Consider the following 72,089-nt stretch of genomic DNA (forward strand, 5'->3'; position numbering starts at 1 on the left):
CAAGATTCTAATATGAGGGCTTTTAATGAAACTGGCATAACTTTTGGATGAATATCTTTCCTTTTCCCTGTTATTATTTCCCACAGAGATGAGGGATCATAATCTTCAGGAATTTCATATTCTCCCTCTTCACACTCAACTTTGAGCAGACTTCCCAAATCCATGGCTCTGACCACAAACTCTTTCCTATTCAAGAACACATTCAGACCATCATCAACAAAATCCTCAGGTTCCTTAAGTTCATTTTCATCTAGTGCAATGCTAGCATAGAATTCTTTCACTAAGTTGGCACTATAGGTTCTGTTCTTAAACACACTCAATTTCTTTAATTTTATCTCTTTAAAGTAATCCGATAAACCCTCTTTAATTTCTGGAACCTCATTAAAGCTATCCCAATCAATGTATTTCCCACATGAAATGGGTGCATTTTCTATCTTTCTAAACCTATCCTCATGAGTTTTATTTCTAAATTTGGTGGATGGAAGAGCACATTTTTTGAATGATTTTTCTTGTTCTTTCTTTTTCTTTGATTTTTGTTCTTTCTCTTTCTTCCATGTCTTTTCTGTCACCGAGGTTGACTTATTCTTCTTCCTTTTCTTTTGAATCATGGATGGTGGACTTTCTTCCATGGGTCGTTTCCCTTTCTTTTTTTCTAGAATATTACTGGATAATGTGGTTTTGGCCATCTATTTTGAGTGGTTTCAAACTTAGGGTTTGAGAGTTTGAAAGAAATGGGGTTTCAGCTTTCAGAGGAGAGGTTTTTGATGTGAGAGAATGAAAGTGAGAAGTTAAGAGTGGTTTTTCTTCTTTAAAAAACCATCAGACTCCCTTTTTTAAATGTAGTTAGTTACTCCTTTTTTCAAATTTCAAAATTTTGCCTCTTTTTTTTTTTTCACTTAAGCGGTTTATTTTTTCTTTTCTTTTTCACCCGATATGCTTGCTCTTTTTCTTTTTATTATATTTTATCTTTGTTTCTTAACTAATTAAGTTTTGCTTTTATCCAGCTAAGTCTATTAACAAAAAGAAATAGAATGCTCTTAGTTGGTTAAGTAATTCTCTTAATCAACTAAGTTTCTACTGTCTTATGAATGAAAAGCTCAAAAATTTTCCTAAAGCTCCTGTACATTAACCATTCCTACATTAACCAATTGATGCAAGGTATTGACAAATTCAATCTTAATGTCTCTTGTGCACACAAGCATATACTAAATTGAATGTCAGGTCTGCTAGCAATTAAGTAAAGTAAGGAGCCAATCATACCTCTATTAAGCTTTTGATCAACACTTTTTCTTTTTTCATCTTTATCAAGCTTGGTAGAGGGACTCATTGGAGTGCTGATTGACTTCAACTTTAGCATATCAAACTTTTTCAGCATGTCTGGAATGTATCTTTCTTGATTGATAAAGATGCCATATTTGCATTGTTTGATTTGAAGGCCAAGAAAGAAGTCAGTTCAGCCATCATGCTTATTTCAAATTCACCTTGCATTTCTTCAGCAAAGTTCTTGCACAAAGCTTCACTAGAAGCACCAAATACAATATCATCCACATAAATTTGAGCTATAATTAAATCATTCAAGTATTTTTTAATAAACAATGTTGTATCAATACTTCCTCTAATATACCCTTTTTCAACTATGACAACTCACAATATATGCCATGAACAAACTTGACAAGTAAATTCATATTCAACTGCATAGCGCAAGTCGAGTTTTTGACTCCAAACCTTAAGGTCAAGCAAAATGAAAAATCATGTAAACATGTGTCTTGACAATGTAATAGGTGAACCAAAATTTATTTTCATGAAGTTCATCATGATCAATTTCATAAGTATAATCAAAGAATCAATCTTGAAACAATCATTTAAGCACAATCATAAAGCATATTTCAAGGATTGATCTTATCATTCGTTGTAAAGATTTTTCAACATAAGCACATGAACATTCCATTTCTTAAGACATGATTTTTCAAAGTAAGTACATGAGGATTTATGGAATCAATATGAGTGTCATGCTTGGGAATAGATAGATTTAAGTAATCAAAAGAGATTTCCCATTTTTCAGCAAGTTTTGCAATTTCAAGAACATGTACTTGCACCAAATGATCATGAAAGTATTCATAATGTATGTTTTTAAAAGTCAAGAGTCATCTTTGAAAAGGAAATTCAGGGAAGAAAATATTGCAATGGACAAAAAGTAAAGCAAAAAGACATTTTGGAACACAAAACCTATCCATTTTGGCTTTAAAGCATTAAAAAGTCGACTACATATCCCTTGGGTCCACTTTTTATCATTCTAGCAACATTGTTTGCATTTTGTTCTACAATAGTCAACTAGCTATGCTAAGGAGTCAATTATGCTTGATTCTTGCATATAAAAAAGCCAGAAAAAAGGTGCAAAACATGTAATGTTCAAAGGTATAATGCAAAACATGGATTTGTGTGAGAACAATTTAGAATTTTATTTCAACCATGTTTGGAACATCATTTTGGACGTGTATGATCAAAGATTCTTTAAGAAAAACATGTGAACTCAAATTTTGGCTTTTATTACTCGTTGTTCACAAGTGTTAAAAAGTTGAAATGCTCATTTGAAAAGTCATGCATTTAATATGCTCAAACATGTTCAATTTTCATCATGATGTGTGAATATGACTTATAAAATGTACAACAAGCATTTAAACAATGTTTAAGCATAATAAGCATTAAACTTAGCATTTTCTACACTTTTCCAGCATATGGACAAAAATGCGCTTAAGGTCATTCAAGCATTCATTTGCAATAAGATCAAGTTATAATAGCATTTTCAACATAAGGCACACTTGTTCAAGTTTTATATCATTGAAATCATTATAGCCTTAAGCACTACAAGAAGATTTGTTCCTTTGCTTGAAAAATGCCATCAATGCCAAATTATCACACTCAAAATCATGCTTAAGAAATCCCTTTCAATCAATTTCACCAATCATGAAAGAAATACCAAGCAAAATGGGATTTGTGCAATTCATGTATCAAATCAATTTTGCTCAACCATGCTATATCATCAAAAACAATGAATCAATTTCAATCAAAGAGAATAAAAAGATTTCGCAAGAAAATCAATTGATAAAGATTTAATCTTTGCAAACTTTTTAACTTAAAATATTCAAGATTGGACTTGCTTTATGAAAAATCATGAGCTCAATGTCACTCAATTTTGTTTCATTATACTCTAAATGATTTATAAAATATGTAATGGGCATAATGAATCATGTATATGCACGTCAAGAGTCATTTGCAAATATCTCACAGTCATATGCCAAAAATGCCTTTATGCCCATTCAAGCTTACAAGCAAGCATGCACATCTAATAAGAATAAGTCATAAGTATTTTCATTATGAAACAAACTTGTTCAATCCATAAATCATTCTAAACTTAAAGGATGACAACATTTTTCTCATATAAGCTCATTTTACTTTAAAAGTACCAATCAAAGTAGTCAAAACTTTCAAGCTCATTATTAACCATCTTGAACTATTCAAGCAAGTTCTAGAATGTAGATGAAGATTGTTCAAATGGTCAACTTATGTTAGGCACAAGGAAATCAAGGATAATTTTTTTTAACTCAATTTTTCTTGTTTTAGGCTACTTAAATAGGTGTGAGTGTAAGTCATCAAGTATGCTCATATTTCTATCGCATTATCCAACCTTTTATGTTTCAAAATTATGCTCAAAAATCATTTTTCCTCAAAAAAGTAGTATGGAAACAAGTTCACAGAACATGAGGAAATTTTATAGAAATTTTTTTTCATAATCAAGCAATCTTAATAAAACAATTTTCTCAAAATAAGGATGATGATATATTTAAGATCAAATATAAGTAAATAATCCATCTTTAGATTCATACATCTTTGCAACTTATAATATGTATCATATCAAATCAAGTTGCATAGCTAAGATTTATCAATAAAGCTCAAAGAATTATGCACTTAATATTCAAGCAAGAATAAGCAAGCAAAATTTTCAATCTCGAAAGGCAAACAATTTTAGAAACCAAGAAAAATAAATGAAGTATTCAATAAATAAGCAATATAAAATCTCATTTAAATAAACAAGAGGCTTTTAGCATAGAGATCACCCATTTTCCTTTATGTGTGGCTAGAGAGCGTTCATTTTTCAAGAATTGTTCCTCATTGCTCTAGCACACCTACAAGAGACATTTTTCATTTTATTTTTGGTATCTAAATTGCTTTGGATCCTTGAAAGTTAGTCTTGTTGCATAAAGTTCCTTTTGGAACCCACATTTGTCTAAATTTATAAGGTAAACATTTTTTAATTGGACAAATGCATGAATAATAACTAAAAAATGTGCAATGACTACATTTGGTCATTTTGGAAGATGAAGAATTCATGAAAGCCTTTTTGTTTCTCATTTAATAAATCTTCAAATTTTATTTTACATTTAAATTTCCTTTTTTGAAAATATCAATTTTCTTTTGGTAAGCTTTAAAATCCTTTTCCAAATTTTCATTTTCTTTTTCCAAGTCAATTTTTGTTTTCATCAAAAATTCATTTTCAACATCGAGTATGGAAATAATTTTCTTGTTCTTCATATTTATTTTCTCAAACTCAAATGCTAAATCCTCAAAAGCATCATGCAATTCATCAAAAACATATGAATTAAGTTTATAACATGAAGAAATTACCTTTATCTCTTCAAGAGCCATGAGGCATAATTCAATTTGATTGGAGGATTCATCTTCACTTGATTCCTTGTCTACATTTGTCATGTTGCTTGTTGAGCATTGATTCTTACAAGAGTTATCTTTCAATTCTTTTTTCATTTTTTTTCTCCATATAACTCTTATAATTTTTGCCAAATTTCCTTAGCACTTTTGCACATGAATACTTTATCATATTCTCTATAATCAAGTGCACAAATGAGAATGTGCATGGCCTTAGAGTTGATTTGTACTCTATTCATTTAAGCTTCTGTCCACTTATTTCTATCTTTAGGAGTTTTCCTACCATTTATCGAATTTGTGATCATAAGAATGAAAGGATCATCGGTAATGACATCCCATATCTCATAGTCATAAGCCTTAACATAAATAGACATTCTAGTATTCCAATAAAGATAGTTTGATCCATCAAATTGAGGACGCATATTTATGCATTGACCCTCAGCATCAACAGATTTTTTTAGAGTCATTTGGATCTCCCTTAAGAATATTAAGCCTTAAAAATGAAGGTTAGGTTCTGATACCACTTGGTGGTCTCAAATAAATGTGCTAGAAGGGGGGTAAATAGCACTTTTTGGCTCTCACTAAGCTTGATTTCTAATTAGGGGCAAATTGAATGTCAGTGATGAGAAATTTGATGCAAGATGAAGGGATGATTTAAGAAAGAATGAAAATGAAAAATAAAACAAAGTAGACATTACACAAAGATTTATAGTGGTTCGGTCAAATACCTACATCTATTATCTTCATTATTCAACCAAAGATTTTTCAAACCAAATCACTATAAACGGTGAAATTCCCAAGCTCCCACCAAGCTTTTACAATGGTTTTTCACAAGCTCAGCCATAACCTTTAACAATGGCTTTCCCCGAGATCAACCAAAAACCAAAACTAACTTTTCTAGGCTGAGTTAGAACCTATACAACCACTCAAGCAACCCAACCTTGATTAATCCCCTTAGAGTGACTTGCATAGTTTAAGTAAACAATGAGAACAGAAATATAGATGTACCTATGATCACTAACCTGATCTGAATGATACAAGATGAGTGCTTAATTCTATTACAAGGATAAGAGTGAAGTGCAGAAAGTATGCAGAGAGTTTTTGCTATTTTTGATCTCTTTTTGATCTTTGAAGTATCTAATCTTGTTCTTAGCTATTGATGAGGGTTTTTATACTTGAAAAACTAACTTTGATGGATGTTTGACAGTTTCTGATTGTTAGAAAACCGTTTGGAGTCAGTTCTAACTGTTAATCTGTCTTCTAGTATTTAAATTCAAATATTCAGACATAATGCTCTTAGTCGACTAACTATGCTTATTAATCAATTAAGTCATCTTTGTCTCTAAACCCAGTTTTTGGTAGTAAGCTCTTAGTCAACTAACTATGCTTCTTAGTCGATTAAGTCATCTTTGTCTCTGAACCGACCATCTTCAGTTTTGAGTTTTAGTTGACTAACTCCCTTGATTATCCGACTAAGAGGCTTCCATTTTGTGGCTCAATTATAGCTCCTCATTCTTATGAGTTCTGATATTTGCTTTTTAGTGATTAATTTATTAATGACATATATTTTTATCTTGCACACTTAAGTAGTAAAGTTAGACATAAATGAATGAAAATGTTTTATTATCATAAAAAACTAATGGAGCCAACATTTTTTTCCCTTTAATACTAAACGATTGCTTTAGTGTTTTCAGGTCATCTCTAGACTAAAAATCAATTTTTAAAAGTGTTTCCCTTACTATGTTGGAGTTTACCAGCAAACAGCAAGTCAATGGGTTAATCTGATAGGCTACCAACTTGAAACTTTCCCAACTTTTTACCTCGACCTTCCCTTAAGAGCCCTAGTTGGCGCTTCAAGCATATGGCAGCCCTTTATTCAGAAATTAAAAAGGAATTTAGCTACATGGAAAGCTAAGTCGTTGTCTATAGGTGAGCATGTAACTTTTTCTGAAATTTATCATGAGTAGCATGCCACTCTTCTTCATGTCCCTTTTTAAAATGTTGATAAAGGTTAGAAAAATTATTAGAAGCATTCAAAAGAGGTTTTTATATGGTAGGCCAAATCTGGTACATAAATTGCACCAAGTCAAATGGGCAAATGTGTTTAATTTTTAAGACTTAAGCGACCTTGGGATGGTGGACCTTGGGCTCAAAAAATGAGTTTTCCTTAACAAATGGTTATGGAGGTACGACAGTGAACTAGATAGTTTTTGGAGACATGTTGTTAATGGTAAATTGGGGTTGGATCAAAATAGCTTGATTTTGAGACTAAGTAGTAGAAATAGCCTCTGCCATGTCGAAAAACATAGTCAAAACCACTACACGGGAATTGTGAGTACAATTGCTTTGTGTCCGAGGGAATGATTCTCTCTTTGGGTGATGGTAGTAAAATCAAGTTCTAGAAGGAGGAATGGATTGAAAGCTTCATCCTCAAATTGGCTGTTTCTAGAGTCTTTTCATTTACACTGAAAAAAGAGGGAATCAAGGAATAGATTGCAAATAGTTGGAAATAGAAAATTGATCTACAGAGAAATATTTTTGGTTGGGAACATGAGCAATGGGACTGTTTTTGTACTCTCCTTGATGATCAAGTGATTGATAAGGATTTTCAAGGCAAACTCATTTAAAAATGGACCCCCTAAGGTGACTACTTCTTTAATTCTTTCTATCGATAGCTTTTACTTACTAATACCCCTTATATAGATCACTGGAAGATGATATAGTGTAGTTTGGCTCCTTACAAAGTAGAGGTATTTTGCTGGCAACTTGTGAAAAGATGCTTATATACTAAAAAAACTCTAGTAATGAGAGGTATTATCAATAGAAACACTACCACTTGCCTCTTTTGTAGAAAAGAACTCGAATTGGTACATCACTTATTTTTCACTTATGACAAAACTTGGCTTATTTGGTAGTTATGGTTTGCTTTATGGAATGTCGATTTGGTTTCACATCAAAACCCACTTGATTGTTTGTTTAGTTGGTTTTGTTTTGTTAACAACTTAAAAAATGGTGCGATTTGGAAAATGGGTTGGTATGCCATTGGTTGGGCTATCTGGATTGCTATGAATGTTGTCGTTTTTGAGGGACAACAAATGAGATGGTTGCTCCATTTTTGAACTTACTAAAATTAGAATTGTTTGGTGTATTAATGTGAAATGGCCCTATTTTAATTGCCATATAGGTGATCTTGCCAGATTCCATACTATTGGTTATGTCCACAACAAAATCAGAAGTGTTAATGGCATTGAAACTTGGTACAGGCCTTAAATGGGTGTCCTTAAATTTAACACAAACGGTGCTTTGAGAGATTACCTTGGTGATTCTGGAATTGGTGGCATCTTACACAATGAAAATGGGGTCAATCTTTCCATATTCTCCAAGCTTTTTGGGGTCATGTATGCTAGCCGAGTTGAACTCCTTGTGATTAAAAAGGTAGCTCTAATATACTAAACTTCAAGTTAGAAATTTTCTCACCTTCTCTTAATAAAGTCTGACACTAAAAATGTTGTTTGTTAGATCCAAAAGCCTTCCGAAGTTCCATGGAAGCTAAGGCCGTTAATCATGCAAACTCTCAAGATTCTTAACACTGTTGGTGGTTGGATCATCAAGCACATTCGTCAATCGATTAACAATAAAGCTGATTTCTTAGCCAAATAAAGTGTGTCACGCACTCAAACTTTTCTCTAGAATTGTGAGAATGCTTAATATTCCCTTTTTTTCTTTTTTTATTGCTACTTTCAGTTGTGAGAACTTTTTTTTCTTGCTACATTTCTCTTATTCAACCGTTTGTAAGTTGGAAGTGAGATATTTAGCTTCTATTGATTGTAATGCAGGTTATATCTTCTGTAAAGAGTTTTTTTTTTTTGTTCATTCTAGAACTACTAGTTGTTAGAGTAAGACTGGTTGTATATATCCTCAAGGTAAGTGGTATTCTTTTTGTCAACCAATACTCCTCTTTTTCCCTCCTTTGAATGATATTTATACTTTTTGCTTAAAAAAGAAATGAGATAAGTATCATGCAAATATTTAGAGGCCGATTAGAAAAAGAATTTTTGCGAAAATCATAGAGCTTTGGCAGACATGGAGTGGTAGGTTTTCATGGGTTGATGAAGGTTTTTATTTCCCTTAACTTTAGACAATGTAATTCTGTGAGAATAGAGATTCTAGCGAGTTGGGTTTCTAACATATACTTGTCTAAGTTTGAACAGTAATATTAACTTGCTAGAAATTAGTGTGTACGATATTAGGTATTTAGACATCTCTAAATCTAGATTTTTTAAATTTCATGTGGTTTATGTATTTCTATTATGTCCCTTTGTATTTATTATGAAATAAACTATGCTTAGATTATGGCTTTCGGTAACGATTAGAAATTTACTTTCAAAAAATAAAGTTGTATTTATATGTGAAAAATCTATGGGTAAAATACATGGACCCCTTAACTCTTGGCCATAATTACACGTGGGTCTATTATTTTTTAAAATAGACACTCCGCCCTAAACGTTTAAACGACATTAATACCTAAACGTGAAATTTCTATAATGCTCTTCTTCTTTTTCCCTTTTTTTCCTTTCTTCAAGCTGATCGACAACACACTTTTACCTTGACTGGCCACCCTGTGATCGGATCTAACCATGAAATACCAAATTCAACCAAATCTCCTCAAGGGAGCACTAGATCTTAGGAGTGCCGATTTAGTGCTCCTCTTCCTTGGAGTAGCAAGACCAGTGCGCCCCAAGGAGCTCCAAGATCAGTGCTCCTTAAAGAAGCTCAATTTTGCCAAATCTAGGGATTTTCGACCAGATTCGGTCATGGGGTGGTTGGTTGACGGGAGGTAGTGTAGATTTTTTTAAAAGAAATTATAGTTTGGTAATTTTTAAAATTAATGAAAGATAAATTATTCTTTCAATATTGCCACATCATCAAACTAATGAAAACATTAATGGTTGACTAATGGGTAGACTTATGTGTCCAACAGAAGATATTCTTTTGAAGTGGACTATACATTTCGAAAACTAATGTGTTAGCTTCACTCTGATTTAAAAAAAACAAAATTGATTGATCTAAATCTTTTTTGAGAATGAATGAAAAATGCTTTCAAACTTGGTTAATTGAAATGTGCTTTGAGAATGAATGAAAATGTTTTTCAAGTTTGAAGAAAATCCTCAAGAGTTTTGAAGTTAATCTTGAAAAAAATATATTTTTAAGCTAACTCAAACTCAAAATGCTAGCCTTAAGAGCCAATGTTTTGAATGAAAAGAATCGATTCTGAAATGAATTAAAATCAAAATTTATTCTCTTACTACAGAAAGATTTGATTTTGAGAAAAGAATGAGTCAGTTCTTGGAAGACAAAAGTTTCAAGAATTGAAAAAATCGACACCTCAAAGAGCAAGAATCGATTCTAGAAGAATAGAATGCAAAAGGAAGAATCTGAGCATGAAAGAATCGATTTTCCATGAAGCAATCATTGGTTCTGAGTGAGAATGAACCAAGGATCTCCAGTCTGAAAAGAAAAAATCAATTCTTGAGGAAGAAGATATCGATTCTTGAAGCACCAACGACAAAAATCAAAAACTTCGTAAAGACACAAGAGATTATACAGTTGGTTAAAATTGAAGCGCCAAAGATCAAGCTCAAATTCAAATTTTGGCACTAGACCATAGTGAAGAACAGACACCTTGGAATAGAAGAATCGATTCTTGAAAAGTGTGATGGTGTCACATTTGAAAAAGTTGAGGAAGAATTGACATCTCAAAAAGGAAGAATCAATTCTATTGAAATAGAAAGTTTCAGACTTTGAAAAATGTCATGAAAAATCGACAACACATAAACAAAGAATCGATTCTCCATATATGACAGAAATGTGCAATTTGGTTAGAACGTACGAAAATCTTTTTCAAATTTGCTCCAACGGGTGTATTCTTCACTACTTATAAATACTTGCTGAAAAAGCCTATGAAAGCAACAAATTGAACGATTCAAAATAGAGAAAGAGGGAAAACAAGAAAATAGAGCCTAGAGTAGGAAAATCCTTTCTTTGAGCATAAAGATTATTCTTTTATCCTTCAATTGATATTCCTTGAGCCAAAATTCCTTCATTATTCATCATTCTTGAGAAAGTTCTTACCTTTTTGTACTCAAATTCCTTACCAGCCTTATTAGAGATTTTAAACTATAGATTCTTTTAATAATCCACTGTTGTATAGGATATACCCCCTTGAAAAGGTAGTATTAAGGTTATACCAATAAGCAAAAAGTAGAGAGGCTGTGCTTGATCCTTAGAAAACATTTGGTTGTGAACGTTGTGCTTGATCCTAAAAAGGCAAGTGACTTTGGTTGAGGTTGTGCTTGATCCTTGAAATGGCATTTAATTGTAAAGGTTACATCTAATTCTGTGTTAAAAGGCAAGTTGATAGTGGATTCGAACTCCTTGTGCTATCAATGGAGAGGACGTAGGCATCAAAGATCGAGCCTTTATAAAAACTTGGCTAAGTACTCTTTATTTTCTACACTTTACTTGCTTAACTTATACCCTATTTTTATAACTTTGCCTTTTATATTTCAGCTATGTTAAACATCTAAAAAAGAGGAATTTTTACTTGATAACCAATTCACCCACATCCCTTGGTTACTTTACTTTAAGCTAATTTATCTAACATAATGGACCCGTGTGGAATTATGACTAAAACTTAGGGGTGTTAATGTATTTTACCCAAAATCTATTCAACTCTTACTTTACTATTTATATATCTTAATTTAACTTAAAAGTTATTCTGAACTAACTCAATTTTTTGTTAATCTTTTTTTGTTTATATATATATATATATATATATATATATATATATATAGCTAGATTGCAAACATAGACATATGGTTGTTGGGTCTGTATTAAAGGTTTACACAAATTGAATAAAGGAAGAAGATTTGTTAGAGGATTTTGGTATAGATAGATTTCCTTGAGAATTCCTTCGTTGAGATAACTTAATGGAAGGGAACTATAATTTTTTTTTTGAAGGCATATTCATTTCAAGTAAAAAGCTATACAAAACATGTCTCTTAAAGTAGAATGCCTAGCTTTGGAAAGCAGCTGATAACTCTATGATATAGAGTTCTTTGGGCTTAATTTTGATAATAATTTAGTTTAGTTCTTGTAGTAATGTATAGAAATTAGTAGGTTTTATTTAATTATTTTAAATTAATTATTTTAGGTGTGTTAGTCTAATTTTGGTTAAATTGGTGTTAATATGATTAAGATAGGTTGTTATTGATTTACTTGTGCTTTTGTAGGTGTTTGAAAGAAGAATTTTAATGGAAGAAGGAGAGCAATTTCGAGGTGCAGACTTCTAATATATATATTTTGGTATTTTGATCATAACTTTCTCTATAAAGCTTCAAATGAAGCTATTATTAGACCATTGGAAAGGTCAGAGAAAGATCTACAACTTTCATGTTTACCACTTTACATAGTTCTGCTTGTAGGATTGCCAAAAATCTTGTTGAAGTTGACACACTGCAGCAGTCCAAGAGCAATTGCGATTTCTGTTAATTAATTTGGCAAAGCTATGACTTACATAGTCTGATAAGGACATCTCAGCTGAAATTGACTTCTTTCTTCACTCAACTTATCTTAACTCCAAAGCCTATAAAAACAACCTTTCGGAGGACTTAAAGGGAGAGAAAAAGGAAACACCAGATTAACATTTGAGAGTCAAGGCACAGAGTCATTGAAGCTAAGAAGAATTTGCGAAATTCAAGGAGATTTGGAGATCAAGAACACAATTCTTGATTTTTTCTATATTTTCTTTTATTCTCTTATTTTCTTGGTTTTGTTTTAATGTTTATATTTTATTCAATGATGATGTGTGACTTGATGGGGAACTAAATTTTTAATCTAAGATTATGATTGAACTCAATATATAGTTTGAATTATTTATCTCTCTTTTACTTATATTTGATAGATTTAAGTTGTTTATTTTATTCTGTTCGTAATGCTTCTAATTGCCTGATCACCAATTAGATTGAATTGGAAACCTAGGTTAAACCTTGACGAAGAAGATTTAGGTAAACCTTAAATAAAATAGCGTATGATCGAATGCACTTATAAGCCACACGTAGTCAGGATTATAGCACAAACTTAATGAATCTTTCTTCAATTTAATTTGCATAGACATATAGTAAATTAATTGGGAAAGGTATTTTATGAGAAACTCGACAGAGACTTATAAATAATTTAGGATTCTAAGTTAGCAACTTAATCCATTAAACTAAGTTAAGGGAGAGAGACAATAATAAGATAAAGTATTGAAGGATATCATAATCTTAGGTCTGGTAGTCATTCACATTTAATAAAGTAAATTTGCTAATAGATTTTAGATTAAGTTTTAGTTTTCATTATTAGTTTATTAATTTAAATTTTCCTTTTAATTTTAATTGTTTAGATAAAATTAAGGTGTGTTAATTTTAGTAGTTAACTGTAAGGATTAATTCAATTCTCTGTGGGATTGACACTCTACTCATATCTATATTAACTTTGCGATACATACACTTGCGTGAGTAGAAAATTCAACAATAGCAGCTGCCTGAGCTAAGATCTTAAACAAAACAAGATCAACTTATGACAATGGTTGCCTATGAGATCACGATGTTCAATCCTATCAACATCTTATGGCAATTGTAAACCCAGTAAAAGCATAAACAAATACCCAAAAATGTACATAAAATCTTTCAAACCCACAACCCTTTAGCGTTTAATACCAGATACACAAGAACCAGACAAAAGAGACAACACAATAACCTCCAAAGCAATGAGTTAAATTAGGTTGTGAAAATTAGAAATTTGCACAACATGAGATAGCTACAAAACCAGCATAATGAAATGGCTAGTTAAGCATTAACTAGATTAGGTTCACCATTTTCAACAATCTTCACAAGATTTTTTTCCCTATCCACTCATTCTTTAACCAGTGAGTCTTCCATTAGGTTTTCTTCTCGCAGGGTGTGACATTCTTTCTACCTATGGGCTTTTCTTTTGAGTGCCTTAATCTACAACATCAACTTACAAAATCTCCATGGCACCTCTTAAAGGGTATTTGTCCATTTAATAGTATTTTGAGTCACTTTCCACAGCCAAGTTGAGGTAGTTGGCCCAAAGAGATTCAACAAACAACAAGAAAGCCTCTCTGATAGTAGATATTTCAACCAGGTTTGAGTAGCCATTCCCAATTGTTATGGAAAACTTGATTAGCACTTCTCTTTTATCATTCCTCATCATGCCACCAATATCTACAACTCTCAAGCTTCCATTTTCTGCACTATCGACATTAAACTTGACTTCTCCCTTTTGTGCTTTCATCCATGCGGTGGTCTTTTTCTTTGCTTTCCATTCGACTATTCTTGTCATCATGTTGAGTTATCTATAAACATCCAAAATTGAAAGGTGCTTTGTTGACCATCTTGCATTAGCCCACATAGCCACCCTAAGTTTAATCAGAACCTTGATCATTTCCTTATCCCATTCCTTATGATGGAAGACAACTTCGTTCCTACTCAACCATATGATCAAGTTATCGTAAAAATGGCAATTTTTCATATCTTGAAATCACTTTCCCCTACCATGGTAGTATTCCACATAACCATAAACTCTTTAACTCCCCTTTGCATCACCCACATTACACCCCAATTATTCAGCCTTGCATTCCACAACCACTAACTCTCATAGTATCCCATAAATAAATGGTCCACCGTCTTCATTTCCTTGTTGTAAAATGGACACATTACATCAGCCTCGGTAAGCATCCTTTTCCTAAAAGGTTCTCCTTTAACAACATCTTTCTGTGGACAAGTTACCAAACCAACGACTCTGTTTTTTGTGGGGCTAATCCCCTTATACCCATTTCCACACCTTTTCCCTATTTCTTTCCTCTTTCTTTACCATTTGGCAAAAAGACTTTGTCATGTAAACTCCATTAAGTGTTTTCGTCCATATCACCTCATCCTCCATATCTTGGCAAGGGTGATAGTCTCTTATAATGTTTAGAAACATATAATATTGTCCCTCTTCGCATCCCAAGATTTGTCTCCTAAGATCTATTCTCTATTCCCATTTTCCATTTGTCCATTCCCAAAACTCCTTTACTCTCCTCATCCTATTATTAGCTAAAGCATAAACTTTAGGGAACATTACCTTTAGGACCTCTCCCTCAACCCATCCATCCTCTCAAAACCTAATATTCTCACTACTGCCCAACACATATCCAAAGTTTGAATGGACTTGCAAGAAAAAAAGGTTACTAGGGGAAAGGGGCTTTATGATATTATTCCACACATTTAAGGCTCTCCTATTGCTTCTTTCTTGTAATAGCATTAGAGTAGGATTCTCCTTGTTTTTCTCAACTAAAACCTTTCTCCGTAAACTATTTTTTTGCCTTCTCATATCTCCACAACTACTTGTTAAATAGGGCTTGATGTTTTTGTCCCTAAGTCCACAATGCCAATCCCTATTAGATGATTGCAAATGGAATTATTGTGCGGATAAGCTCCCAACCTCTAAGAGGTCACATGGAAGATACTTTAGAGACTTTTTGGGAGTTGTTTCATTTTGCGCAAACTTCCCCAAATTTGGACTTTGATGTATTGGGGTTTAATTTTTTTTATTTTATTCTTGTATCCATTGTAAGTAATAAAATTGTGTATTTTTCAGTATATATATATATATATGGGGGGGGGGGGAAGAGAGAGAAAGCACACCAACACTACGGAAAAAAGATAAATATTTACTTTTTTATTAATAAATTTTATAAAATAATTAAAGCTTAAGTGTGTGTCTTTATCTTAAAACATAAAATAAAAAAAAATAAAACAAACTAAGGCAGCGGTTTGAATCATTTTCAAGATCACAATGGTGATGTTGGTATTAGGGTAATGTAACCACGGGTGATTTAAAATTACCATGATTAACAATTATTAATTAGTGGATATTAAAGATCACTGTTTTTGATATCACATAAAAATTAAATACTGTTTTTTTAAAATTATGAAAATAACTATAATTATTTAAAGACTGTATAAAGATAACAATTTGCAAAATATTAATGTTTTATTTCTTGGAAGGTATAATTAAATGATTTAATAAAAAAGATATGAAAAACATATTTATTAATAGGTAAAGTAACTTCTAAAATATTAATTTCATGAAATTCTTTGAATGAATTAGAAAATAAAACTAAATCCATTGATATGATAATGAATTTACTAAGAAAACAAAAATTCTATATAAAAAAATTCTATATAATATTATATACTTTTGTGTTTAGTATGTAAAGAATATTATTTTGAAAAAAACAATTACAATTTTGTGGGAAAGCAAGTTTTTCCTTTACACATTAAAAGGCTAAGAAAGTGTCCTAACCTTAGGTGTAGAAATTAAGTCACCCTTTGATCTAATAACTCTTGGTGATCCTAGATTACCAAAAATTTTGAGGTGATCACCCCCATATCAAATGTTATGTAAAGAGAGTCGAAACAAACTTGCCTAGCTAATTTTATTTTGTTCATCTTTCGTTTGTTTTATTATTTTTAATTCTTTTTTATATTAAAGGAAAAAAATTATGATTCCAATCTACTCATTTTGTCTTATTTTGTTCTGACTTTATTTGATTTTCTATCAGTATTTTTTAAAATATCATATAAAATTAAATTTTCAAAAGAAATTAAAATTCAAAAGTTGTAAATCTTATATTTTAAAAAATTAATAACTTTATAATTTTATTAAAAAAATGATCATTTATAATTTTATGAAAAAAGATCAAAATTAATTCATTAAAAATCAATAAAAATAAACATATATAATAATAGTATTCAATCCCACTTTTACTGCCAGAGCTAGCTTTAGTTCCTTGAACGTTATGCAAAACAATTGGATATAAAATTTTGGTGTTCCTAACATTAGAAATTATTTTTTTCAATTTATTCAAATAATAAAAAATATTAAATTTTTACCGAAAATATATTTAATGAATAAATTTATTTTAAAAGAGTCCAAATTTATCATTTCATTCTTAACAAATAGTTTTAATTTTTAGCAGTGAGAAAGTCAATATATTTTTAATCCACCACCCTCTTTTTAAATTCCAAGCTTGTGGGTTACTGCTGCTATCCTTGGGATAGCCAGGCGAGTACGGGCACATATCGGACGGTCAATAATGCTTAGATCTCAGAATATCTGGAAAATGGGAGTCAACATCAGATAGGTTAGAATGCACTGCACAATTAAAAGTAGAGCCCATGCGCTCCACGTGCTTCCAGCAGTGGCCAAATAAAAACCAACCATGTAAGTCGTATAAGGCAAAACAAAACACAGTAACATCCCGAGTCCTATCATTTTGTCGTGCATGCGTGGTCCGTCACCCGTGACGCACATACGTTAATGACATAGTCAGGGGCGGAGCCGCCTTATGATGGTCCCCCCCAAAAACTTTTAAAAATATTTTCATAACATATAAAATTTTTAAATTTTTTATAATTTCCTATTAATAATTTTTTTAAAAAATTTATTTAATAATTAATATAAATAAAAAATAAAAAATTNTGAATCATCAACCACATTCTTTTTTTTTTTGTTATATAAGTTATATCTCCTACTTATCATGGTTTCTTTTTTTTTTTGTTATGTGAATTTTATTTTTAAATTTTAATTTTTAAAAATTAAAAAATTATTGTATATATAATTCTCAAATATAAGTTTTAGTATTGCATTATTGGTTGTTGTTCAAAATTTCACTAATATGTATTTTTTTATTAATCTTAATTATATAAGAAAAAATTTATCTTGAGTATATGTTTTTAATGTTTTTATATTTAGTTGAAAAAAGATTATTTTGAATATATAGTTTTTAAACAATAGTGATTATATAGGAGAAAATTATTAATTTTGTATATTGTTTTTAATTATTTATATTTTATAAATTATAATTTTATATTTAATTTTATATTTTTATTATCAATATTTTTATTATACTAATCAAATTTAATATATTAATTTTTTAAAATTTTTAATTCTTATTCAACTGTATTTGATATTCTCAATAAAATTTGACTAACTAGACATAGTGAATGGTCCACGCAACATCACAGCAAAACTTGGACTCGTCTCTTTAGATTGGTGAAGCATCCTGAAAAATTCCATCAGCACATCGAACTTAAAAGATTGCCCAACGAAATTTCATCCTACGACCTGAGGTCGAACACTCGACTTTAATGAGCAATTTTAAGCTGATAAAGACTAGAATAGGAAACTTCCTGTGGCAATCCACAGCTGATGCTTCTCTAAATTTTTTTTTTTTATATAATTGAAAGAGAAGAAGATTTTGAACTCTATTTTTTAGAAGAGATTATACATCAATTAACAAATTAAATATTCGAAGGTGCAGCTGATGCTTCTCCGGTTGCTTCCTCCCCTCTCCTTTCATTGCTTCCCCAGTTTTAAACTACTCTTTAAAAACTATATATATGAAAGCAGATAATTGGCCTCTCACCATCTTAGACCAGACAACAGATAAGAGAGAGGGAAAAACAAAACAATGTCAAATCTGTTCATTAAGCAGGCAAAGCATTATGCGGTGGCTCGCCCGAGCTACGCACCAGAATTATTCCAGTTCATTGCCTCAAAGACTCCGGAACATGATCTTGCATGGGATGTCGGTACCGGCAGCGGCCAGGCTGCCCAGTCCGTGAGTCTCAGTTTACTCTCCATGTGACTTCTAACTTATATGCACTATTAATTATTGCCTCGGAAAAATATTTTTCCTTTTCACAGCCCAGAGGATTTCTTATTAGATGTTCTAATACATGTTAATTTTCAGTTGGCTGAGATTTACAAGAACGTCATAGCCACAGACACAAGCCCAACACAGCTTGAATTAGCATCGAAACTCCCCAACATCCAATACCAGCATACCTCTCCAGTCATGTCCCTGGCGGAGGTTGAGCAAAAAGTGGCAGCAGCATCAAGTGTTGATTTAGTAACCGTTGCACAAGCCATACACTGGTTCGACCTCCCTGTGTTTTACAAACAGGTGAAAATGGTGCTCAAAAAACCCCATGGACTCATCGCCGCCTGGTGCTACACCACCCCAGAAGTCAACGATTACGTGGACAAGATCCTTCAACGATTTTACCGGAATCCTTACTGGGATCCGCAGCGAAAACTGGTGGATCATAAGTACATAGGCATCGATTTTCCGTTCGAGCCTGTGGATGGAGCGGATAGCACGGGACCATTTGAGTTCGCAAATGAGAGATTGATGGGTTTAGAGGACTATTTTACCTACTTGAGATCGTGGTCAGCGTATCAGAAGGCTAAGGAGAAGGGCGTGGAGCTTTTGAGCCAGGATGTGGTTGAGGATTTCAAGCGTGCTTGGAGGGAAGATGGGAATAATGACCAAAAACGGGTCAACTTTCCTGTCTATCTAAGGATTGGAAAAGTGGGTCTATAAAAGAAGCATGGATTGGAAGCGTGGGAAATATTGGCTGAATTGTCCAATGTCCCTTGCAAAGATTGTGATCAATTCAAATAATTCGGGTCATTGTTTAGTAATTTATATTATGTTATATTATATATATAATTTCTAAGTTAAATTAAATTTGAAATGAAAATAATTATGTATATTTGATCAATTAAGGTTCGAAATAATTTTTTTAGTTTCTAATTCTATAAAGTTTGGATGGTCCACTTTTAAAATTAATTTACGGATTGAATCGAATTCGGCAGTGTTGGACCTCAAACAACAAACAACCAAACACTAAGATACTCACAATAGCAAGACGCCACAACTCAAGCCACAATATTTATAAGATAATAAATCTAAATTAATCAACCAAATGGGAAAATAAATCAGTAGATATCACAAGCATTAATAGCAAAATAAAGAACACCAAATACACATGTAGAGGAAAAAACCATGACAAAGCCGGATAAAATCCATTATATGAAAAATAAGTAAATTTACAAAGTTCAATATCTTAAATTTTTTATCCAAAATTTAAAATTCATAACAATTGAAATATTACAATGAAATTATCACTTCAGGGAATCCCTAAATTTAATTTCGAAAAACCAAATTATGGAATAATCTTATTTCCCTTGCTCTCATGGAGCAATGAAATCTCCTTCGTTCTTAAAGTCGCACACATTAGCACCAATTAAGCTTCTTTTTTGTTCAACTTGACTACCAAATTTCGAGAAAAGAAAGAAACCCTTTTCCGTTTTCTTGGCTATTGGACGTGCATGGCTATGCAACATCATCAAAGCCGCCCAAAAATTACAAATAAAGGAAGAAAGGCTCATGTCATGAGCCAATTGAAAAACATGATCTAGACTTCATGTTGGAATGAGCTATGTAGCCAATCGGATTGATTAAGGCTTAGATCCAATCATACAATTATATAATTCATACTGAGTGATTTGAGGTTTTCTTTTATCAACAAGATTATGTTTATAAGTCTATTTGATAAAGTCCATGATATTAACATTCCTTACAAGGAAATCGTAAAATGTTATAATTATGAGATTTCTATGCATTAAAGCATAATCTCTAAATTCTTCCTAGTCAACGTATCATTGAGGCTAGATATCAATGATGCTTAAAAACTAGTATATTCTATGTTCTTTACTTCAAAAGTAAACAATCGATCTCATAGGTTGAAGTATAGGGATACTTGGAACTAGAATGTAAGTGCTTGTTCTAGGAACAAGTTCACTAAATATAAGATGAGGATTTCAATTGGTACTTCACTATAATGTTAATGGAGTATATCCTCATGTGACAATCGTGGAAGTGATCCTTAGAATTAAGACACTAGGTTGTCTTATACAAGAATTGTTATGCTTTGATTTCATCCCTATGTGTCTTACCAATGATGCCAAAATAAAATGCTTTTTGGTATAGCATGAGATGTATGAAGGGAAATAAGTGGTCAAGACAAGATTCATCACTTTGAGTGATTAAGGAGATGTATCTCGATTGCTCATGCCTTGAGTTAGCTTATGTGAAGACTTTAGCTAGAGCACAATGGATTTTAGGAAATGAGTTTCCTATAATCCTTGATAAATAATTAGTGCCATAACTAACATGGAAGGTCTAGCAGTTAACACTGCACCATGCTCTTAAGCGTTTTGAGATACATGGTGAAAGGATTGAATTGTACTAAGAGACTGATCACTAAAAGGTTGAGTCAAACCGTCTTAACTCTTCTAACATTTGGGTGGCCATGATGGATTGCTGCATCCCATTTTTGGCCTATGATCGTAAAGTGATTGATATGTTTAATGAATGATAAATTCAAAGTAGTTTGAATTTATCTAATCTTAAATTTAATTTATAAATTACATTTCACAGCCATTGCCAACATGTTGGAAATCTAATGGGTCACACACAAAAAGTGAATATTAAAATTAAACTTGGAGAGGTTATTAAGTAAGACTTAATTAGAACTAGAAGTTATGAACTTTTATTGAACTTAATTAAAAAGGTTTAATTAAGTGCAAAGATCAATTAGCAATTACATGAAAAAGGTCATTAAGGCTGAAATTGTTCTAAGATATAAATACCTTATTTAAGCTACTCATTCCAAGTAACCTAGCCACCACTTTTCACTGACGAGTAGTGTTGCCATCCTTTGTGAGTATGTGAGAGAAAACTATGTTTTTCTCTTGTGCTATGTGGCTAGGGTGAAAAGGACGGGAAAAGTGATCAGAACACATCCTTGCTAGTACATTAAAAGCTTGGCAATCCCACCTTATTGTAAGGATTTCTCCATTCACCATGTTGACTTTGTTATGGGCCGTACAAGAACTTCTTGGACAGCTTTGATTTGTGACAACCAAGCTTGGTGTGAAGTCTCTCAAAGAGGCTGTTTGGTGGAGTTTGAATAAGGAATCAAACTTTATTTTGTTCCCAAGGTAATGACCAGATCACATATATATTTTATTGTATTGCACATCATATAAAAACCATGAAAGTGCCCTTGCATGGAAAAACCCATTTTAATTGTTTATTTTCGTTGCGTTTATATTTTGCTTTTATTTTTGTTTTGCATTGTGGTGCATGGCTGGCCCTTTCCCATTAGTGGTATCATAGCCATCTTTCAAGGATTTGGATGATCATTACATGTTTTATCATCATGATTAGCATTTAAGATGCTTTGCATTTTGATTTGAAGTCCTTTGGTGCAAAATCAATTTCAAAAAGGTGTTGTTTTAATTTTTTCATTTTGCTTCAATTTTAATTAAGTCCATACTTGATTTGATAATGTTTTAAGCTATCTTTAATCATGTCTAAGGATCATTTAAAGTATGGATGAGTCTTGCATGAGATGCTCGACCAAATAAAGCACAATTGCATTTGGTTTTGGATGTTGTCTTAAGGCAGCATTCTCATTTTTTGTTTTGTTTATTATTGTGCTTCTATCCAGACTTGAAATCGGCTTTTTTAAGTGCATTTTTTATCACCTTGAATATGATTTAAAGTTCTTAAATGTTTGGATCGAATGCTATATGAAATATACTTTCAAATAAATCAAGATTTTGATTTGGTTCTAATGTTGTCTTTGGTAACAAATGTGTTTTCTTTTTAATTTTAAAATCTAATTTAGAAATTGATGAGTCTTTATTCTTGAAGTGGTTTTGTGTCTTCTTTGGTCAACTAGAAGAATTAGAAACCAACCTAAAATGCAACTAAATGATGCATAAGATGCACATTTAAACAATTGCAAAAACAGGTTTGGTTAAGAGAGAATCCAAGTAGTGAGGTCCTTGTGCCGATTTTGTTCAAAGATTTTGATTAATTTCTATCCAGCTAAGGTTATGGAATTGTATCACACTTATTGCTTGATAGGTGGACAACTTGATCATGAAGTGTTCATGATCAAATAGGCTGAAATTGAGCAATGAAATGGAGTTAAAATCATAATCTGTCCAGCACAATTTTAGCATGACTTTCGATTTTGAATGGCAAAAAAGTCTTCCAAATTTGATTTTAAAAATTTTAGAATTAAATCCCAATTTGAAATTTTCACTTAAGGGATTAATTCTGAGTTGGAATTAATGTAAGAAGGGTTAGACATTCAATAAAACGTAAGCAATGCCTTTAATAAGGCGAACGACAACTTATGATAATAGTTGTCTAAGGAGCTGCCACACAAGGCTACTACACCTCTCCATTGGCATGCAACCACCACATTTCGATAGTAGGTAACAAGCTGCATGTTGGTGTATTTTCAAAATCAAAGGGTATACCACATAATAAAAAGCTATCTTAGTTCAAAAGTTATGTCACATAAAGTGACATAGTGTGACTATTGGATTATAGATAGGTTTTTTATTTGAATGGTTACGTCTCTTGGTAAAATGACAACCAAAGGTTATGAGACAAATTGAAAAAATACCACAACTCAAAAGTTTAAATATGAAAAGTTATCGTTTCAAATTATAGTTAAAAAATTATGTTTTATGAAATAAATGGTTGTCTTTTCATAAGATGATTATTGAAACAATACCATTTTTCAAAGTTTGTGTCTTACAAAATGTAAAGATGTCTTTTAGACAAAGTGGTGCCTTAATGAAAAGGTTGTGTCTTTGAAGAAAGGACATTTACATTTTTAGATAAAAGGCTTGTTGCTAACCATTTTGACACATAAAAAAAAAAAACAAAACAAGAGCAAAAGAAATGTTGTGTTTTGAAAATTAACATAAACACTTAAGTTCCCATCAATTACAAAAGCATTCAAATTCCTTATAACCTACTTGCTTTAGAAAGTAGGCTCTAAGGCCGAACAACTTTACAAACCTTCGGGTGTATCAAACAATCTACTCTTGCAAAATGCAAGATGAAGTTAGACATTGGTTTCATTGTATCTTTAAGGCTATTTATATTATTTCCCTTTACATACCAAGTGGTGAGAGCGAAATAAGTCTTAACGATAACTTCTATTGAAAAGACTTGCCTTAAAGTGAATTTTGTCAGTTCTTTTAATTTCATCTAAATCCCATTTGCACCAATAATTTTAAAATTTATTTTCATGGTGTTTGAATTCAAAATGGCTTCACTTAAAGAGATGGCTACCAACATTGTCAAGTTAGATCGTTTTGAAGGAGGAAACTTTATTCGGTGGCAAAAAAAGATGCACTTCTTCCTTACAACTCTCAATGTCACTTATGTTTTAGATACACCAAGACCAGATGAAGAAGATGATGAAGAATCTATGAATCAAACTTATTTGAGGCAAAAATGGGATAATGATGACTACATATGCATGGGACACATTTTAATGGAATGTCAGATGCATTGTTCGATGCGTACCAAAATGAAGCTAGTGCAAAACAACTTTGGGACACATTGGAATCAAAATATATGGCTAAAGATGCAAGTAAAAAGAAGTTTTTGGTTAGTTGTTTCAATAAATCGTTCTATTATGGAGCAATTACATGAACTTGAATGCATTCTAAATAGCTTTAAGCAATATGGTCTTAAAATGGATGAAGCTATTGTGGTATCTTCTATAATTGATAAGCTTACCCTTCATAGAGAGACACTAAGAAAACTCTAAAACATAAAAAAAAGGAAATGTTTCCCTAAGACCTTGGTAATCATATTCGAATAGAAGAAGATTATGGTAAATAAGAAAAAGTCAAGCAAGATGAAAAAGAAAAGGATTCTAATGAAAAGAATTTTGAGACTTCGAAGGTCTATGTGATGGAACACAAACAATCAAACAAGTCGATCTCGGATCAACAAAACAAAGCATTCTGTGTTTATGAATGACAAAAGTCATAAGATCAAAAAGAACAAAGATGGGCCATGTTTCCATTGTAACAAACTTGGACACTTCAAGGCGAAATGTAAACCTTTGAAAAACAAGACACAAGATGTAAACAACAATAAATTTGTGGCTATGGTTTCCGAGGACAATCTTATCTTAGATGATGGAGCATGTTGGATTCACACTAGTGCAACTAATCATGTATGTAATGACAAGACTTTCTTCAAGACTTTGGAAGTAGTTAATGATGGAACTGTGCTGTACATGGGAAATTCCTCCACTACACAAGTGAAAGGAAAGGCACTATAGAACTCATGTTTACTTTTGGAAAAATACTTGTACTAAACAATGTCTATTTGTAACACCCTATACTTCGATATGATGACTAATAAAGTTTATTGGATGCCAATTGAGATTAATTAAAATGTTTAAAAGTGATAAAGGGTAAAAGAAATAATTTGGAATAAAATACCTCGCACGCAAGGAAATAACAATTGAATAATAATATTTTTATTAAGGATGAATTAGCAAGATAAAAAGTGATTCGGGAGTGAATCGGGGCATAATAAGACATTTTGGGTGCCAATGAGACATGTCAAAAATTTTAGAATAATATATTATTTTATTAATAAAATAATATTAAAATATTAATATTTTATTCGATGTCGAAATTTTTCATGAAGGAGGAGTATATGGTCAATCTAAGTGGGGGAGAAGAAGAACAAGAAAATTTTAGAGAAAAATGTCGTTAATGGGGTCCGCGTGTCTTTATTAAATAAAGCTAGCGCGGGTAAGTAAATATTTAAATATTATGGTGATACATGTTGAAGCATAAACTTGATATTTTATTGGTACAAATGTTAAGGAAGAAAAGTAGAAAGAAATTAGAATTAAAAGATTGTGGGAGGATACAACTAAAAAGGGTGAAAACCTTAGAGGGCAAAATGATAATTTTGCCATTAGTTTGGTCAAAGCTTCCAAAGGAAGCTTTGACTCTTCATCCTCATCCCATGACCGGTTCTTATCTTCACCAAAAGATATTTTCTTCTTCTTCCTCACCCACCCAACGCCATTTTCTCCCTCCACCATGAAAAATTAATCGTTTTTCATTTTCTTTTCTTTCTTTTCTTTTCCTTTCCTTTCTTTTCTTGCTTTTTCCTTCTCCTAACTTCTTGGGCACTAAACCTGCAGCTTCTAACCACATTTTTCCAGCACAACCAAACCCCTAGGAGAAAAGGAGAAAATCTATCTTTTTTTTCTTTATTTTCTATTTCTACTCCACCATCACCAACACTTGAATTTTCAACTTTAAATCTCCATTTTTAAGGCTAAAAGGTATATATTTTAAACTCTTGGAATTTATGAATTTATGGGTTATATTTTCAGATTTTATTTCCTAATTTCTTCAAATTCTTTTTCTTGGAAATATTAGGTTTTTGTTGATTTTTATGCCTCTAAGTTCACCAAGGTAAAGAACCTTTAAATTGGAATAGTTGATATGATGGGTTTAAGAATTAGACTAGAATTCTAGGTTAAGTATTAGGTTAGAATGTAGTTTATCCAGTGTATGCTTATTAGAATTATTAAGTTTAAATTTATGATATATTTAAAGCTATTATTGTTTATTAGCAATTATAGGTTTTAATGGTATATCGAGACTACCTGGATTAAGATCTTGTGGGTGCTAGTCCTGTTAGGTGGCATTGTTAAGGCGAGTGAACTTGCATTAAATTATTTTTGGGAAATACATATGTGTTCGGATAAAGCACTTAAATGATTTTATTTGATTTTTTTTTTCTCTAAATCATGCCTGGGAACAAGCCCTTGATGAAACGTTTTATGTTGTAAAATGTGTAATGTGATGAACCCATGTGTTCCTATATTCTGATGATATATGTGTTATGCTTTGAATGATAATATTGTGACATAATTGTAACCGTGCGTGTACGGTGTGAGAGTGCACATGCCGGTGATGATGGGTGATTCCAACTATGTGCGGTGTAGGAGTGCACATGAGCTGATGAGCTGGTGGTTGTATACATGTTTACACATACCATAGGAATGTTAGAGAAAATATTATGTGATTGCAATGAATGTTGAATGTTGAAATTGTTAATTGTTTCTAAATTGATTTTCAATGCAACAAAAAACTTTTTGTCTTACTTATCTTGCTTGGACATTTACTGTGGTTTTCACTATTCGATTTCATTATGGATTGTGGATCCTCTAACACTAAGGGGTTAAATAATCAAAGGTCGAATTGAGGGATTTTACGAGCAATTAAACTAAATTGCATTATTTTTTAACATAAGTGCATCATGATTTCTAAACTTTCCTTATCGTTTGCTTATTCCTTTCCTATGTTCACTTATTAAGTTTATACTCACTCTTTTCAACTTCATGTTTTTCAGATTTGGAGGTAGTTAGGACCTGAAGAGTTTATTTGTGTTTGCCATTTGGTAGGTACCATGGCATCTAGTAACAGTACCCACGCCTAGAGTCACTCCGCTGATAGTCAAGGTCTCTTGCATCTGTAAATAGTTACTTAAATGTAAATTATAAGATTATTGTGCACTCTGTATGTTTGATTTGATTAGCCATGTCGTTTAAGGTTGACGAATGATAACCCTATTTTGGGAACATTATATATATATATATATATATATATATATATATTATTAGTTCTCANTATATATATATATATATATATATATATATATTTAGTTCTCACGGTTTAATTTTGAAATAATATTTATTATAAATTATGAGTTTTAGATCTTAGAGAAAGAAAGGCTTGCTTGGGCCTGGTGGGCTATGCCTATTGGGCCCTTGCGTCGGTCATGGCCCAAGAATTGGGCTGTGACACTATTATATGTCGGAAGTTAGAAAAAATCTTATGTCAGATGATTTGTTGAATAAGTATGGTTTCAAATTAGTATTTGAAGTAGATAAGTTCATCCTTACAAAAGGTGGACAATCGGTGAAAAGTGGATATTTTTGTGAAAACATGTTCTAACTTAATATTAATAAGAATATTACTAGTTTTACTTATATTGATGCCTTATTTAATGTTCATGATAGTAAAGCAACTTTGTATAATTTATGGCATAATAAATTAGGTCATGTTCATTATAGAAGAATGCATGATGTGGCTAAATTAGAGTTAATTCCCAATATTGATGTTAATAATGATAATGATATGTGCAAGACATGCATGGTTACTAAAATCACAAGAAGGCCATTTCCTAAGGTAGAAAGAAACTTCAAGTTGCTTGTATTAATATATTTTGATGTTTGTGACATGCAAAGTAATCCATCTATTAGTGGAAAGAAATACTTCGTAACATTTATAGATGACTTCTCTATATATTGCTATGTTTACTTATTACATGCTAAAGATGAACTAATGGAGAAATTTAAAATTTATAAAAATGAAATTGAATTATAGTGTGAATTGCTTATCAAATGTTCACGATGAGATAGAAGAAGTGACTATTATGATCCCAAGTATTTTGAGTCCACTGGTATTATTCATGAGATTATCGCTCCATATGCACTAGAACAAAATGGTGTAGCAGAACGTAAAAATCGAGTTCTTACAAAAATGGTTAATGTTTTGCTTTCTAATTCAAGTTTAGGAAAGTGAAGCCTTATTAACGACGTGCTATATACTAAATAGAATCCTAAACAAAAGGAGTAAAACTACTCCTTATGAGCTATGGAAAGGAAGAAAGCCAAAACTTAATTATTTAAGAGTTTGAGAATGTCAAGCCATCATAAGAGTTCTGGAACCAAAGAAAAAGAAATTGGGTGAAAGAGAAATTAAATGTTTATTTATAGGATATGCTGAACATAGTAAAGCATATTATGTCATGGTGATAAAGCCCCATGATTAATATTCTATTAATATAATCACAGAATCAAGAGATGTTACCTTTGATAAAACAAGGTTCAATTCAATTCCAAGACCCAAAGAACTAGTAACAGAAAGTGATAAACTTTCAAAAAATGGTGAGGAAACTATTAAGCTTCGAAGAAGTAAAAGAATTAGAAAAGCAAAGACATATGGATTCAATTTCCTCATGTACTTAGTAAAAAGTATAAGAGAAAAAACATGTGAATACTTACCTTACTACATTATGTAGAAGGTAAAGGTGATTCTCAAATTTATGAAGAGGTAATGAAGTCTCAAGATGCTTCATTTTAGAGAGAAGCAATACAAGATAAGATGGACTTGATAATTGGAAACAAAACTTGGAAGTTGGTAAACCTCCCACTGGGTTCCATGCCAATAGGCTGTAAATAGATCTTTAAAAAGAAAATGAAATTTGATGGAATCGTAAATAAGTTTAAAGCAAGGCCAATGGCAAAGGGCTTTACACAAAAGGAAAATATTGATTATTTTGATACATATGCACTAGTAGCAAGAATAGCTACAATTAGAGTGCTTATAGCACTTGCATCTATACATAAGATGGTAATACATCAAATGGATGTTAAAACGACATTCCTAAATGATGAATTAGATAAAGAAGTGTATATAGAACAACTTGAAGGGTTTCTCTTTCCTAGTCAAAAAAAAAAAGTTTATGCTTGTAAAATCTTTGTATGGATTAAAACAAACAACTAAACAATAGTATCAAAAGTTTGATGAGGTAGTGCTAGCTAATGGCTACAAGATCAATCAATCTGACAAATGTGTCTATAGTGAGTTTCATAATAGTAAAAGTGTTATCATATTTCTATATGTGGATGACATGTTAATTTTTTGTAATGATTTGGAACAAATGGAAAACACAAAAAGGTTCTTGTCAATGAATTGACATATGGGTGTGGTGGATGTTATTTTAGGTATAAGAATAATGAGAGATAATAATGGCTTAACATTGTTTTAATCTTATTACATTGAAAATATTGTAATGAAGTATGGTAAGTCAAATTGTACGCTAATATCTACGCTTTATAATTCTAATATAAAGCTAGTACCCAATAAAGACAAGCCAATAATACAAAATAAATATGCAAGGGTGATTGGATGCTAAATGTATGCTATGGTGTGTACAAAGTCAAACATTGATTTTGAGGTTGGGATGCTAATCTGATTTACAACTTATCCAAGTAAAAAACATTGGTATGTTGTTCATGAAGTTCTTAGGTACTTAAAAACTATAATAAATTATGCTCTTTGTTATTCAAGTTTTCCTTTGGTTTTAGAAGGGTATACAGATGCTAGTTGAAACTAAAATAAAACATATCATGCTTTTATGATTGGCTAGGTTTTTACAATTGCTGGAGGTGTTTCTTGGGGTTCTAAGAAACAATTTTGTCAAGCGGACTCCACCATGGTAGTTGAATTTATAGCTTTAGCATCTGTCACCCAAGAAGCGAAATGGTTGAGAGATTTACTCTATGAAATTCCATTATGGCTTAAACCAATGGCACCAATTTTGATACATTGTGATAATGAAGCAACAGTAACAAAAGCATATAATCAAGCATACAGTGGAAAGAGTTAATATATTGGACTTCGACATAGTGTTGTAAGATAAAGAATTAGTGATGGTATAGTTACTATAAGTTATTTGAGGTCTTGTGAGAATTTAGCAAATTCATTTACCAAAAGTCTGAAAAAAGACTTGGTAATAAAGACCTCAAGAGGAACGGGTCTTAAGTCTATCAACTAAATCTCTAATGGTGGGAGCTTACCTCGATGCTGATGGCCGACCTGCAAGTCTTGGGTACTGACCATTATACCACTTGGATTATTGCAACCACTAATTTATATTTTCCATCCCAAGGTGTATAGTGCTTGGTTCCCGTAATGTGTAAGGTAAGGTTGAATAAATATTCTTAGTAGACCCATTACATGTATATGTTGAAATACTATAATTACAAAATACTTCTGATAAGGGCTACCTATGTGAGTGGAAGTGTTGCTGCTTCTAAGAGCTAAAGGCTGGACTCTGACAGCATTTATGAATGGTTGCAAAACACAAGGCCATAAAACATGTTGGCAAAACTAGATACAAAGTGAGTAAGGAAGCTTGTGTTTTTAATGGCTCGACTGGTTAAATGAAGAATTGATGGTTTAATGCTTGGTCAACCACTCAATTCAAACTAGAACAACCAAACTCATTAAGTGAATGTTCAAATTTATGGGATGCCTTTATTTATGCACAAGATTCTCAAATTTGTTGGTATTTGGAAATTTTGAAAATGGTGGAGGATTGTTGGTGTAATTTCAAAATCAAAGGTTATATCACATAATAAAAAGCTATCTTAGCATAAAGGTTAAGTCATATAAAGTGACATAGTGTGACTATTGGATTGTAGGTAAGTTTCTCATGTGAATGGCTACATCTCTTAGTAAAATGACATCTAAAGGTTATGAAACAAATTGAAAAAACACCACAGCTTAAAAGTTTAAATATGAAAAGTTATCATTTCAAATTATAGTTCAAAAATTATGTTTTATAGAATCAATGGTTGTCCTTTCACAAGGTGATTATTGAAACAATACCTTTTATTCAAAGGTTGTGTCTTGAAAAATATAAAGAAGTCTTTTAGATAAAGTGGTGCCTTAATGAAAGAGTTGTGTCCTTGAAGAAGAGACATTTGCATGCCTATATAAAGGGCTTGCTGCCAACTATTTTGACACATCCAAACAAAAACAAAACAAGAGCAGAAAAATCAAGAGTAAGAGAAGTGTTGTGTTATGAAAATTAACATAAATACTTAAATTCTCATTAACTACAAAAGCGTCCAAATTCCTTATAATCTACTTACTACAGAAAGTAGGCTTTAAGGCGGAACAACTTTGCTAACCCTCGGGTGTATCTAGTGATCTACTCTTGTAAAGTGCTAGGCGAAGTTAGAGGTTAGCTTCATTGTATCCCTAAGGCTATTCGTATTATTCCCCTTTGCATACCGAGTGATGGGGGAGAAATAAGTTTTAAAAATAACGTCTATTGAAAAAGCTTACCGTGAAGTCAATTTTGCCAGTTCTTTGAATTCCATCTAAACCCCATTTGCACCAACATTGCATAAAGTAACAACCAATGGTTAGCAAGGATTCTTTTCGTGGCTAATCATTGACTCCTAAATTGTTGAGGACATATGCCTAGAATCAAGGAAATTACATCCTTTATTGGAATCAGTCAATTTTAATTGATTGATATCAAATCTCCAAGGTGATTTTCTATTCAATGAAATTGTAAATCTCCCAATTATGGGAATGAAATTGATTAAATCCTAATTAATTTTGTTGGTCAATTTAAAAAAAAAACAACCACCTAATTGGATTAGGCAAATTTAATTATGGAAAGTCTTACTAATTTGTTAGAGATTCTAATAAAGATTAGTAATCTAAAATTAGTAAGATCATTAATACAAGATTATAAAATGGATAAGGCTAATTTCTAAAATGTTTAGGACCCTTGATAAAATTTAGAAAGTTTCCTAAAAATGTTAGGACAAATTTGTTAAGTTTCCTAAAACATTTAAGATGTCTAAAATATCATAAAGCCTTCCTAAAATGTTTAGGATGGACTTCTAAGTTAGTGACATTTCCTAAATGGTTTAGGATTTTAATAACTCAAGCTAAGTTAGTGCATAACTCAAGCTTTTCTTTAAGAACCACTTTGGCCAACATATTAGCAATATTTTTATTTGTGTGAATCTTCGTGAAATGCATCATGTGATCCTTATGCATCAACTGCAACCAATAGTGTCTTACATCAATATGTTTCATCCTACTATGGTATATGGTATTCTTAATTACTCAAATCTAAAGCATTCTAAATGTCACAAAACAGACTCTTTTTTGCTCAACTCTAATTCAAGAAGGAATTAGTTGATGTGATGTTATATTTAGCCCCTATAATCGATAAGGAAACACACTTTTGTAGTTTAGCTACCAAGATACAACTCCCCTGCAAAAGTAAACAAATAATAAAAATAGACTTATACTTTTGATTATTTAATAAAGTATGAAACGTAAGAAAGAGCACTTATGGCAAAGAGTAACGGCTTGAAAAAAGCTTGGCTAGAGAATTTCATGTATCATGAGGTAACAATTAAACTTTGTGGTTTAAGGGATGTATATTGAACTACAAACGTAGAATGCTTTTATTACGTAGAACAATATTTGTATGATGATTAATTATATTTTTCTAATAGTTTTTATTATTTAAGATAATATTTGTAGGATGATTAATTTTGGCATAATGCTTAGAAAAAGCCTGTGAATTATTTAAAAAAATTCAAATAAACTCTTATTATTTAATTGCCTTCAATCAAGCTATTTATTTTTATTTTGGATCAAATAAGCCCTTATAATTAATGGTTAACTAATCGCCGTTAATCCAAATGTCACTTATTATTTTATGCATACATGACACTAGTGTAACGTTAATGTGAAGGATGAAAAATGCCACATGACGACATCAACATGCCATGTCATTATTTATTATGACATGTGAGCATGCCACACCAGCACCATGTGGCATACAATGACAAGTGACATTTTGACTAAGTCAACCATTAATTATAAAAGTTTATTTGACTCAAAATAAAAGTGTAAAGAATTATTTGTCTCAAAATAAAAGTATAGGGGCTTGATTAAACACAATAAAAGAATAATAATTTATTTAAAATTTTTCAATAGTTTAGAGGCCTTTATAGGTATTATACCTTAATTATTTATGTGGAATGCTTTTATTATGTAAGATGATAATTTTTATCCATACCGTTCTTTGTAATTATTTTATTATTTATATACAATAATTTTAATATTAAAAATTAGGCTTCAGATGTCTTGCACAATTAATAAATATTGCTAGAGAGAACTTATTATATATGTATATATGTATATATATATATATGTGTGTGTGTGTGTGTGTGTGTGTGTGCGTGTATATCTTTGTATTTGTGTGTGTGTGTGTGTATATCTTTGTATTTGTGTGTGTGTGTGTGTATGTGTGTATAAAATTAGGCTTCAGATATCTTGCACAATTGATAAATATTGTTAAAGAGAAGTTATTTTATATGCACACACATATGTGTGTGTATATGTTTATGTAAATGTGTAGATATATATACATATACAAACACGTATACATACATACATATACACACACATATGTGTGTGTGTGTGTGTGAGTGTATGTATATGTATGTATGAGTATATATATATACACATACATACATATACATTCACACACACACACATACTAATATATATATATATATATGTATGTATGTATATATGTATGTATTGAAAAATATAAATGACAAAGAAAGGACAAGAAAATAAAAGAAGGGAAGAGTTGAAAGACATATTATTTGAAATTTGGAAGAAAGGGTGATGAAGAGAAGAACCAAAGAGAAAAAAAAAAGCAGGAAATGAGGAATCGAGGGAGGAGTGAGAGATCAATGACGGAGTAGCAAGATGGTGTCCCTAGTGAAGTTGGCAAGGACAATGGTGCAAGAAATCGAGAGGAGGGAGGGCGGTGGCTAGGATTTTTAGTTCAAGTGTGTTGAAAAGAGGAAAGAAAAACAATTAGGAATTTTAAAGTACACTTTGCCTTTCTTGTTTCAAAATGTATGGTTACTATCTTCGATTTTTTATTACCATTAGTCAGCAGTTAATTATAAATATAAAATGTCATAATTATACTCAAACAATTGAAAAATAACTATTTAGGATAATTATGGTTTTTTATATTTGTAAATAATGGTTGACTAATGATAATAAAAAGTCAAGAAATAACTACTTAGGATAATTATGACTTTTTATATTTGTAAATAACTATTAAATAGTAGTAATAAAAAGTTAAGGGATCAATCATAGTTTTTCAAACAAGGAGGACTAAAGTATACTTTAAAGTTGTATGGAAGGGAGTTCTTGTATTTTACTCAACTTTAATACCACTATTATTTATGAAGGATTTTTGACAAAAATTCCATCAAAAAATATCGTGAAAATAGATTTTTTAGAACAAATGTCAATGGACTTTTACATCAGTATTGGTACATGTAAGGAAGTTTCCAATAGAATTTTTCATCAAAAAATTTTGAAAAAAATTATCTTAATTTGCCACAACATTAGCCAATTTTCAAAACAATTAATTCCTTAAGATTTTTTTATCAAAAATCCATCGATGATACATCTAAAAAATGAGAAATCTCTCTTATTGAAACATTGTTAAAAAAGATGTACTTGAACATTTGGCTCATTAGTTGGTGTATAATCTTTATACCTAAAGTGTAAGGTTCGAATCTCCTTTTCACCAATTAAAAAAAATTGTCAAAAAAGATATATCATTACCGAAGTAATGTTATTTATCATTTAAATTTTAAAATTTTAATTTAGAAGTCTCGAATTAAATGTTTAAGGTACGAAGGATAAAATTATAGAATGAGAGAGAAATACTTCTCACTGTTTAGCTTAATACTCAATTGATCTCGTATGTTAAAAAACAAGCAGCAAAAGGCACATAAGAATAACAAATAATAAACTAAACTAATTGTAATCAATCCTAATTACTAATCGAAAAATACTAAAAGTAAATAGAAAGAAACGTCTATATCATAACATTAAAAAATTGACTACCACATCGTGGAGGCATCTTCGTAATAAATGAAAAACATATAAAAAATATTTATGGTTGTATTTTGAATCCTAGAAGCTAATGGAACAGAATTGAAAATTTGAAATTATAAGAATATAAAAAATAAAAAAAATCTATAATAAAAGAACAGCTGGAGGATATCATTTCAGATATATTAAAAAATATCCAGCAAATCAAACATACTAAAGATTTAAAAGAAGTCAGTTTTATTACTTATAAAACTCAGAATCCTACATTTGCAATTTCTTTATTGGCTGCTCACAGTCACACGAAGCTGGGAAAAGAATAGCAAAGCATTTCATGGATACATAAAAACGTAGTGTAATCAAAAGAAACTCTGAAAGACTCGCATAAGGGAGTTTAATCACTTCGTTTGTGATTTGGAAACGCGTAATAAGCCTGAATAGCGGAGAAAAGAAGCCCAAGTAGCGCAGCCAAAAGGCCGAGGAACGTCCATGGGCTACTAAAATGGGTGTAATAGGCTTGAGCCATTGCGGTCGTCCAGGGATTGTTGCAGTACTTGTGGATATTGTCCGTAACATCCTTGTACATCGCCTGATCTGGCACCAAGTCCCGGCTCAATTTGTTGAAAAGATCAGCCACTTCTTCATCGCTGCCCAAGTAATTGTGGAGCATACCTGTAACTCGCATTTCCTTAACATCTTCTGCTGTGTCAATGAGAGAATCAAGGAAGTATAAGTAAGAGGTGACCGCAAAATCATTCTCAAAATCTCGACACATTTCTAAAGCTACCAAGTTCAAGAACTTGGAAGCTGTTGAGTCATCCACCAGGATGCGTGGCATCTTTAGGCTTCCCAGAAAGTTGCAATAGAAGGAAATGTTTTTCAGGTTGTTTGTCTCGCTAGGTCCAACACCAATCCCCGATTCTTTAAGCTCCTTGACGCTACGAAATGTCTTCCTGTGCTTTCGGTTGTCTCCGCAGGACAGAAGCAAGCGACCTATCATACTACTGCTACTCTCCTCTTTCTTTCCCGTCAAGTGTTTTGTCCGCAAGCGCTCCAGAAGATGAGTGTACTCTTGCTTTTCTTCTTCGTCTGTGTGTTGGCTCTTCTTCCCATCCGGTATATTTGTTATGAGGTTGTTGCCGACGAATTTTGTGATTGATTGCTCCCACATTTGGGGGTCTTTCGTTGAGCCAATCAATATGTTGAGAACCCGGTAAGGAAGTTGGTTTTCTAGCAAGAACAAATCAAGTTGCGCAAATACCAGAAGATCTGCTTTAATGTTCAACTTCTTAAAGTCGCCTTGTAAACCGTAGTGTACAGCAAACAACACCGCACAACCGTCCACGAAGAACATCCAAGCTAGCTTCTCATCGTCGTAATCTTTTATGTCCTCCGGATTGTAACACTGCTTCAGATCCTTTATCTCTGCCATAATCTTATTGAATAGAACTTCATCAGTTGTTTCGTTCTCGTTTGCGAAGAGACCTGCAAGTTTACGCTTGGTGTGCTCTGCCCGCTCGAAATGCGGCTTACCATGATGCAAAGGGCCGAGGGCTACCAGCCTTGGTTCAAAATATTTCTTAAAATCTTCCTTGATACCGATCAGGACGGGCGGAACTCTTTGTATTAGCGGTTTGGCTCTTTGAGATGAATCGCTTTCTTGTTTTTGGGCTTCACGCAAGGCTGATTTCAATTTCGTTCTCTCGTCTCTGATGAAAGCCGAGTGCTCTATCTCATGAATCGGAACTCTCACTTCTCCAGGGTGCCTCTCGTTGCTGCTCATCGAATCCTACCAGCTTGACGGTTGAAAGGAGGTACGTCAACGACAGTTATGGGATGTTTGGAAATCTAGTAGTGTACTTGGGGAGTTGCCCGAAGAAACAAGAGGACGAAAGGACGGAAGAAAAGGTGAGTAAAGTTTGTGTGTTTTTGCATGGCGCGAGCTATTGGGGTAACCTAGCCACTGAATTTATGCTTTGCACTAACTAGGTGGAGATGATCTTCTTTGTACTTTATTCAGGTATCAAGTTTCGAATATATTTTATCTGCTTTTGTCTTTGTGAAAGAGTGATTGTTAAGATTTCATCCATGGAAAAAAGTATTTCATGGATATATAAAGCATTTTATCTTTCATTTTAATAAAATCAGTGAGAGAAAAATTGGTTCCAGCTCAACTCTTAGATAAATGTGTAAATTTGCAATATTTTCTGCCTACATTAATTCTAATGCTGAATTCAGTACTGCTCGAAGCCAAGATAGCTGTTTTGTGCTTGGAATGTATGATACTTTGGTTTACTGAGATGCCAAGTTTAGTATCTACATCATATTCTGGCCCCCTCTCTTTATTAAAGTTACAATTTATCCTACAAAGTAATACACGACATGTAAGAAAGTGGCATGGTGACAGCTCCTAGCCAATTCACCTTTCCTTTCAAAATCAAGTTCTTGAAGGAGGAGTGAATTGAAGGCTTCAGCCTCAAATTGGCTGTTCCTAGAGTCTTTGCACTTGCATTCAAAAAAGAGGAAAAAATGTGTGAATTCGGGAAATGGACTGCGAATAGCTGGAAATGGAAAATTGATCTATAGAGAAATGTTTTTGGTTGGGAACATGAGCAATGGGACTACTTTTTCTCTCTCCTTGATGATCAAGTGATTGATAAGGATTTTCGAGACAAACTCATTTCAAAATGGACCCCCCGAGGTGACAACTCCTTTAATTCTTTCTATCGACAGGTTTTACTTACTAACACCCCTTACACAGATCACTGGAAGATGATATGGTGTGGTTTGGCTCCTTACAAAGTAGAGGTCTTTTGCTGGCAACTTGTGAAAGGATGCTTGGCTACTAGAGAAACTCTAGGAATGATTGGTATTATCAATAGAAACACTACCACTTGCCTCCTTTGTAGAAGAGAACTTGGAATGGTTATGTCCACAGCAAGATCAGAAGTGTTAATAGTATTGAAACTTGGTACAGGTCTCAAATGGGGGTCCTTAAGTTTAACACAAACGGTGCTTCGAGAGACTACCATGGTGATTCTAGAATTGGCGGCATCTTATGCAATGAAAATAGAGTCAATCTTTCCATCTTCTCCAAGCATATTGGGGTCATGTATGCCAGCCTAGCTGAACTCGCTTAGATATACTCAACTTCAAGGAGCATGTGCATTGTAAACTTTTTTAGCAACCGTCTTTAAAGATTGATTCTTTTCTTTTATTTCTATTAAGATTTGGTGGTGCTGGTGGTGGCAGAGGTGCATATGAGTGACAGTAATGGTGATGGCTGAGGATGGGGTAGGTGGTGTGTTTTGTCATTTTAACATGTTGTATAGCTCTTTTGTTTTTCTTAACTAGTGGGGAGGGGGAGCTCCAAGGCTTTTGTTATGGGGTTGGCTTGATGCTGGTAGGGAATTTAATGTGTTTGAGCAGATTGCAATTATGTTAAATAGAAAGAGAAAAAAGTTAAGAGGCATTTATTGAGTATATTGTGTTTGCATTACAATTTTTCCTTGTTTTGTTCACACATCAAAATGACAAGCTGGAAGTTGTAATATTTCTGTTCAAGAATACTTTTATTTTGAGTAAAATATCCTCACTCTTAAATTTTAATTGAAATTACACGAAAATTTATTAATTTTTAAAATAGATATTCCGTTCCAAATATTTAAACAACATTAATATTAAATATGAAATATCTAAAATGTTGATTTTTTTAGTGATTTTTTTCTCTCAGGTCAATTGATGGCGTCTTTGCATTGATCGACCATTCATGGAGAGCATTAAATCGGTGCTCTTTGAGAACATCGAAGTCTCGATTGGGCTCTCCAAGAGAGCACCAAATCCAGTGCGCACCGATGCTCCCTTAGGGAGCCCCAAATTGGGCTGCCTCCAAAGGAGCACCATGCTCCCTTTATAAAAAAAAAATTAATAAAATTATATACTAATAATATTTAAAATGAATAAAAAGTAAAGTTATTTTTTTAATATTATCACGTCATTAAACTAACGAAAACACTGACGATTAACTAATGATTAAATCTATGTATCTAACGAAAGATATTTTTTTGAAGCAAAATATCTATTTCGAAAACTAATGAACATTTTTATAATTTCAATAAAAACTTTGAAGAATGAAGATATTTTACCCTTTTATTGTCTCCTCTTTGAACTCCTCCCACCATCAAATCCCCTTGTTCTAAAAATTCCATTTTTTTTTTATTTTTAATTTTAATCAATAGAAAAATACTTTCAAGAGTGGAGGTGGGTGATATGTCATGGGGCTCTTTTTTCTATTAAAAAAACTCATGACATGATTCAACATCTTCATTGAGCGAAGATTGGAGTGCTATGGCTTCAGCCTTCAACCAACATCTCTAACTTAATTAAAATGGGCAATTGGGTGGATGAGGTTGGCTTTCATTTTAAGTTTGAGTTATTTCGAATTTTAATTTTTTAGATTTAAGATTATTTCGGGTGTAGGTGATGACTTTTAGAATCAGATCAAACTGAGTTAAGATTTTATCAATTCTTTTAATTAAGGTCACATTTTAATTAATTTGTGAAATATTTTGAATCTTGATTTTTGATATCATATGTTTTCTTTTTTAAAAAAACAATCATTCATATGAAAAGATAAAAACAAGTAAATTAAAAGTTATTTTCTAATTTAGTATTACTTTATATAAAATATGGAAATACGAGAATAATATTTATCAATATTCAATTAAATTAATATTTTAAAATATTTTATAAAATTTAAGTAAATTTTGAGGCAAAAATGGGATAATGATGACTACATATGCATGGGACACATTATTTTATAAAATTTAAGTAAGTTTTGAGGCAAAAATGGGATAATGATGACTACATATGCATGGGACACATTCTTAATGGAATGTCAGATGCATTGTTTGATACGTACCAAAATGGAGCTATTACAAAACAACTTTGGGACAAATTGGAAGCAAAATACATAGCTCAAGATGCGAGTAGCAAGAAATTTTTGGTTAGTCGTTTCAATAAGTCGTTATATTATGGAGCAATTACATGAACTTGAACGCTTTCTAAATAGCTTTAAGCAATATGGTTTTAGAATGGATGAAGCTATTATGGTTTCTGCTATAATTGATAAGCTCACCTCTCATGGAAAGACACTAAGAAAACTCTAAAACATAAACAAAGAAAATGTTTCTTAAGGACCTTGGTAATCATCCTCGAATATAAGAAGATTATGATAAACAACAAGAAGTCAAACAAGATGAAAAAGAAAAAGCTTTTAATGAAAAGAATTTTGAGACTTTGAAGGTCCATGTGGTGGAATACAAATCATCAAACAAGTCGGTCTCATAGCAACAAGAGAAAACATTCTATGGGTATGAATGACAAACATCATAAGATCAAAAAGAACAAAAATGGGCCATGTTTCCATTGTAACAAACTTGGACACTTCAAGGCGAAGTGTAAGCTTTTGAAAAACAAGACACAATGTGTGAATAACAAGAAATTTGTAGCTATGGTTTCCAAGGTCAATCTTCTTTAAGATGATGGAGCATGGTGGATTGACACTAGTGCAACTAATCATGTATGTAATGACAAGAGTTTCTTCAAGACTTTGGAAGCAGTTAATGATGGAACTATGTTGTATATGGGAAATTCCTCCACTATACAAGTAAAAGGAAAAGGCACCATGGAACTTATGTTTACTTTTGGAAAATTACTTGTATTGAACAATGGCTATTATGTGCCGGAAGTTAGAAATAATCTTGGGTCAGGTGGTTTGTTGAATAAGTATGACTTCAAATTAGTATTTGAAGCAGATAAGTTCATCCTTACAAAAGGTGGATAATATTTGAGAAATGGACATTTTTGTGAAAACATGTTCTAGCTTAATATTAATAAGAATATTACTAGTTTTACTTATATTGATGCTCATTTAATGTTCATGATAGTAAAACAACTTTGTCTAATTTATGGCATAATAGGTTAAGTCATGTTCATTATAGAAGAATGCATGATATGACTAAATTAGAGTTAATACCCAATATAGATGTATATAATGTTTTGTGTGAGACATGCGTGGTTACTAAAATCACAAGAAGCTCATTTCCTAAGGTAGAAAGAAACTCCAAATTGGTTGCATTAATATATTTTGATGTTTGTGACATGCATAATAATCCATCTATTGGTGGAAAGAAATATTTCGTAACATTTATAGATGACTTATCTAGATATTGCTATGTTTACTTATTACATGCTAAAGATGAAGTAATGAAGAAATTTAGAATTTATAAAAATGAAATTGAATTGCATTGTGAATTGCTTATCAAACGTTTACGAAGTGATAAAGGAAGTGAATATTATGATCCCAAGTATTTTGAGTCCACTAGTATTATTCATGAGATTACCGCTCCATATACACTAGAACAAAATGGTGTAGCGGAGCATAAAAATTGAGTTTTTATGAAAATGGTTAATGTGTTGCTTTCTAATTCAAGTTTAGGAAAGGAATTTTGGGGCAAAACCTTGTTAATGGCTTGCCATATACTAAATAAAATCTTAAACAAAATGAGTAAAATTACTCCTTATGAGCTATGGAAAAGAAAAAAGCCAAATCTTAATTATTTAAGAGTTTGGAAATTTCAAGCCATATAAGAGTTCTAGAACCAAAGAAAAGAAAATTGGGTGAAAAAGGAATTGAATATATATTTATAGGATATGTTAAACATAGTAAAGCATATCGTTACTTTCATGGTGATAGAGCCTAATGATTCATATTCCATTAATACAGTCATAGAATCAAGAGACATATTTTTGATAAAATAAGATTCAATTCAATTTCAAGACCCAAAGAACTAGTAACAGAAAGTGATAAACTTTCAAAAAATGGTGAGGAAATTATTAATATTCGAAGAAGTAAAAGAATTAGAAAAGCAGAGACATATGGATCCGATTTTCTCATGTACTTAATAAAAGGTACAATAGAATAAACATATGAATACTTACCTTACTACTTTAATGTAGAAGCTGATGGTGATCCTCAAATTTATGAGGAGGTAATGAAGTTTCAAGATGCTTCATTTTGGAAAGAAGCAATACAAGATGAGATAGACTCGATAATAGGAAACAAAACTTGAAAGTTGGTAAACCTCCCACCAGGCTCCAAGCCAATAGGTTGTAAATGGATCTTTAAAAAGAAAATCAAAGTTATGGAATCGTAGATAAGTTTAAAACAAGGTTGATGGCAAAGGGCTTTAAACAAAAAGAAGGTATTGATTATTTTGATAAATATGCACTGGTAACAAGAATAGTTACAATTAGAGTGCTTATAACACTTGCATCTATACATAAGATGGTAATACATCAAATGGATGTTAAAACAGCATTCTTAAATGGTGAATTAGATAAAGAAGTGTATATGGAACAACATAAAGAGTTTGTCTTTCCTGGTCAAGAAAAAGAAGTGTCTATGATTGTAAAATTCTTGTATGGATTAAAACAAGCACCTAAACAATGGCATCAAAAGTTTGAGGAGGTAGTGCTAGCTAATGGCTACAAGATCAATCAATTTGATAAATATGTCTATAGCAAGTTCCATAATGGTAAAGGTGTTATTATTTATCCATATGTGGATGACATGCTAATTTGATATATTAGACTTCGACACAGAGTTGTAAGATAAAGAATTAGTGATGGCATAGTTACTATAAGTTATGTGAGGTTTTGTGAAAATTTATGTGATTCATTTACCAAAGTTCTGAAAAAAGACTTGGTAATAAAGACCTCAAGAGGGATGGGTCTTAAGCCTATCAACTAAATCTCCAATGATGGGAGCTTACTTCAATGCTTGTGGTCGATCTACAAGTCTTGAGTACTGACCATTCTACCATATGGATGATTACAAGCACTAATTTATATTTTTCATCCCAAGGTGTATAGTGTTTGGCTCCCGTAATGTGTAAGGTAAGCTTGAACAAAAATTCTTACTAGAATAACATGTGTATGTTGAATTCCATAATTACAAAAAACTTCCAATGAGGGCTTCCTGTGTGAATGGAACTATGGATGCATCCAAGAGGTAAAGGCTTGACTCTAACAACACTCATGAATAGATGCAAAACACAAGGCCATAAAACATGTTGGCAAAACTAGATACAAAGTGAGCAAGGAAGTTTGTGTGTGTTAAGTGGCAAAACTAGTCAAATGAAGAATCGATGGTTCAATGCTCAGTCAACCACTCAATTCAGACTAGAACAACCAAACTCACTAAGTGAAGGTTTAAATCTATGGGATACCTTCATTTATGCACAAGATTCTCAAAGTTGTTGGTATTTGAAAATTTTGAAAATGGTGGGAGATTGTTGGTGTATTTTCAAAATCAAAAGTTATGTCACATAGTGACTCGATCAAAACAGTAATTGGCATTTTTTATTGTGAGACCTTGATCTTTATAGACTCGTAGCTAGAAGTAGACGCAATATCATTGACTAGGGGTAATTTCGTCATTTCCTTAGTGAGCCCCTAAAAGTATGCTTTCAAGAATTATTAAGGCCTAAGTAGGCCTAAGGCATAAATGAATGATAAAAAATAAGGATAAAATGATGAAGGAAATAGAAATAATGATGATTTCTAAGGTAAGGGCAAAATTGTCATTTTTCATCTCGAGTCAAAATTTTTAAGTTTTTGTGAACTCAAATATTTCTAGACTATTTTGGACTTTGTCTTAGTGTCAAAAGAGTAAAAAGATTGCACAAAGGATTGGAGGAAGATAAAGCCAACTTGTTAAGGGTATTTTCGTAATTTAAGTGGAGTTTGGATAAGCTTTAGCTATAAATATCATTTTCCAACAGCATCTTCTCATTTTTCAGCAGCTTCTTCTTTTTCTTCCTCCCATCTCACATTTCTTTCATCTTCCATGGAAGCTTGTATTGAAACCTCCATAACTTCTCTCAAGTTAACTCCAATTTTCATGCTTTTGTGCATTTTTTCATAGAACCTTTTATGCTCTTTCACTCTCTCACTTTAAAACCCTTAAAAAGTCTTACTTCCATACTTCCTCTCACTAGCTAGGTGTTTTATAGAGAGAAAGAGGGAACTTCTATAGCTTGAAAATTTTTAAAAGAAATTCAATTACAAATCCACCAAGGTGAGTGAACTTACATTTAAAATATTTTGGAAAATGTATTGGTATTTGGATGAAGCATGTGAATGATTTTTATTTAATTTTTCCTTAAAGATTATGCATGGGAACAAGCCTTTATTAAAACATTTTATGTGGTGAGTGTGCAATATGATGAATCTTTGTGCTCCTATAGGATGTTGATATATATATGTTGTGTATCGATAGTTAATATTGTGTAATAAATATAACCGTGCATGTGCGCGATGTGGGAGATGCACATGCCTGTGATGACGGGTATGGGAATGTGGATGATGATATTGCCTGTGCGCGATGTGGGGGATGCACATAGCAGTATTAGCTGTGCACGATGTGGGGGATGCACACACACGATGACTCCAGCTATGTGCGTGATGTGGGGGTTGCACATGAGCTGGGTGAGACGGTGGTGGTATTGGTGTTTATATATGTATATATATGCAATAAAAAGTTCATGAATATAATATATGGTTGTAAGGTATGTGAAATCTTGCATGTTGAACCTTGAAAATTGCTAAGTATTTTTAAGTTGATTTTGTCATTGCAGCAGAATGGTCTTTTCTTGATATAATGAGAATTTTTTTTCTTGGTGTTTTGTTTCTCGCTGCAGCGAGATGTCTACAGGTGGTTTCACTGCAAGGAGAAACCTTCTATGGTGCTTGCTACCTTGTTTGGTTTTTACCATATTTTCCATTTATTTAACATCATAGTTGATCATGGACTTCCAACATCAAGGAATTAATTAATTAAGTTTGAAAGGAGGAGTTTTAGTGAGAAACCCTCGGCCAGTTGATGATTTAAGCCCAAATTTTGCTGCAGCTAGAATGCCTTTCCGTTGCAACGAGGATCAGTCATTTCACTTGACTTGCTTCAATGCTACTAAAGTTTTCACTCTTCAAATTCTTTATTGTGCATGGATCCCTCATCATCAAGTGATTAACCAATTAAGGGTTTAATGAGGGGTTTTAATAAGAACTAAACTAAATTGCATTGTTTTTGAAAATAAATGCATCATGATTTCCTTAAACTTTTCTTGTCGTTTGCTTGTTCGCTTCCTTTGTTCACTCACTGGATTTATACTCACTATTTTCAACTTCATGTTTTCAGATCAAGAGGTAATCGGTAACTAGGTCGAGGTGTCCTTGTAGATTCGTCTCCTTGGTCGGAATCTCGGCATTCAATAGCTGTACTTTTGCCCTGGTCTCTCCGTTGGAAGTCGAGTATCCTTTTTGTTGTGTATAGATAAACTCGATGTAAATTATTAAGATGTATGTTTTAGACAATATATGTATATTTGATTGGTAATGCCACTATGAGTTGGCAATGGTTAGCATTATTTTGAATTGGAATTATGAAATGTGACTTTAGAAACTTTTGATAGAATGATGAACAGGTCATCTAAATAGGCTTGCTTGGGCTTAGTGGGCTGTGCCCATTAGGCCCATGTGCTGATCATAGCCCAGAATTCGGATCGTGACAGTCTTGCATGCTTCAAGCTTGAGTTAACACATTCTGGAATGTTGGATGTCATGAGTTGATATCGCCTTGCCGGTGAACGCGCACGTGCCCATCTCTCAGGGCCTACTCTCATAAGGTTAAAGTGGGCTCCCGCGTGAATTTGCTTGAGCTAGTTCATACGTTTGTTGAAATCAAAAACCTTATAGCAATCTCGAGCAAAGGTGAAAATTATAGAAACGTCGTCCCGCTTGAACTTGTTTTTAAAGTTTTTCTTCAAGTGGTAACCTCATAAACCATGGTGCACTTCTTGGTATGCATTTTGGATTGCTTTCTTAGTGCATGTTTGGCCTAGCTTTTTTTCAACTTATTTACCTCTTAAAAGTAAAAGCCAAGCCAAACATTATTTTTTGAGAAGCTCTTAAAAAAAAGTAATTTTTTTTTTTAAAGAACAAAATTTTTAAAAAACGAGCTTAAAAAAAGCTCCATGAAGGAGCTTTTTCTTCTCTTCTTTTAGAAACACATTAATTTTCAAGAAATACCCATCTCTTAATTGATCTCCCTTTCTCTCCTTCCCTCTACAAATTATCATTCTTCAACATAAATCATGATTTCCTTTTCTTTACCTCTCTCTATAAAAATTAATAAAAAAATAGAAGACCTAACAACAGAATATCAAAATTTAGAATTTTTTTGTTCTTACAAAGATTAAGAGAAAAGAATCTAAAATTCAAAACTGCATTCAAATATTATTTAAAGATTTTCTCTCTGTTTCACCAAAAAAGATTTTAATATTAAATACATCATTTTCTCTTTTCTCTTCTTTTTTAGGAATTGAAGCATCATGGTCCGATTGCTTGTTAGATCAACAAAAATCTAATACTATTGCTACTATACAAGTTTGAAAATTATTCCTTTTTTTTTATTGATTTCTTCAATTTTAACATCTGAAATTATATACAAACTTGAAGCATTACATTATAACTTATTAGGTTATTGAAGATAGCATGAATACCTTTTATGGTAATTTTAACTGAAATTAAAGCTTATATAATTTATTTTGTTAAACAGTTTACCAAACAGCTTTAATTTAATTTTAAAAGTTATTATTTTTCATAAGAGCTTAATAATAGCTTTTAAGTTAAAAAAAAGCTAGGCCAAACAGGCTCTTAATGTCGAGATGCTAATAAAAAATGAACATAGTGTTTTCAGGACAACCAACAGTCTCACGCAGCTTGCTAAGAAACCACGTCCACGAGTCTTCGTCCTCAACATGGCTTATGCCAAATGCAACTGGACATATGCGCTCATTCGCATATTTGCATACAGCGACAAAAAGAACACCTTTGAACATGCCTTTCAGATGTGTCGCATCAATTGCAACCGTAAGACGCATTACATCCCTAAACCCCCGAATACAAGCCTTGTATGATCAGAAACAATATTTGAATCTTTGTGCCTTATCAGTAGCCACTGCAGTGACTATGCTGGGATTTTCTTATTCTAACATATAAAAATACGAGGGTGGTAGTTGAAATGACTCTTCTGAGGGATCGAAAACAAGCCTCTACGCATACTCCTTCGTTAGCCAGGCCTTACCATATAAGCATTCCAATCCCCATTGAACCCTCATCTCACCAATTATGTCCTTAGGTCTCAATGCGACTCCATTAGCCTGAAGCTTGTGTGACATAAGTTCACCAATTATCTTAGCACTCGCAGTTCAAAATTACCCTTGCAAACCATTGACAGTACACATGTTTACTTTATGGAACATCCGAACTTGCCAATATTCTCCTTCAGGTAACTTCATTGCACACACAACTAACTTGCATGCCTTGTTCTTACAACCAACCTTAAAACAACCTTTACATGACCTTTTTACTTTTATCTCAAGCTGCTCTTTTAGAGCCAACATGTTCAAATCTCTTTTTAACTCAGCCTTCGAGGAAAACATTTTTCCTTAGTATAAGCGATCATCGACACATGTCGACTCCTTAGTGGCAATTGTTTAAAAGGATAACCTTTCTGCATTAAGAATTATCCATGTACTAGATATCCTTGTATTTCCCCTTTCCCAATAATTGTCATCGAGCAATGTCTCAGGCAAACGAATCCCGTTCTCACCAACGATGGAGTTGTTGTATATGGGGTCATCACACTAAATATCTCCTTCATCACACTGAATATCTCCTACATCAACACCTCCAATAGGTTCTATTTCGCCTTCAACATTATTGAAAATTGGAATGTTACTATCATAAAGGCAATCATTGTGTAAACTGTCATCATGCCATTCATCAAACCCGTCATCTGAATTGTCATCAAATCTATCTTCACCGGTAGGGAACAAACCCTCATTTCCCTCATCATATGCAATATTATCCTCGAGCATCGCAGTGTCACCCTCCAACCTCGTAGTGTTGTCCTCAAGTGTCGTAGTCTCATTTGAAAATGGCATTACACTCTCTACACTTTCACCTGATCGTTACATTTGTTGGACAAAAGCAAGTAATTGGTTCAATGCACATGCTGATTGGACTTGTGTGCAGCCAACTGTTCTGTGAATGTTGTGTGTCCACCGAGCTACCTAAACTCTTGTGCATACGTCAATTGCTATTGTTGTGGGTTACGAACCGAATGTTGTGGTATATGTGAAGCACTATAAATCCCATTTTGATTGAGCTGATTACCATGTTGTACAGCTTCTTCATGTGACATAACATTTGTATGGCATTCTTTAATGGTGTCATACACATCCGGAACATTCTTTTTTTCTAGCAGAATTAATGCAACATCCTCATCGTCCTTGATAATTGGGCGTGATAGCTCTTTGGGTGTACTAATCAATGCATGTAACTGAATCTCATGAATTTTTGAGTTTACCTCAACAACATCTTCTACCAGCTTCATCAAGGCCGCAAACGACAAATCACCCTTAACCCCACGCATTTGTGACTCACGACCTTTGTAAATGCCATCCACCCATTGACCACCATGTCTTATCACAAGTCGCACAATTGGAACCCCACTGAAATTTTCGAAACAAAAAATTCGTCAGTCATTTTACACATTACATGCCGTGTTCTAAAATTTATTAGTCATGTTGTTAGACGTCATGTTCAATAAAAATGTTACATGCTATGTGCTGACATATGTTATTTTCTTATTTCAATATATTTTTTACGCACCATATGCATTAGAGATGCATGGCGTGTAACAACTCTAGGTAATGTTTTTAATCCATGTTCTAGTTTACACAAAAAGTTTCAGAAAGTAATGTGTTGTAGCAATTAACCCAATAATATACCTTGATATCATCTCTGCTCTAGGGTCTGTTTATCGACGACGATATGACCAGATGTCAAGAGATAGAGCACAACACGATGATGATGGTGCTCAATAGAGAGTTGACAAAGCTAATACAGTTCAGAGAGCTGAGAGAGCTAATTACGACGCTACTCAACAGAGAGTTGACAGAGTTGATACAGTTCAGAGAGCTGAGAGATAGAGAGAGTTGAGCGAGCTGAAATAGTTGAGCATTTATTTCTATTTTCTTTATGGCGGGAGGGAGATATCAAGAGATTAAATTGCCAAGATGTTTTTAAGGGCATTTTGGTCTACCCATGCTTGTTTTTGGGTAAAAACAGATAACTTTATATGAGTGGCTATTTTTGAAATCACCTTATGAGGAAAGTTATTTCTCACACTTTCCTCTATTATTAAAAAATATCCAACAAATCAAACATACTAAATATTTAAAAGAAGTCAGTCTTATTACATATAAAACTCATAATCCTACATTGGTAATTTCTTTTATTGGCTGCTCACAGTCACACACAAAGCTGGGAAAAGAATACCAAAGCATTTCAAGCACAAATAACCTTATTAGGATACATAAAAACGTAGTGTAATAAAAAGAAAAGATTGAAAGCACACTCTCAAGGACTCGTATGAGGTAGTTTAATCACTTCGTTTATTTGTTATCTGGAAACGAGTAATAAGCCTGAATAGCGGAGAAGAGAAGCCCAATTATGGCACCCAAAAAGCCGAGGAATGTCCATGGGCTACTAAAATGGGTGTAGTAGGCTTGAGCCATTGCGGTCGTGCAGGGATTGTTGCCGTACTTGTGGATATTGTCCGTAACATCCTTGTACATAGCCTGATCTGGCACCAAGTCCCTGCTTAATTTGTTGAAAAGATCAGCCACTTCTTCATCGCTGCCCAAGTAATTGTGGAGCATACCTGTAACTCGCATTTCCTTAACATCTTCTGCTGTGTCAATGAGAGAATCAAGGAAGTATAAGTAAGAGGTGACCGCAAAATCATTCTCAAAATCTCGACACATTTCTAAAGCTACCAAGTTCAAGAACTTGGAAGCTGTTGAGTCATCCACCAGGATGCGTGGCATCTTTAGGCTGCCCAGAAAGTTGCAATAGAAGGAAATATTATTCAGGTTGTTTGTCTCGCTGGGTCCAACACCAATCCCTGATTCTTTAAGCTCCTTGACGCTACGAAATGTCTTCCTGTGCTTTCGGAAGTCTCCGCATGACAGAAGCAAGCGACCTATCATACTACTGCTACTCTCCTCTTTCTTTCCCGTCAAGAGTTTTGTCCGCAAGCGCTCCAGAAGATGAGTGTACTCTTGCTTTTCTTCTTCGTCTGTGTGTTGGCTCTTCTTCCCATCCGGTATATTTGTTATAAGGTTGTTGCCGACGAATTCTGTGATTGATTGCTCCCACATTTGGGGTTCTTTGGTTGAGCCAATCAATATGTTGAGAACCCGGTAAGGAAGTTGGTTTTCTAGCAAGAACAAATCAAGTTGCGCAAATACCAGAAGATCTGCTTTAGTGTTCAACTTCTTAAACTTGCCTTGTAAACCGTAGTGCACAGCATACAACACCGCGCAACCGTCCACGAAGAACATCCAAGCTAGCTTCTCATCGTCGTAATCTTTTATGTCCTCCGGATTGTAACACTGCTTCAGATCCCTTATCTCTGCCATAATCTTGTTGAATAGAACTTCATCAGTTGTTTCGTTCTCGTTTGCGAAGAGAGCTGCGAGTTTACGCTTGGTGTGCTCTGCCTGCTCGAACTGCGGCTTACCATGATGCAAAGGGCCGAGTGCTACCAGCCTTGGTTCAAAATATTTCTTAAAATCTTCCTTGATACCGATCAGGACTGGTGGAACTCTTTGTATTAACGGTTTGGCTCTTTGATATGAATCGCTTTCTTGTTTTTGGGCTTCACGCAAGGCTGATTTCAATTTCGCTCTCTCGTCTGTGATGAAAGGCGAGTGCTCTATCCAAGGCATAGGAACTCTCACTTCTCCAGGGTGCCTCTCGTTTCTGCTCATTGAATCCAACCAGCTTGACGGTTTAAAGGAGGTAACTGAATGACAGTTATGGGATACTTGGAAATCTAGTACTGTACTTGGGGAGTCGCCCGAAGAAACAAGAGGACGAAAGGATGGAAGAAAAGGTGAGTCAAGTTTGACTGTTTCTGCATGGCGCGAGCTATTGGGGTACCCTAGCTGCTGAATTTATGCTTTACACTAACTAGGTGGAGATGATCTTCTTTGTACTTTATTCAGGTATCAAGTTTCGTATATATTTTATCTGCTTTTATCTTTGTGAAAGAGTGACTGTTAAGATTTCATCCACGGAAAAAAGTCTTTCATGGATATATAAAGCATTTTATCTTTCATTTTAATAAAATCGGTGAGAGAGAAATTGGTTCCTGCTCAACTCTTAGATAAATGTGTAAATGTGCAATATTTTCTGCTGACATTCTAATACTGAGTTCAGTACTGCTCCAAGCCAAGATAGCTGTTTTGTGCTTGGAATGTATGATACTTTCGTTTACTGAGATGCCAAGTTTAGTATCTCCATCATATTCTGGCCCCCTCTCTTTGTTAAAAGTTACAATTTATCCTACAACGTAATACACGATATGTAAGAAAGTGGCATGGTGACAGCTCCTAGCCAATTCACCTTTTGTTTTCGATTGGTTAAACAAGGATTATGCTGTAGCTTGATAAGCTGTTTCTTCTATAATAAGATTCTTTTGCGGCCCTTTTTTCTTCAAACCATTTCGGATACTACGTACGTGGCTTTTCAAAGAGCTGACTTCTTCAGAGTTTCTTTTTTTTCCTATTATAGATAGATTGTGCAATTTTGCTACTTGAGAATGAACCCTAAAAAACTACAGCATTACAATGTTTTGATGCTTCCTTTAATTTGGCAACAAAAATTTTTAAATGATACTTTTCCTATTTTAAAATAAAAATTTAGGGGCACATGAGGAGATTTGAAGAAATAAAAAGGAGAAAATTTTTTTTAACCTTAAAAATAATGTGTTTTTGTAAATAAGTCTCCAAATAATTTTAACTGTTTTTAGCCACGAGAATAGATTTTGGGATAAAAATGCCCTTAATGAGCCATCTTCATTTATGCGCACTCTCAAACAAGCGAAAAATGGGAAAATAAATATGCAAAGAATTTGCGAACATCTAATTTTGTGTAAAACATCCATTTTTTTTTTCACGAAGCTTGTTCAAAATAAAACAATGTTGCATGAGATGGTTTTTCAGAGATTTGGGACATGACATTCAGATAATAGGAGAAGAGTGATATTAAACCGAATGAGGAATCGGTCATGATGAATCGAAAGCTTGGAGGATGATGTGAAATCAGAAATCCCTAATACTGTGGTGAATCGAAAGGAGCAAGATGTGAATCCAAAATACGAAATGGTCGTGCTACAATAGGCCATATGTGAGACGGTTGTGGCAGGGCAAGGTTTAGAGTTTGTGAAACGGCATGTTGGGAATGTATGACACGACATGGTGGGAATGTGTGACACGGCTATGACACGACATGGTTTAGAGTTTGTGACACGACATGGTTGGAATGTGTGACACGACAGGGTTTAGAGTTTGTGACACTCCATGGTGGGAATGTGTGACACAGTTGTGACACGCCAATGTTCAGAGTTTGTGACATACCATGAAGGGAATCTATGACATGCCGGAGTTTAGAGTTGGTGACACCCCAGCGTTCAAAGTTCATGACATGCCATGGAGGGAATCTGTGATACGTTAGTGTTAAGAGTTCGTGACACACTATGGAGGGAATCTGTGACACGCCAGCGTTCAGAGTTCGTGACACGCCATGTAGGGAATCTATGACATGTCAGCGTTAAGAGTTCATGACACGCCATGGAAAGAATTTGTGACAAGCCAGCGTTCAGATTTCGTGACACACCATGAAAGAAATCTATGACACGGCAGGGTTAAGAGTTTGTCAGACTCCATGGAGATCCGTGACACGACAGGGTTTAGAGTGTGTGACACGGCATGGCAATTGATGGGTGACACGACATGGTTTGAAAAAGGAAAAAAAAGCAGGCAAATAACGAGGAAATCAATTGGACTTCAACTAAATGAATTCAATAAATGAATATTTATAGAGGAAATTGTGAGGCCATTTCATTTTAATTAAATATTTTACAAAAATTGTAAATGTCTGTGTGAAGAGGTTCATTCCTCATTCCTCATTCCCAAAGATACCAGAGTGTTCGACTTTCTTCTTTGCAAGGTTGACAACACCACAGCAATAATGTCGGTTATCAGTGAAGAGGTCAGTCAATCTAAAAATAGAATATTTAAAACTTTCTTTTGTTCATTTTTTTTTTTGGGTTTGTGTGATATGTTCGTGTTTTTTATATCTTTTTCAATTGTTATATTTAAACTGTTTTCTTTCCGGTTTTATGATCGTGCCAAAGTTTTGAACTACAATAGATATGGCCTGTAGTGGGTAAACTACTTATTGGGGTTTTTAGAGTGTCACGACATTGGTTATTTAAGGTAGTTCGTGTAACGAGTCAATAATTACACTGATTGACGTGTCACACGCCACAAGTATTTTAGGCCAGTTCGTGTAAGGACACAATAATTATAGTGATTGATATGTTAGCGTTAGCGTGTTACAACATTTTACATTATATGCATGGCGTGTTACAACATTTTACATTATATGCATGGCGTGCTACAACATTTTACGATATATGCATGGCGTGTTACAACATTTTACGATATATGCATGGCATGTTACAACATTTTAAGTTATATGCATGGCGTGTTACCACATTTTACGTTATATACATGGCGTGTTACCACATTTTACGTTATATGCATGGCATGTTACCACATTATGGGTTAACTCACTGGTGCATGTGTGCCATGTTTTACAGATGCAGTCCAGACAGTATAAGGATCTTGATAGTTTGCTTATTGTGCCGAGAGAGAAGTGGGTGTTCAATGTCGCTATTAACACCCATTGTAAGTGGTCGCAATTGCATTACATCAACAAGACCCTCCAAGAGAAAGGGGAGTACGATGCAATGAAGCATACGTGCTTCGAAATGCTGCTGGACGTATATCCACAAGGCTACTTCTCCGCTGGTCTCCTGCATAACATCATGATCCGTTGAATCACTGTGACAGATTCAATAGAGCATGAGCTATGGTTTGCCATTGGGAAAAGCAAGGCACACATATCAAAGCAAGAGTTCTGCCTTATCACCTAACTGAAGTTTGGTTGAATGTCGGATGTGTTCACACAACCATACGAGGTTGTTGCAGACGAAATTCATGCACGATACTGGAATGGGCAGCAGGGCGTTAAGCTGCAGGCCTTGCTTGATACATTCTGTGAAGGTAACTTTAAGCGACCGGGAGACGCGACCAAGATGGCACTCATTTTGTTCGTGAATAACATTTTATTTAGTCAAGACTACTGTAGACCGGTGGCGCCTTGGCTCTTATCTATCACGACCCAATTTTTGGGCCATGATCGGTGCATGGGCCCAATAGACATAGCCCATCAAGCCCAAGCAAGCCTATTTATATAACATGTTCATCATTCCATCAAAAATTGCTAAAGTCACATCTCATAATTCCAATTCAAAATAATGCTAACCATTTCCAATTCATAGTGGCATTACTAATCAAAATGTACACATATTGTCTAAAACATACATCTTAATAATTTACATCGGGTTTGTCTATACACAACAAAAGGAATACTCAACTTCCAGAGGAGAGACTCGGGCGAAAGTTCAGCTATTGAATGTCGAGATACCTACCAAGGAGACGAATCTACAAGGACACCTTGACCTAGTTACCGACTGCCACCTGATATGAAAACATGAAGTTTAAAAATAAGAGTATAAAACTCAGTGAGTGAACATAAAAAGGGAACAAGCATTCAATAGAGAGAACTTGGAAATCATGATGCACTTGTTTCAAAAACAATGCAATTGATTTAATTTCTTACTAAAAACCCCTCATTTCAAACTTTGATTAATAACCTCATAGTGTTGCAAAAACCCATGATCAATCTATGAAGTTAAATGGGTGAAAAATATGTCAAAATCAAGCAAGGTAGCAAGCATGACAGCAAGTTCCTCGCTGAAGCGAGAAACATTCTTGATTTGCATATGTTTCAGTTTTTTAAGCATATCTCCCACTACAGAAGTCTAATTGACATGATTTTTAGACCATTAGAAAGTTAAGAGGCTGGGCTACAACTTTCATGTTTACCACTTGCCCAGTTCTGACTAGAAGGTCGTCAAAATCTATATCAAAGCAAAGGTACTGCACTAAAAAATTTAGAACCACCAGAGAGTTTCTCACTGCAGCGAGATTTATTCTCGCTGCAACAAGAATCAGGCCAATGTGACCCCCCCAACTCGAGAGTTTCTCACTGCAGTCAAAAAGAATATCGCTGCAGTGAGAAACAGAGCAATTTGGGAGCAATTAACAATGCCAACATACAACACCATCACAATTAATTTCATAAACTTTCTATAACATATATATATATATATATGTATACATCATCATGCATACGTCTCGCCACTCAACTCAATGCAATATCATCATCATCTGTGCATTCCCTACTCGCACACTTCAACATCATCATGTGTACACTCCCTACTCGCACACTCTAACATCATCATGTGTGCACCCCTACTCTCACACTTCAACATCATCATGTGTGCACTTCCTACTTGCACATTTCAACATCATCACACAACATTATTCATTAATGCACAACATATATTTATATATATACATACCAACATAATATAGGAGCACATGGATTCATCCTTTTACACATTTCATATTTTCACAACATCAAAATATTTTATCAAAGGCTTGTTCCCCGGCACACATGTTTAAAGAAAGGTTGGATAAAATCATTCAAATGTTTCATTCAAATACATTTACATTTTCCAAAGCAATTTTGAAATGCAAGGTCACTCACCAGTATTTGCTGAATCTTTACTCAACTCCAACTTCGACTATTGCTCCAAATAAATATGTGAGGTCATGTTGGAACCTATCACACACCAACATCATAACCAACCCAATTTGCATAAATACAATTCTAAAAGTTATTTCTTAAATGAAGCCCCACTAGTTATTCCTAACTAGCTTCCAATTACCACTTGACTAGCTACTTATTCTCTCTACTCTAGTAACACTAGAAATAAATAAACAAACATCAACAATAAAATAACTCACAACTTCAATTACTAGCCATTATCAATAACCTTAAATCAATCCTCATTACTCACCTTGGTGGATTTGTATTTGAATTCCTTTTCAAGAATACTCAAGCTATCTTGGAAAGTCTCTCTCTTTCTCTCTCTAAAATGTCCAACTAGTGAGAGAAAGTGTTGAGGAAAGACTTTTGAGTGTTTTAAGGTGAGAGAGTGAAAGAGAAAAAAAAAGTTCTATGAAAAAGTGCTCAAAAGCATGAAAATTGAAACTAGAGAGAGAGAGTTATGGAAGCTTTAAGGGAGGCTTCCATGGAAGATGAAGAAACGTGAGATGGGAGGAAGAAGAAGAAGAAGCTGCTGGAAAAATGAGGAAGCTGCTGGAGAAATGAGATATTTATAGCCTAAGCTTATCCAAACTTCACTTAAATTATGAAAATGCCCTTAACAAGTTGGCTTTATCTTCCTCCAATCTTTTATGTAATCTTTTTACTTTTTTGATACTAAGATAAAGTCCATAATAGTCTAGAAATACTCGGCTTCACGAAAACCTAAAAATTTTGACTTGAGATAAAAAATGCCCATTTTGCCCTTATCTTGGAAATCATCATTATTTTTATTTCCTTTGTCATTTTATCCTTATTTTCATCATTCATTTATGCCTTAGGCCTACTTAGGCCTTAATATTGTTTGAAAACATACCTTTAGGGGCTCACTAAGGAAATGATGAAATTACCCCTAGTCACTAATATCGCGTCTACTTTTAGCTATGTGTCTATAAAGATCAAGGTCTCCCATTGTCGTTGGTGGAGGACATCGACGCTTGGAATGTCTTTCCATGGGGTCACTACATTTGGAGGCTGACCTTAGACTATCTTTTGAAGGGGTTCGAAGTGCCTTCCTCGAATGTGCAGAAGGATCGTTTACGATACAACATTTACAAATTCGTGTGGGTGATACAGGTACTGTCACGTAACGTTTTTCATTTTCCTTTTGACATAATAATTTATGGTTGCAATCGTTTATCATTTACAGTCTGATAATGGTTACATTTGACTTGCAGTTCTAGGCAATGGAGGCAATTTTGGTCTTGCAAAAGATAGTTGCTCCCTCTACTTCGAAGGGCGTCTACCCACACATGTGCAAATGGTAATGCAACCAGAAGCCAAAAAACTTCTACAAGGCAGTTGAGATGTTGGAGTCATCTCTGCAGATGAGTGAACAGCTACTAATTTCTGCTGTGAATTTGTATAATAATTTTTTGTAAAATTTAATCACAATCCTTATTTTGCAGTTGTGGGTAGTGAAGACCTTAGAGCCCACCTCAAATGAGGCCAGCTAGGATTATTTTGTGGACATTGATGTCTCGTTATCTGAGGGCCACCAATACGTGCCAATAGGGCACATGGAGGATCGGGCAGACTAGGGCTTAAGTGCGAGGGAAAAGAAGAGAAACTTAAAGCACAAAAGAGCCACTGGTTTCGTGAAGTGGAAAAGCACTGCCGCTGCTGTCGTCAATGAGATGTCGATCCCCGAGTTGATGGAGGAAGGTGACGACCATGGCAATGGCAGTGAAGAACCGGTAAGGATAGTTCTAAAGGTTTATGTTCAACAATTCCATATGTGATTATCGAATAACATATCTATGTTTGTAGTTGGACCATGCGATGATAGCTCCACAACCATCGATAAGTCCTCCTCAAACTCACAATGCTAACGAGGAGCCAGTAAGGATGGTTATAACAGTTTGTGTTCAACAATTCCATATGTGATTATCGAATAACATATCTGTATTTGCAATTGGACCATGCGACGACAGCTCCTCAACCACTGAGAAGTCCTCTTCAGAGCATAGTGCTAACGACCCGTCGGTAAGATCTGTTCTAACAGTTTATGTTCAACATTTCCACATATGTTTATCGAGTAACACATTAATTTCTGTTATTGTAGTTGAGGGAGGCGACCACAGCTCCTTAACCACCAATCGATCCTACTCAACCATAAAGTGGTAATGAGCTGCCGGTAAGGATATTAAAGTTCTAATGGGTAATGTTTAACAATTTCATATATTATTATTGAATAATACAGTAATATATGTTATTGCTATTAACCCATTCGACAAGAGTCAACGATGAAGTAGTCACGAAGCGTCAACTACGACGGATCATGCACCGGTATAAAAAAGAAATGTCGGAGCTAAAGGCTTCAATTCAGTCTTTGACTCTGGCAATGCAAACGTTTCAGGACTGTGTCATTGCTCGAATTCTAGACGGCCTGAAATCACAGGTACGTTATTCTATCTTTGCTCATATATTGGTAGTTTACGTTTAGTAGGTGTAGTTCTATTTTTTATTCTTGGTTTATGGTTTGTGGTATTATATAAGCTAACAGATTTTCCCATTTGTCTCGTTCTATAGGGCGGTCCTTCATCTCATGGTGCTAGTGAGGACCACGATGATGCTGATGATGGGCACCACGATAAACCTGGTGTGCACATTCACGATGACGTTGCTAGTGCTGACAGAAACCCTATTCTTGAGGCCGATTCGGTTATTGATGCATCTGCGGGAGGGGAGGGGGACCTTCACTCAGTCATTGGTGAAGAAGAGCATCTTCCTTAGGCTGATGCATTAGTGGAGGCAGCAGCACGAGGGGACCATCTTCCTCAGAGCACTCCCGAAGCCAACGGCTCACGGATGTCATCACCAAAGTCATCTGATGTCCATCATTGTGCAGCAGAAATTTCAGACCCAACTGAGTCGGCACGGGTGAAAATGGCTAGCAAATACAAGGCAAGCCCATACGTTGACCCCTTAGTGAGCTGTCTGGATGTAAAGAGCACAACGGTTGAAGCGTACGAAGCTTTCAAGAAAAATGAATGCACAAGGTAAGCTCATAAATAACATTGCAAATATTATTTTTTAATGAAACATTAACCCACCAAAGCTTTTCAAACTCATTCTGTTACATATGCAGGCGTAACGTCGGGATCTTAAGGGATCAAGGGGTTGACTTTTTCACAACATTATAGGATCCCAAAGAAGAAATGACTAGTGAACGTATAGACACATGCCTTAGCGTACTTTGTAAGCGGATGACAAGGCCGAAGTCGAAGTTGTACACTACCCGTGCATGCGTGGTTGACACGATACTTTTCGTAAGTATATTTGAAAATTTGTCAATTCTGAAAATTCTAAGTTTTTTTATTGCATTAAGTGTAAGCTAATGTATACATGCTTCACAAGACACCATCCATATGCTACACACCTCATTTCCAACTGAAGATGCCCAGTCGACTATGGAAATTCCAAATGAGTTGCGGGCGTACGTGGATGGTGAAAAGCTGACATACGACAAAAAATGGGAAGATGTCGATTTCATCATCGCACCTTGCAATGTCGATGAGCATTGGGTGGCAGCGAAGATTGACTTGGTGAGGTGGACGATCAAGGTGGTGGACTCCGCAATAATTTCGGATGCTAAGGATAACGGAGTGCGAACGGCTCAGATGACACCCCTTACGACAATTATGCCAATCATCTACCACCAAGCCGGTTATTTTAACAAAATACGTCGAAAGACACGGGATTTGACGCTGATGCCATTGGAAATTCATTTGCCAAAAGCTAAAGTGCATCGGCAGAATGATAGTGTCAATTGCGGTATGTTCATGATAGGGTACATTGACGATATTTTGCAATCAGAATCGATCAAAGTTAAGTAGAATATGATTGTAAATATGCGTCGCCAATACACTCTAGAAATTTTTTTCAATAGTTGTGAAAGCGAACCCTGAACATATCGGCCCTTGTTTGTACATTTTTGTATATATAATTAATTTTATTAATTTTAATATTCGTACATTTTATATATTACTTTTTCTTTCTCAATTCAAATACAGGGCCTTTAAATTATTTAATACTGCAACCATGTGGCATGTCACACAATTGGGGCATGGCGTGTCTCCCCTGAAAACTGAAAAAAGTCAGCGTGTCACGCCAAGTATCTGGTTCCACTCAGCGTGTCATCACAATTGGGGTGTGCCGTGTCACCCCACAATACAGCAAAAAGTCAGCGTGTCACCACAGAAATCTGCATGCACTCAGCGTGTCACACCAATTATCTGCTTCCACTCAACCTATCACCATAAGATGGGGCGTGCTATGTCACCCCATAATACTGCAAGAAGTCAGCGTGTCACCATAGAAATCTGCATGCACTCAGCATGTCACGCCAACTATCTGCTTTCACTTAGCATGTCACCATAAGATGGGGTGTGTCGTGTCACCCCATAATACTGCAAGTTAGCATGTCACCACAGAAATTTGCATGCGTTCAGCATGTCACGCCAACTATCTGCTTCCACTCAACGTGTCACCACAAGATGGGGCGTGCCGTGTCACCCCACAATAATGCAAGAAATCAGCGTGTCAAAACAGAAATCTGCATGCATTCAGCGTGTCAGCTTAGCATAATATATTTTTCAGGAATTTTCGCCCTTATATTTCAATTTTATTTTTAAAATATTTTAATTTAATAAAAATTAATTATGATGATTCATAGATGAAATTTGATTGGATGATCCATAAATTTTTTAAATTTGTTTGGTCAAGTCATGTGTTTTAATCTTAAATTTCATATCATATGTTTTTAATTAGTCCAAAATTTTCTCTTTCTAGACTTGCATCCTTTGAGGTAAACTCCTTGGTACAATATTATTATTATTATTATTATTATTATTATTATTTTGTTAAGTGATTGGCTTAAAGTTTTATGTGGAGGTATTAGTAAGATAAAATAAATGTTGTAATTAAAAAATTACAAAAACAAATTGAATATGGGGATTTAGAAAGCTACTAAAGTTAGATGAATTAATTTTATATCTCTTAAGAGATCTGATTGTAAGAACATAAAAGGTTAAATCAAATGAAATAGAAAGGAATTAAATTAAATCATTAATTGTTTAATACAAGTCGTAATAAAATGTGAGAAAAGGGGTAACAGTATAGGGACTTTGTAAGTCTATTCAGTGTTCAAAACTACAGACAAAATGAAATAAATAATCAAATAATATATGTATAAAATTAATAAAAAAATAAATACTCATCTACAAGAGGAAACTAACAAACACAAAATCCAAATATGAATGAATGTAAGATACTGCAAGAGCAAATTATGACAAAGGCATTGCACATGGGTTACACATTTAGTTAGGCTGACAAGCTATCTTCATCCACAAGACACCTTACGTTTTCAGACATTATCCTTTGTATTGGACAGTTGTTGCGTGTGTGACCGATTTATCTAAAACTTGAACATGCTTTCGGTCAGCGCACTCATGGAGGCACCGATTAACTTGAAAATGGTGCTAGATTTGTGGATGGAACTGCAAATGGTGATGGGCAATTTTGTCTGCTATGGCCATACCTCTTGCAATGCGAACATCTCCGTGCTCGACTGCCTTCACTAACCAATGGAATCCTTCTTCTCCTAGGTATTCCCCGTTTGGCCTCACCAAGGTGGTGGCAAGACGATAATTTATTTCACATGAGAAGGGATGTCCCACTCACTAGGATGCCCTACCAGGCGAATTGACCCCGCATAACCCTCCACCAAAACAGTTTTCTGGTAGTAGTCAGCGCAGAATTCAATGGCTTCACGTTTGCATTTACTGAAAAATACAATGAACTCAATGTTCAAGCACAATGTAAATACTATGTCAATTAGGGTTCAAATAAGAAATAAAGATATTCTGACCTTATTGCTGCAATGGCATGGCTACATGGTAGTAAATCTGTTTGGAACTGACAACATGAACACGTCTTCGTGGACAGGTTTACAAGTTCGTCCATATTCCCATCTTTAACTTCGAACTCCACTCGATTGATAGGTTTAACCACAAAGCGATGTGCATCATTGAACCGTTTGCTCAACTGCCTGACAACCCAAGGGTTAAGGGGCGTGGTCACCTTGACAGCCTTCTCGTACCGGTCATAGAACTAACGTTGGAACATGTCTCTGATGAACTCTATCAAAACAGTGATTGGCATTTATCTTGCATACTTCAAGCATGAGTTAACACATTCCGCAATATTAGATGTCATCATTTAGTATCATCTTGCCAATGAACAGGCACATGCCCATCTCTCAGGGCCTATTCTCATAACGTCAACATGGGCTTTTGCGTTAATCTGCTTGAGCTGGTTCAAATGTCTGTTGAAATCGAAAACCTTATAACAATCTCGAGCAAAAGTGAAAATCATAAAAATGTCATCACGTTTGAACTTGTTTTTAAAGTTTTTCTTCAAATGGTACCTGCATAAACTTTGGTGCGCTTCTGGGTATGCATTTTAGATTGCTTTCTTAATGCCGAGATACTGATCAGAAATGAACATAGTATTTTCAGGACAACCAGCTGCATCACTCAGCTTGCTAAGAAATCACGTCCATAAGTCTTCGTCCTCAACATGGTCGATGCCAAACGCAATTGGATATACATAGTCGTTCGCATCTTTGCATACAGCGACAAACAAAACACCCTTGAACCTGCCTTTCAGATGTGTCGCATCAATTACAACCGTAGGACACATTACATCCCTAAACCCCCGAATACAAGCCCCGTATGCTCAGAAACAATATTTGAATCTTTCTGCCTCATCAGTAGCCACTGCAATGACTGTGTCAGGATTTTCTTGTTTCAACATGCAAAAATATGAGGGTAGTAGTTGAAATGACTCCTCCGGGGAATCGAAAACAAGCTTCTCTGCATACTCTTTCCCTTGCCAGGCCTTGCCATATAGGCATTCCAATCCCCACTGAACCTTCATCTCACCAATTATGTCCTTAGGTCTCAATGCTACTCCATTAGCCTGAAGCTTGTGTGACATAAGTTCACCAATTATCTTCGCACTGGCAGTTGCAAATCGCCCTTGCAAACCATCGATAGTACATGTGTGTACTTTATGGAACTTTTGAACTTTCCAATATTCTCTTCCTTCAAGTAACTTCGTTGCACGCACATTGAACTTGCATGCCTTGTCCTTGCAACCAACCTCATAACGAGCTTTACATTACCTTTTTACTCTTATCCCAAATTACTCTTTTAGAGCCAACATGTTCAAAACTCGTTTCAACTCAACCTTCGAGGAAAATATTCTTCATTCGTATAAGCGATTATCGGCACATGTCGACTCCTCAGTTGTAATTGTTTGGAAGGAGAACCTTTCTGCACTTGGAATTACCCACGTACGAGATATCCCTGCATTTCCCCTTTCTTGATAACTGTCATGGAGCAATGTACCAGGAGAACGAATCTCATTCTCATCAACGATAAGGTTATTGTATACGGGGTCATCACACTGAACATCTCCTACATCAACACCTCCAATAGGTTCTGTTTCACCTTCAACATTATTGCAAATTAGAATGTCACTGTCATAAAGCCAGTCCTCGTCTGAACTCTCATCATGCCATTCAACAGGCCCATCATCCGAATTGTCATTAAATTTATCTTCACCGGTAGGGATCAAATCCTCATTTCCCTCATCAGATGCAGTATTATCCTCAAATGTCGCAGTGTCACCCTCCAACATCATAGTGTTGTCCTCAAGTGTCGTATTCTCATTTGAAAATGCCATTACACCCTGTACAGTTTCACTCGATCGTTACGTTTGTTGGACACAAGTAACTAATTGGTTCGATGCACATCCTGATAGGAATTGTCCAGCCAACTGTTTTGTGAATGTCATATGTCTACCAGGCTGCACAAACGCTTGTGCATACGTCAATTACCATTGTTGTGGGTTACGGAACGAATGTTGTGGTATATGTGAAGCATTGTATATCTCATTTTGATTGAGCTAATTACCATGTTGTTCAGCTTCTTCATGTGACATAACATTTGTTTGGCATCCTTTAATGCTGACATACACAGCCGGAACATTCCTCTATTCTAGCAAAATTAATGCAACCTCCTCATTGTCCTTGATAATTGGCTGTGATAGCTCTCCGGGTGTACCGATTAATGCATGTAACTCAATCTCGTCAATTTCTGAGTTTACCCCAACAACATCTTCAACCAGCTTTATCAATCCCACAAACGACAAATCACTCCTAACCCCCTACATTTGTGACTCACCACCCTTGTAAATGCCATCCACCCACTGACCACCGTGTCTTATCACAAGTCACACAATTGGAACCCCACTGAAATTTTGAAAACAACAATATTTTGTCAATCATTTAACATATTACATGACATGCTGTGTTCTAGAATTTGTCAGTCATGTTGTAACATGCCATGCATATAACGTAAAATGTTGTAACACGCCATGCATATAACGTAAAATGTTGTAACACGCCATGCAGATAATATAAAATGTTGTAATACGCCATGCATATAACGTAAAATGTTGTAACACGCCATGCATATAATGTAAAATGTTGTAACACGCCAACGCTGACATGCCAATGACTATAATTACTGTGTTTTTACATGAACTGGCCTAAAATACCCATGGCGTGTGACACGCCAATTAGTGTAATTATTGACTCGTTACATGAACTGTCCTAAAATAACCAACGTCATGACATGCTAAAATAACGCTAACACATGTTATAGATGCATGGCGTGTAACAACTCTGGACAATGTTTCTAATCCTTGTTCTAACTTATATCAAATGTTTCAAAAATTTAATTGTTGCAGCAATAAACCCAATAACATATCGTGATATCATCTCTACTATAGGGTCCGTTAATCTACAGTAATATGGCCAGATGCTGAGAGATAGACCATAGCCCGATGACGATGGTGCTCAACAGAGAGTTGACAGAGCTCATACAATTCAGAGAGCTGATGACAATGGTGCTTAATAGAGAGTTGACAAAGTTGAGGCAGTTCAAAGAGTTGAGAGAGAAAGATGAGCAAGCTCAAACAACTCAACATTTATTATTTATTTCTATTTTCTCTCTAGCGGAAGGGAGATATCGGGACCTTAATTTGAAACGATGTTTTTAAGGATATTTTGGTCTACTCATGCTTCTTTTTGGCTAGAAACAGATAACTTTATATAAATGGTTATTTCTAAAATCACCTTATCATGAGGTCCATTTCTCACAATTTTCCCCAAAAAAAAAAGTATCAATTAGATTCATTTATGTCTATTTGTCTTCATTTCTCTTCCAAGGTCATTTATATATATGTTCTATATGACATGTTATCACTTTGAACTCTAACTTGGATATCTTGATTACAAACACACACATGCCCCTGTGCACGTGCACACACATTACTTCCTAATCGAAGTATTACATCAATGATAGGCACATTGCTCATATCACCTCCAAAAACAATGTTTCAATTATAATTGAATATATATTCTTATTTTCAAATAGATTGTGTTCCTTACCTCTCAAAAAAAAATTTATAATAATAAAAAACTAATTAACAATAATAATCAGAGCAATGAAAATAAAAATTAAATATCAGTCAATGAAAAATTATTACTAGTTTTTTTAAAGAGAAAATTTTTAATTTTTATATAAAATCATTCTAATTAAATTAGTAAATGACTTTTTATTCAATAATTTTTTTTTCTTTTTATATGATTTCATTATTTTTGAAAATTTGTTTTATAATATCAAAAAATTAAAATTGGAGATATGCTACAAGTTGATGAAAATGTGACTTTGAATAACTTAATTATGGTTGATAAAACCTAACTTAATAAGAATGATCCATTCAAAAATCTGATTCAATTTGATTTCAAAAGTCAACAACTTGAACTCCAAAATGCTTCAAATCTAAATAACTTGAATGTCTACTCCGAATAACACAAACTCGAGATAATCCAAACCCGACTCAACAAATTGTCACTTCTAAAAAGAGGTAAGTGTCTCATTCTCAGAAATCCCTTTCCATTATTTCTCAAGATTTTAACTTAAAACACTTTTAAATTAGGTCTCAAATTGTAGATGCTATAATACCTTTGGAAACAAAGCTTATTATTATTAGTTTTTGAAAATGAAATTTATTTATTTTTAAAGAAAGACTTTTAATAAGTACTATATGCTAATATAACATACTGCAATTGATTTGGAAAAAGGAAAGGTATCTTTTTTTAAAAAAAAAAAATTATAGAAACCATTTCCAATTGCTTAGAGTTTTGTTTTCATTTGTTCGTGGAAAATTGTTTCTAGAAATTGTTTTACAATAAGTGTAATACTATAGTTTATATGACATATGTATATGAATTTAGACTAGTGTGACCATGGGTTAAAGTCAGACTGGTGTGGGCTGAAATTGGATTTGGCATGGGTGGGATTTGAATCCGCAGAAGAAGAGTTTGAACTGTCCATCTCGTTTGGGCCTTCTGGACTAGGCTGGGTTATTCTAGTACCCCTCTTGGGTATTTGAGTTAGGTTGGATTCTTCTGAATCCTTCTTGTAGGTTGGGTTCTTAAAATATCTTTTTAATATAAAATAATATTTAAAAATAAATTTTTAATATAAACGGAAATAAAAAAGTGAGAAACAAATGGAGGAGGGAGTACAATTTTATTTTATTTTTTTAATATAATATTTTAAAGAACTTGTAAATTATTTAAGTAAATTTTTAAAAAAATTATTATTTTATTATGTTTAATTAAATTTTTATGTTTTTATTTTTGATTAAATAATATTTTATTATTAAAATTAACTAATTATTTCTAGTGATTATTATATTTTTATATGATATTAATATGATGTTAACGTGAAGTATAAAAATATTAAATAATAATCATTATAATTGTAATACGTAAACATATTAAATTATTGTCTAGTGATATAAAATGATAATTATTGATTTGACCAAAGTAATTTATCAATAGTTAATTATAAAAAGTTATTTGATATAAAATGAAAATATAAAAATTTAATTGGATGTAATATAACAAATAAATATTTACTTAGAGTTTCAAAAATAATTTAAACTTTTTTTAGATATGATGTATTTTTCTTTCAATATAAGAAAGCTTAAAATATTTCACGTGGCAACTACCAATCAGGGGAAAAGTCAATTTCTTAATCCTCAAGTGCTGCGCAACGGATTTATCCATTCGCAAAGTTTCTTGGCTTGGCGTGGCTCTCTTAACAGGGAAAGGCCCCAAAATGTGTAAGATAAAATCAGAATTTGGAAATTAAACAAAAGAGAGAGAGAGACAGAAAAAAAGGGGCATAAATATCAAGCTAAACCCCCGTCAAAATTTGCTGATAGAGCACTGATAATTGAAAAATGGAAGCGAAGATCGGAAAATTTTTCGAATCGGTCGGCTCCTTCTTCGGTGGTGCTGATCAAATCCCCTGGTGCGACCGCGACATCATTGTTGTAAGTATACATTCAGCTTTTCCATTTCTTCTTTGAAAGTTTATCCAATTTAAATTGGATTATTAAGTATTCCGTTTATCCCATTGATTGGTTAATTTTGTCATTTGGGGTTTTATTTTTTGCTCATCTATAGTTTTTTTCCCCTTAGATTAAGAGAAAAAAACATCAAAAGATTTTGAGTGTTGGAGGTATATATCAGGTATTAGGATAGATTGTAAGCACCCACAGTAAAGATTTGAATTTCACAAGCAAGTCTAAATGCTTGCCATCATAGCAATCCTGAAGTTTAGAATTATAAGAAAGTGGCAGGAAAATGCAACGTTTTTTATGTTGTTGTCTTATTTTACTGGGATTTAGGTATTACGTGGATACACACGTTTGCTTCCCATTCATTATTTTGGCATTTGATTTTGACTGTGGTGTTGGTGGAAGGCCTGTGAGAGAGAAGTTGCAGATGCTGCTAAGGGTGATTCGGAGGAGCTGAAGAGTGAAAGCATCATGCGGCTTTCATGGGCACTTGTTCACTCTAGGCAAGCTGAAGACGTGCAGCGTGGGATAGCTATGCTTGAAGGTCAATTATTTGTACCATCTTCCCTAACTTATGGGTTTTTAGTGTTGTTTAACACATTCATGTTTACTAACTTTTTGTAGCATGTACTCTTTCTACCACATGACCTCTTTGTAATTGTGTTGGAGTAATAGGGATTCAAAATTGTCAACATAAATATTTTTCAAATATTACTCATGTTGATAATATTCTAATTTCATAGGTGGTCTCTCTGTCTCCCCTCTTTCCTTACTTTTCTCCTTCTAATTGCTTTGGCTAATTGTACATTTTTACCTGTTTCTAATAGTTTTCTAATATCGATGGCTATGCTTTTGACTTGGTCCTTCTGTTTTTTCTAAGCCTGATTTTGGTTTCTTTGTTACTTTTGTGTTCCTAATCATGAGTCATAGTCATTCTAATGGTCTTCACAGCGCTTGTTTAGTATTTCCATCACTGCTGGTAATGCATCCGTCTAATACCTTCTATGCAATGTATCTGGATACTAGAAGTGCCTGTTAGCCCTTCCCTATGAGTAATTAAAGCATTAAACTTTTCAGTTAAAATACTAAAGATATCCTTCTGCCACCATCTCTTCCAGCCCCACTTATGGTCCTTAGCAATTTCCCTTGTCGCCGCTTTGTTGTTTGAATAAATCTTGTTCTTATTTAACTTTCCTTGTTTTATTTGTTTGTTGCTTTCAGTTTATAACTTTATCTATTATGTTATGGTGGCTCAAACTCAACGATGGTTGTCTTTGCAGCATCATTGGCTAATAGCAGCTCTCCATTGCAGCACAGGGAGAAACTTTATCTTCTGGCTGTTGGATATTATAGAACTGGTGAATACTCAAGAAGTCGACAACTTGTAGAGCAGTGTTTGGAGGTTTGTCTGTGTTTCCTTAACCCTTTTTCTATTCAAAAACAAATTCTTGGTGGTCATGCATTTTACCTACTCTGAATGTTTTAGCGTTGATCAATGCTCAGTCAGCACTCTTTAACCCACAATATATTGCCCATCTAAAGTAAGCGAAACAGTGTAATGAGGGACACTTTTGTGAGGGGTAGAGGTGGGTAATGGCAAGAAGATGATTTGTTAACCTTCGTAATTAGTGGAAATTCTTAATATTAATACCTATGCCTCTCGTTTACTAAATCGATGAATTGATTTGGTACCTATTTTAAATAGGTTGTGTCTACCATTTAAAATTGATTGTTTAAACTATGAATGGGGTCTGTTCCAAAGAAGTAATAATCAGACATACTCAACAAATATGAAAATTGACAAACATAATATTGAACGCTAAATCTTATATTGATAGCTGAGAAATGATTTGTGTAAAATGTTGAGGATAAAGGGATTTGTTCTATCATGACAGTGCTGGGAAATGATCCCATTTGCCTATCCATTCCTCTTCTCCTTTCTTTTTGAAAGTCCATTTATTTTACCGTATAATTTTCCTAGGTACATGGCATGATTAATTTGACTATAATAATCATTCTATCCTTTGATAACGTTAGTATTGATATTGTATATAAGTTATTCATTTAGTTTGGCCTTGAAAGTTCTAAAAAAATTGGCTAGAAAGAAACAATAAGAGCAAGAGTCCTTAATGGCAAACATCTTGGAAGCACAACTCAACTCCTAGCTCTACCGCCTGGCATTTCTTTAGTGGGCTATAGGCTGTGTGTGTTTAATTATTTGCATTTTCTCTGGTTTAGTGCTCTAAATTCTTCTGTGTCTACCTTTAAACTTTTTGATAGCACTATGTTTTAACTTGCACAACATGACACCGTAGGTCTGTGTCTTCCCTCCGTTAGAACTTTGGTATTTTGTCTTTATTAGTCCAACACTGCCCAGTGTGGTGCATTTCTTACACATTTGCTTTATTGAAACGTTTGTTTTTGGTGTTTTATTTTGGTTTCTTATCTTATGTCTTATGTGACTACTGGTTTTGTAGATTGCACCAGATTGGAGGCAAGCTCTTGCCCTGAAGAAGACAGTTGAGGATCGTATTGCTAAAGGTGATAACTATAATTTTCTTACAAATTTTAGAATTAATTATAGCATAGACTGAAAGAATGATGAATATATTTTGTGTTAATATAGATGGTGTTATTGGAATTGGCATCACTGCTACTGCTGTGGGACTTATTGCGGGTGGAATTGCCGCAGCATTGTCTCGCAAGAAATGATAAAACCAAAATTGTGCCCATGAGATTGCGCCCCCCAAGTATCTTGCTGATTTTACTGGAAAAATAAGTGACAAAAGTAAAGTTGTAGTATCTCTTGGTTTTAGAATGTATTGCTACAGGTGGTTTTGATCCGGTTTGGCATGCCTAGCTGATAGAAATGAGAGTTTCGTTAATAGATATGACAAAGACACTATTCTCTGACCATATTGTAAATGCTTTTTTTTTGGGGGGGCGTTTTGTGTGATCAACTTGAGTTACTGTTAGCATTTTGCAGTTTGCTGTCATGGGGAAATTGCATGAATTTGCTACCTGTGAAAAGGTATATAGATATGCATGGACAAGATTAAACTGTAATTATTCCATTTAGCATACGCTGATAGTTCTTTGATGCGGTACGTCAGTAGTGCCTACAAAGAATCCAGATAGTAAAAAGAGTGATGGCACGCATGGCAGTAATGATGCCTCCAACGGCATGATAGGAAATCCTTCCTTTTCTGTTTATTTTTAAGGATGAAAGACTTGTTGCAGACGGTGCAGCGAAAACGAGATATTGAAGTTACAGCATGTCAATTGCTGGATGCTTTCGCAATTGTACGAGTTTTAGCAACAAGGCCAGCAAGAGAGCGGTTGGCACCCATTGTTGAATAGTAACTTTTTCGTTTCTTTAGCCCCAGCATGCTTTTTATCAATGGTACCATATCTCCAATTTCGAAACTATTTGCCAACCAACTAGACCCAAGTTGATCCAAAAAGTCAAACAAAATCCAAATCCAAAATGACCTGACACAAACTTAAAGAAACCCTCATCTGCAACAACATGAACCCAAGATTGATTCAATCTAAATCCATAATAATCCAAGCTTAATACTGAAAATTAAAACGATCCAATTTGTATAAAATGATATTTTACAAATGCAAAATTTAATTACCACTTTTATTCTCAAGACAACTGGACTTGAAAACGACCTGAATCCATCAAGATCCAAACTCGAGGTGATCCGAATCCAAAATAACTGACCTGAACCCGCCGGTTTGCCACCTCTAATTTTCCCTCATCTATCTCTGTGGATGGTGATGGAAGCCATTCCACCCACAATTCTTGTTTTACCTTGAGTAGGAGTCACAACCTATTTTCTAAAACTAAAACATTAGTTCTACATTTTGCACCGTCAGCTGCTTGATTAAAGATAGAAAGACTTGGTAGACTCAACCAGTGTTCATAAAGAGTAAACAGATGTCACACGAAGCAACCACAAAAGAAGGATGGGCAAAAACTTAACAAGTACGCCTGCAACTTCCCACAGGAAGATACAAAGGGAAACCGCATCACGGCATCACCAAACGCATCGGTAGGTGACATGTGACTGGGTGATCTCACCATCATACATAACTTTGACCACCTGACCCCTTTCATAACCATAATATCTTGCAATGGCATCTTTCTTTAACAATCTAGGAAGCTGGAAATAATTATAAATTCAAATCAAATGCCAAACAGTTAGTGACTGTAAGTCTGTAACCACTAAAGCCTACCAAAAATAAACATAAAGATGCAATATTTTGTCATGCAGCTGCCCTAAAATTTGGTATAGGTTTAAATCTTCACAACTAACATTGCATATATGATGTATGCACATCTTTTTAGTGCAACATATGTCTGAACGACAACA

General features: G+C 33.9%; 5 protein-coding genes across 5 annotated transcripts in view; 2 read left to right on the forward strand and 3 right to left on the reverse strand.

Annotated features, from left to right (window-relative positions):
- LOC18598792 (putative methyltransferase DDB_G0268948) lies at nucleotides 18,100-19,375 on the forward strand. The gene is made up of 2 exons (XM_018120675.1): nucleotides 18,100-18,454; nucleotides 18,587-19,375. The coding sequence occupies exons 1-2, from the start codon at nucleotides 18,305-18,307 to the stop codon at nucleotides 19,217-19,219; spliced, it is 783 nt and encodes a 260-aa protein (XP_017976164.1). The 5' UTR covers nucleotides 18,100-18,304; the 3' UTR covers nucleotides 19,220-19,375.
- LOC18598793 (UPF0481 protein At3g47200) lies at nucleotides 35,357-37,179 on the reverse strand. The gene has a single exon (XM_007028479.2). It carries the CDS (start codon nucleotides 36,920-36,922, stop codon nucleotides 35,534-35,536), a length of 1,389 nt encoding a protein of 462 aa, XP_007028541.2. The 5' UTR covers nucleotides 36,923-37,179; the 3' UTR covers nucleotides 35,357-35,533.
- On the reverse strand, nucleotides 49,533-51,281 carry LOC18598794 (UPF0481 protein At3g47200). The gene has a single exon (XM_007028480.2). It carries the CDS (start codon nucleotides 51,102-51,104, stop codon nucleotides 49,725-49,727), a length of 1,380 nt encoding a protein of 459 aa, XP_007028542.2. The 5' UTR covers nucleotides 51,105-51,281; the 3' UTR covers nucleotides 49,533-49,724.
- On the forward strand, nucleotides 67,348-70,814 carry LOC18598795 (mitochondrial fission 1 protein A). Its single transcript, XM_007028481.2, has 5 exons — nucleotides 67,348-67,680; nucleotides 68,113-68,251; nucleotides 68,988-69,109; nucleotides 70,185-70,248; nucleotides 70,334-70,814. Exons 1-5 carry the CDS (start codon nucleotides 67,588-67,590, stop codon nucleotides 70,417-70,419), a joined length of 504 nt encoding a protein of 167 aa, XP_007028543.2. The 5' UTR covers nucleotides 67,348-67,587; the 3' UTR covers nucleotides 70,420-70,814.
- Nucleotides 71,231-72,089, reverse strand: part of LOC18598796 (DNA-directed RNA polymerase V subunit 5A) — a 4,305-nt gene continuing 3,446 nt past the window's right edge. Inside the window, exon 4 of the mRNA XM_007028482.2 lies at nucleotides 71,231-71,879. Coding sequence (XP_007028544.2) covers nucleotides 71,754-71,879 — 126 coding nt within the window. The 3' untranslated portion in view covers nucleotides 71,231-71,753. The remainder of the gene's footprint in view (nucleotides 71,880-72,089) is intronic.

The sequence above is a fragment of the Theobroma cacao genome, chromosome 5, assembly GCF_000208745.1.
Source record: "Theobroma cacao cultivar B97-61/B2 chromosome 5, Criollo_cocoa_genome_V2, whole genome shotgun sequence".
Lineage (NCBI taxonomy): Eukaryota > Viridiplantae > Streptophyta > Magnoliopsida > Malvales > Malvaceae > Theobroma > Theobroma cacao.

What these genes read in the sequence shown, in the direction of transcription:
- LOC18598792 (XM_018120675.1), top strand. Translation starts at nt 18,305, where the DNA reads ATGTCAAATCTGTTCATTAAGCAGGCAAAGCATTATGCGGTGGCTCGC. An exon ending in GCGGCCAGGCTGCCCAGTCC is followed by an intron (nt 18,455 to 18,586) that starts GTGAGTCTCAGT and finishes GTTAATTTTCAG; the next exon opens with TTGGCTGAGATTTACAAGAA.
- LOC18598793 (XM_007028479.2), bottom strand. Translation starts at nt 36,922, where the DNA reads ATGAGCAGCAACGAGAGGCACCCTGGAGAAGTGAGAGTTCCGATTCAT.
- LOC18598795 (XM_007028481.2), top strand. Translation starts at nt 67,588, where the DNA reads ATGGAAGCGAAGATCGGAAAATTTTTCGAATCGGTCGGCTCCTTCTTC. An exon ending in TTGTAGAGCAGTGTTTGGAG is followed by an intron (nt 69,110 to 70,184) that starts GTTTGTCTGTGT and finishes CTGGTTTTGTAG; the next exon opens with ATTGCACCAGATTGGAGGCA. An exon ending in TGAGGATCGTATTGCTAAAG is followed by an intron (nt 70,249 to 70,333) that starts GTGATAACTATA and finishes GTGTTAATATAG; the next exon opens with ATGGTGTTATTGGAATTGGC.
- LOC18598794 (XM_007028480.2), bottom strand. Translation starts at nt 51,104, where the DNA reads ATGAGCAGAAACGAGAGGCACCCTGGAGAAGTGAGAGTTCCTATGCCT.